This window comes from Cnephaeus nilssonii, assembly GCF_951640355.1.
Source record: "Cnephaeus nilssonii genome assembly, chromosome: 11".
NCBI lineage: Eukaryota > Metazoa > Chordata > Mammalia > Chiroptera > Vespertilionidae > Cnephaeus > Cnephaeus nilssonii.
In genome coordinates this window covers 89275059-89346488 of record NC_137082.1, presented here as the reverse complement: position 1 = coordinate 89346488, position 71430 = coordinate 89275059, and the positions used below count along the sequence as shown (strand labels likewise).

The following is a 71430-nucleotide window of genomic DNA, read 5'->3' as shown; positions in this document are numbered from 1 at the left end:
GCTCTCCCTTATGCCCGAGAGCGCTCAGTGAAGGCAGCGGACCTGTGCCGTCACGTGGAGCCTGCCATCCCAATATGCACCGGTTCTTCCGGGGCTATGTGAACACACAGCTTTGGGAATGAAGATTTCGATGAAATATGTCCAATGGAAAGGTCCTGGCCTCCCATGTCTGATAGAGTTACTCCTTTGGTTCAGACTCGGACTTACCTCTTTACGATAATCTCCCCAAATAAACAATGTAATAAATCTACATCATTTCAGGAGTAACCCCCAGTCTTTGCCAGGAAGACAATCTGAATTGACTATTAGAAAACTTTCTCTCTACCCCTGGCTTTTATTTATCTATTTATGCCTTCTTAGGCTGGAATCCACTGTGGTGGTGAGGTACACACTTTGGAGTCAGGCTGCCAAGGTTCAAATCCTGGCTCTGGGAGGTCTGTTAGCTGGAGCCAAGGGCTCCCCCTCTCGTGTCTCCATCTCTTTATCCCCAAAAAAGGGATTACAACAACAGAAGCTCACTTCGACGGATGCCCTAAGTATTAAGATAAAAAATATAAAGCTCTATGCATAGCAACTGACACAAAACCATAATAAATACTAGCTACTATTACTTTCACTTTTTCTTCTGATTTATTTTGCACAATCTTTCCCCTACCAGATGTCCTTCAGATCACGTGATCAGTTGTGAAATAGTTGTGAAACATCTCCGGAGGAGCAGATATTGTAAGGGTTGCAAGTAATAATAATAATGTAGAAGCATGGATCGGGCAAATTTACAGTTCTCTTCAGTTAGCACCACAATGTACATAAAACGATTAAGAAATAATAAACCAAGGCAAACCGTTCTGGGCTAACTTGCATAGTTCAGAAATAAGGGTTGCACACACTTAGAAAAGGAGGCCTCAGTAAAAACAGCTTCATGGACGTTGTTGGAATTTGCATTGATCTTAAAGGATGAGTAATACTTAAGGGGTGGAAGGTAAAGAAGGATGCATTCCAGGCAGAACACAAGATGGAAAAAGACAGAGATGAAGGTCCCGGATGCTATAGAGAAAGTAAAGACCCTCGCCTGCCTGCCTCCACATGTATCGTCATTTATTTCAGATGAGTAAGGAAATTAAGCTCAGTCTTGAAATGGAGTAGGGCAGAGAGGAGCAGGTCTGTGTGCCACAGCAAGCAGCTCTTGTGTGTAGAATAGTCTAACCCCATCTCCTATGTCCCATTCTCTAAACCAGACCAGCTCCATCGTTATGTCCCCTCTTGAACAACTAAAAAAAATGCCTCACCCTGCAGCTCACTGATACAGGATTGCCTCACTAATACAGGTACCAGTCAGTTGCATAGGTCATGGCTTTTAATAATCGCCCATGGAACCTGATGAGTTTATCTCAATGATGATTGCCATTGTTTGCCAAAGCAACAATTTCCATATCTCCTGGGAAGTATTTACAGAACAGCCAGATTTGAAATGTCTGGTTACTATAACTGGCTATTAAAAATATATTTTCAAAATCCAATAGATTCTTCTGTATATCTTTAAAATTCTGTAGTCAGAGTAAAGAACTGGAAGAATCTGTTTATATGTAGAACATTTTCTTTTTCTTGAGAAGATTTTATTCTTTGAATCAAAATCTACTTTTTAAAAAAATAAAAACAAACTATACTATGAACAGCAGAATGTAAATATTGGGATTATTATCTTAAGTAGTTAGTACTTATATGAAAAATTCACATTTAATTTTACTTTATTTAAATGTCTACAGGTGGTCCTATTGGTTCATGGAGAAATGAGAATAGAGGTAAAGTATGAAAAGCTTTTTGTAACTAAAATAATAGTTCCATTAAAAAATTAAAATTGTGTTCAGGAAAACAAATATTAAATGTTTTAAATTATTTAACAATTAAAATGTGAAAATTCTAACAACTAATCCAATAATACTTAAATACCAGCAATGTGTGTTATTAATGTATTTTATCTCAGGCATTTGTTTCTTCTTATGTTAAATCAACAGGTTTTAATGAGACAGGGCCTATGTTCCCAGAATAGTTAAGATATTGTGGAATATATGGAGAAAATATACAATATGATTAAATGCTGTCTTAAAAATCACATTGCAAAAGGCTTTATAACTCTTTTAGTAATTAATGTTTCTTCTTTGACAAAGTCTGAGATAGAGAACGTAGACATGTAACAGTCTTAGATATCCTGAGACATAGGGGGCTCCTCAACCTATGTGTCTATAATCAATTCCCAAAGCAACAATGTCCCACCGTGTGCATACTAAAACGGAACCCCTTTTTCCACAAGACCAAAGGGCAGCCCGGAGGAAATGGGACAGCAGCACAAGGCAAAAGGAGGCATAAACGGGAATGGGTGAAGTTTGCAAGACCCTGCAGAGAAGAGGAAGACAACTCGAAAAGAAACCCCATTGCCCAAGTAAGTCACGTGAGCAGTGAGAGTTTTCAGAACAAATGGATTAGATGGAAATTAAAATAACATGGCAGTTCCAGGTAGCAAGATGCAGACTGGGCCGCCCACAGAACAAATAACCTGATATCTACAACCAAAAAGAAGTCAATAATAATAATAATGATAGAGATAGACAAAGATGAAGGAACCATGGTCTGTAGAGTAATAAAAGAATAATTAAAAGACACTTGGACCAATTTCAATGGATAAGCCTTATTTAGATCCAGATTCTAGCCAATAGAAAAAAAATATGTGGATAAGACAATTATAAAAATGGCTGGGAGCCAACACTGAATTGACCATGTATTCTTAATGGTTGGAACTGGATGATAAAATATATCAGGTTTATTACACTATTCTAACTCTATATATTTCTGAACTTTTCCACACAAAAAGCTATAAAATTAGAAAAAAAAAGCAATACATTTTAATACTATATAAACCTTTCCCTTTTTTCTCTCCAGCTCTCCCCATTTAAACTAAAATAAATGTTAACTGTTAAGAAAGGGAGCATTCAGACGTAGCTTCTCTGACTTTCAATCTTTTAACATCACCATGGTGGCCACAATCTCAGCAAATGTTCTAAAGCCAAAATGATTAATGCATATTGATCCATACCGGTCAACAGAAGCAACCATTTATGTCGTATTTCTAGTATCTATTAAGGTAAAAAGTAAACAGCACAGTGTCAGAAAGGGTGAATAAAACGAACAGATGACTTAAGACTAGAGCGGTGGAGGAAGGGGGGAAAGAAAAAGACTGAGTAATGATCATCTTAACACTTTGGGTATTTTTTGCTGCAGATTAGTTCGGATTTCCATGCAAAACAGAAAATTACCTACCGCATTACTGGAATCGGAATTGATCAGCCACCTTTGGGAATCTTTGTTGTTGACAGAAATACTGGAGATATTAACATAACAGCCATAGTTGATCGTGAGCAAACCCCAAATTTCCACGTAAGTAGTGTTTTCAACATTGGGCGCCCTTTTCCCCTCATGCATCGTAGCTAGAAGATGATACTCTTGTATTGGTTAATTGAGAGGAGGTATCAGTGCATAAATCAACCCACCAACAAATAACATTAGTCCCTCGACAAAGAGCCTCCACTCATGGTCATGCCCCTGAAGGATATGCCAGGAGGGGCATGCCTGCCAGACTCCAGATGCAGCCTGCCAAGAGCTTCGCCCTGCCGGGAGTCAGTGTCAGTCTGGAGAAAGGGGCAACTAGCCCAACGGGTCTGCCCAGATGGGTACCTTTTCCTACTTTGTCTTCTCTTTGGGGAAATATTTTTCTTCTTGGCATGAAAGTTCTCTCCATGCCAGCACAGGCTCCTACTGTGCAAATTAAGCTTGTTGAGTGAGAATTAACATTTTCCCTTTTTTTCTAGATCACATGTCATGCGCTAAATGCCTTAGGACAAGATGTAGAGAAGCCACTTATATTAACGGTCAAAATTTTAGACATCAATGACAACCCTCCAGTGTTTTCACAAGAGGTATTCAAGGGTGAAATTGAAGAAAATAGTCCTTCAAGTAAGTCTTTTTACAGTACATACCACTGCTCATTTTTTTTTAATTTTCAAATACAAGTATCACGATAGCACATCATTTTTATAAGCTAATTTATTCTTAGTTTCATCAGTTTTCCAGAAAAAACTCACAAAGATAACCTAAATCTTCTTGCTGATATTTGTAGTTGAGCTAATAACTCACTGCCATTGTACTTCCAGGTGTGGCTCTGTTAGGAGGCCAATAGCATCTTATTCTATACATACAAGTTACATGAGTACCCAGCAGTCACAAAGCTAACGAGGGGCCTTAGGTAGCCGGATGCCCCAGCAGGGCTTTTAGAGGTTATAAGGCACAAGACACTCTCACCTCACTTGAATAATTTGGGGAAAAGAGAGAATCATAAAGCCATCCATCACGGGAAGACAGAAAGCCTCTCCACCCCACAGCTAAGGCTGACGGGGAGCTGGGGGGTTTTAGGGAAGGTAGTGCAGTTCTACCTGATGAAGACGGACAGCGAGCGGCATGTAATATTTTTTAGCATACATATAGGTATAAGATCTTAAAAAACAAACATTGATTTGAAATTGTGTTGCGTAAATAATGTGAACAGAACATCAATGGCTCCATATTCTTTAATGAACTTCTCCCTTCCTAGACTCTCTGGTGATGATACTGAATGCCACGGACGCCGATGAGCCCAACCATCTGAACTCTAAAATTGCCTTCAAAATCGTCTCCCAGGAGCCCGCAGGCATCCCCATGTTCCTCATGAGCAGACACAGCGGCGAAGTCCGCACTCTGACCAATTCTCTGGATCGAGAGGTAAAGCAAGGCACTTGGGAGCCATTAGAGTAAAGGATTTTATTTAAGAAAGCCAAAAGGAAGGGATTCCGTTTTAGCAGAGAATGGAAAGAGAGAGGAAAGAGGGTCCCAGTACTCACCGGGGCCGATCTAGGGGAACTGTGTGCATCCCAATGTGATTCCGGGGGGGGGGGGGCACCTGGCACCTCACAGTCCATCATCCCTCAGTGAACAAGCGTGACAACACCCGTGGGCGCTCCGGTGGGAGCGGGAAGAAGGCACTGCCTACATGGACAAGGACCGACCGTGGTTCGTTCCTCATGCGATGGAGGGAAAGGACAGTCACAGATGGAGCAAAAATGTCTCTGAGAACAGCCTTCTCTGATGGCACACTTCTCCTGACTTCTTCTCATGTTACCCCGCTTCCAGAACACTAAAGAGTCTCCTTCCTCTCTCTCCCCCATCATCCTGCCACCACCCGCCACCACCGCCCCACCGCCCCACCACCCGCCGCCCCACCACAGTCCATATTACTTTCATGCCGATGGTTTTCTGAACAGAACGCCAGGGAAAACTCTAAGTGAGCTCCCCTCGCATGAGCATCCCCCCATCACCACTGCCATGTTTCTCCTCGGTGTCCTTCCTTGCCCTAAGCCGCTCCCACAAGAGAAAATCTGTGCTGGCCTCTTAAAGACTTCGAGAGCCCCCACGCCCTGGATGGTGGACAGGACACGGGGCACGTGCTCCACGAAATCATGAGCTGGAGTGCCTTCCCTCCTTACTCACGGGAAGCAAGTAGTTGTCCTTCATATTCTTGGCGCTGGAGTTCATTAATTCCCTTTCCTGACTCCAATGCAGCAAGTGAGCAGCTACCGTCTGATTGTGAGCGGCGCAGACCGAGACGGGGACGGCTTATCAAGCCAGTGTGAAAGCAGCATCCGAGTGAAGGATGTCAACGACAACTTCCCAATGTTCAAGGAGTCTCAGGTACAGCCTTCTCTCCCTCAAGAATCATTCTTACATACTTTTTTGTTATATACGTTGCCACCCTAATTCAGCATGTGTCTGCTTGCTGGCTTCTATTTAGATTCTCCGCACTTTTCTCTAAAAAAATAGCTTTTTTAAAATATAGGAATTCAGTAACTGGCAAGGAGGCAATACATAATCTGAGAATTCGTGATGAATGCCATTCAAAATAAACATAATCCCCTTCGATGGAACCTGACATGGAATCTTAAATTCTGCTTCTCTCCTTCTTAGTATTCAGCGAGTATTAAGGAAAACACTTTGAGTTCTGAGTTACTTCGATTTCAAGTAATAGATTTGGACGAAGAGTTCACAGATAATTGGCTGGCGGAGTATTTCTTTACCTCTGGCAACGAAGGGAATTGGTTTGAAATACAAACTGATGCCAGGACTAACGAAGGCATCCTGAAGGTGGTTAAGGTAAGGTCTCACTTTCCTTTGGTGGGTAACATATTCTCTATTAGCCAAAACTATCATTTCTACAAGTAAACTTTATGTACTTATTAATCATACCACTTCTTTCTAGAAAACACATAAAAGTAGATCAAATTTTTTAAAGACACACACACATAGCCCCATTACCTGAAGACAGCCTTTTTAACATGTTGATTTATTTCCTTACAAAGTAACATACTGTCTGTAGTAAACACAAATACACACACACACACACACACACACACACACACACACACACTTGATTTAAGCACAAGAAAGTAAAACACATTTCTTGACTTAATCTCATTCTCCCTCTACAATTGAAGTTAGGAAGAGATACACACACATGGAATTGTGGCTTTTGAATCTGTCAATTTATTTTAAGTGGATTAGCTAGTCAAAGAGGAAAAGAGGCAAGTTTTTCTAGAAAATGGGCATGTACAACTAAAGCTGCAAGATGAAAAATGGGTGAGCAAAGCATCCATTTAACATGCTTGGCAGTCATCGCAAAGTTAAAACTCAAATCCAGATCTCTTCCTATAATTATTTTCACGAATGCACAAAGGTAACCAAAATGAGCATGTCCTTATCTCCTCACCCTCAGAAAATTTGCCATGAAGGCTATCCCAGGGTTCCTCCGGCCTTGGTCCGGGCCAACTCCACAGCAGGGCCAAATCGTTCTCACGCAAGACCATCCGCAAACGGGTCTGTGAAAAGCCACCCACACGCTGCTCTACAGAGGCCTCTTTGCCAACCACGTTTATACAGACATTTTGCCTTTGCCACCTACGAATTTTAAAATCAGAAAAGACATCATTGCACATGAATCCAGTGGCTGCTCTGTGAGTGACCAGAGCTGCCATTTAGAGGAATGTGTTACGGGCCTTAGTTTGCTCAGTCCTCACAATCTGACGAGGTGAGGGATTTTTGTTTGTTTGTTTGTTTTGTTTTGTGTTTTTTTTTTGTCAATCCTCACCCAAGGATATTTTTCCATTGATTTTTAGGGAGTGTGGAAAAGAGAGGGAAAGACAGAGAAACATCGATGTGAGAGAAACACATCGACACATAGATTGGTTGCCTCCGATCAGGGCCAAGGCCCGAGGAGCCTGAAACCAAGGTATGTGCCCTTGACTGGGATCGAACCCAGGACCCTTTGGTCTGCAGGCAGATGCTCTTTCCACTGAGCCAATCCGGCTAGGGCGGGAGTTTTTTTTCAGAAGTGGGAAGTTGAGGATCAGAGATATGAAATACTGTTCCCTGAGTCACACAGATTGTAAGTACAGAACCGGGATTCAGACCAGGCTGCCACAACACGGGTGGGTTCTGTCCTCTGCACCACGTCGCCTAAAATGACGTTTGCTAGTACCCTGCTTTGTGAGTGTCATTGCACTGAGGATACATGAGTTAAGAATTCCAAAGGTCTCTCTATCTCAACATTACAGTGATCTCTGAAACCATTTTGCTACATCGGTTTCTATTCATAGAAATAAGAATCTCCATTGGAGTTCTCTTGTCCTCTTCTGGGTTTGCCAAACCGTATTTCTTTGACACTTTTCTTCTAATTTTATTTTTATTCCAGCCTCTAGATTATGAACAACTACAAAATGCACACTTTAGTATCGCCGTCAAAAACAAAGCTGAATTTCACCGATCTGTAATCTCTCAATATCGAATCCAGTCAACCCAAGTCAAGGTTCAAGTTATAAATGTGAAAGAAGGAATTGCATTCCGCCCTGCCTCCAAGACGTTTACTGTCCAGAAAGGCATAAGTAGGAAAAAGTTGATCAATTATATCCTGGGAACGTATGCAGCCATTGATGAAGACACTGGCAAAGTTGCTTCAAATGTCAGGTACGAATACTTCAATAACATTTTATTATTCCTGGACTTAGTATTAATCTATAAATTATTATACCCAGCCAGTGTGGCTCAGTGTTGAGCGTCAACCTATGAACCACGAGGTCACGATTCAATTCCCACTCAGGGCACATGCCCTGGTTTCGGACTCCATCCCCAGTGTTAAAATGAATAAGTAACACCCAAACTATTATATGGCAATAATACAAAGATATACAAAGGTGGCCAACTCAATGAGCTGCTAACTGGAGGAGAGATAAGTAGTGGAATCATTAGACGACATTGTATTATGAGCAAAGAGTAACATAAGTATAAGTTAAAGTGGAAACTAAAAGAAAAATGCTTCAGCCTGCCTAGAGAGGTCAGGACAATGGTTTGCAGAAACTTTCAATTGAGTCTTAAAGAGGAGAAGTTCACCAGAAGGCTGTGGTGCAATAAGACGGAACAGTGAGGCTACTGGTAGGGTGAGATTTGAGCCGTTATGAGGCTACAGGGATTCGGCTGGGTAAATCAGGCTGCACATCCTCCTAGTCCCAGAGGGGTCCCCCACGAAGACTCAGTCCTACCCTGAATGTCCCCACAAAGGGCCATTCTTAATCTACAAAGACAGACACATACGCCTAAAATCTAAGAGCACATGCAAAAATCGTCACTGTAGTGTAACGAGTAAGGACACAGGTTATTGCACAGAGCATAAATTAGAAAAACCCAGGTGAACAAATCTTAAGGGTTATAAAATACTGTTTGTCCATGCTAATTTGTTAACTTTCTGCTGCTTTTCAGAAAAGCATATTTCAATGTCTTATATTCAAAACAAATACATTAAATATAAATGGGTCATTTCCATTAAGTAGGTAACATTCCATATTTGAAAGAAAACTATTACCTTTTTCTGCCAAAACCGGTTTGGCTCAGTGGATAGAGCGTCGGCCTTTGGACTGAAGGGTCCCAGGTTCTATTCCCGTCTAAGGGCATGTACCTTGGTTGCGGGCACATCCCCAGTAGGGGGTGTGCAAGAGGCAGCTGATCAATGTTTCTCTCTCATCGATGTTTCTAACTCTCTATCCCTCTCTCTTCCTCTCTGTAAAAAATCAATAAAATATATTTAAAAAAAAGAAAAGAAAAGAAAACTATTACCTTTTTCTATTATAAAACAGATATGCCCTCGGACGGAATGATGGTGGTTTTCTAATTATTGACTCAAAAACGGCTCAAATCAAATTTGCCAAAAACATGGCTCGGGATTCTACTTTCATAGGTAACAGGACAATCATAGCAGAGGTTCTAGCCATCGATGGTAAGAAAAATATTTCAATCATATTTAGAGAAATGTTCCTCCAATTGCATTTAGTTATGAATAGATGATTATGATTCTTTAACAAATTCCCGTCAACACTAGATCAATGATCATAGGGCCTTGAGTCTCAAGTCCGAAGCAGCTGAAGCTAGAAGGCTAGCATTCCAACATCTCAGTGGCCTTTGTAGCACCAGTGAATTCTGTGTTCCATCCTGTGGTTTGCTGGTGGTTGGGACAGGGATTTTTAGACCCACCAGAATTTCTGGTTTTGAGAAGGATGGATAAAGATTGATGCTGAATGCCTGTAAGGGAAGCTCAGCTCCAATGGGAGGTGCCTTTGTGAGTTACTCGTACAATGAGTTCCTTATGAAGACCTCATTGCTTATGTCATTAAGCAATAAAATCTTCTGGAATGTTTTAAAAATATTATTCATTGACTATGTATGTGTGTGTCCACAAGTATAAAATGAGCTTATGCTCAAGGCATTAAGCAAACATAAAGTTAAAACAAAAGAATAAACACCAAATTCACATCATCTGAGAAAATAGCAAAAAGCACAAAGGGAAAAAATACAGAAAGATTCAATCCCACCACTGCTAGATTTCATTTAAGGTTTTTGATTGTCGACATATTTAATTTTTTTTTAATAATCTTTTATATCTTAGGTAACAAAAATAAATCAATTCTTATTCCAAATACTTTCGCCCAAGCTTTAGAAGTAAAGCTGGGATCACACAGTACTGGGATCATAAAGTAGGATACACTGAAGAAAACTATTATTTTTATGTTGATTTCATTAGCAGGCAGTGAATTCATCACCTTACAGGTCTTGGCCCCAAGCATCTACACTAATAAAAGAGAAAGATGCAAACGGACTGTACCTTTGTGACACCCACCAGCCAATCAGGAGTGGGTATGCAAATTAATCCAACAAAGATGGCGGGTTAATTTGCATACACAGGCGCCAAGCATTCCACACTGCCCCAGCTGCTCCAGGCCTCTGGGCAGCGTGGGAAGGCAGAAAGGCGGCTCCAGGCCAGAGCAAAGGCGGTGCCGGCAGCCAGGGAAAGGAAGGCCCATTCTTGCACAAATCTTCGTACATCGGGCCTCTAGTTTTAAATTAATAGCCAATGCTATGAATCAGATGCCAGCCAAGTTAAATTTTCTTTTTACAAGATGTGGAGATTGTCATTTTTACTTGTAAGAATAACAAATATAATCTCTCATGAGAAGACACACTAACTTGGCTGCATGCAGGAAACACAAGGTTCATTTTTGTTTGTGTGTTTATATTTTTTTCATCTTTATTGTTGAAAGTATTGCATATGTCCCCTCTCTCCCCATATTGACTCTTCTAGCCTGCTTGTTCTGTATATCTTTTTAACTCTAACGTGCCGTTCTTACAGAAAACACGGGGAAGACATCTACAGGCACCGTCTACGTTGAAGTACCTGGTTTTAATGAAAATTGTCCAACAACGGTCCTGGAAAAGGAAACACTCTGCAGCTCATCACTCTCCGTGATTGTCTCCGCGAGAGCGCAGGACAGTGGTAGAGACGCTGGCCCCTACGTGTTTTCACTGGAGGATGAAAGTGTAAAGCTGCCCGCTGTGTGGCGGATCACGACCCTTAACGGTGAGTCGCAGTGCAGGTGCACCATCAGGAAAGTTCAGGAGGATGAGAGCGCTCCTGTGGAGCAAATTCTTTCCAGGAGCAATTGAAAAAAATTCAATGCAACGAAGATGGAGCCCTCGCCTCGGGAATTTCTTCTCTTCAGCAGAGGAAAGAAATGCTATGAGATTATGTTAGCACTGTTTAATATTTCCTGTTTTTCATGCGGACTCCAATTTTTATTCTTATGTTATTTCTACCTCCAGAGCACACCAAAAGAAGGTTAGTCAGGCACCTATTGTACTGCAGAGCTGTTTAGGTTTCTGGACACATAAAGGTTTCTTTCTGGGCAGGCTGTGGGCAGACAGGACGCACTGGAGGGCCGGCCTGCTCTGGCTCCCAGGAAGAGCTCCTTAGAAGAGTTGCACGTCAGGAATCCCAAGCATGGGTGAATGGAAACCTGCAAACCCATTCGCCAATGGCAATGAGCTAATCCCTCCTTCCTTTTCTTCTGGCCTTTTCCACGTTAAGTTTACATTTCCTGTCTTTGCCAGGAGTCTCAGAGAAACAGCCACTAAACTTAATAAGAATCTCCTCCCTTTCCAAATTCTATAGTGACCATCAGGCCACCTCAAGTCCCTTATAAATGAACTCACTTTTCTCTCACTCCTTTCTGAACCAACCTTGCTCCCTGTTATAAATGTGCTCTGTGAGGCCCTCATCCTAGGTGTCCATCATTGCTAGGTCCTCAGAGGGATCTTGCTCTCCGTGGTCTTCTTTCCTGGGGCCTTTCTGACCCTGGGGTAAGATTTTGGCTCCAAATGAAGCACGTAGCATTTAGCTCTAAATGGGTTTACCAGACACATGGCCAATGAAAAGGCTGCAAAAGAAACATGAGACAGACAGGGCCTGGCCCTAGAGACACCTGCCTGGGTGAGGTGGGGCCAGACAACTGTGGTTGGACTGGGTGGACCAGGGGTAATGGCAGAGGGCACGATGGAGTCAAGACCGATTCAACACTAGGCTGTACACCTGAAACTAAAACAAAATGATATTGAGTGTAAAATAAATAAATTAATTAATTACTAAGGCCTGACGGAAGCAGCACAGACCTGCAGCCGCTGAGAGCTGCTGCTGGAGCCCACTTGGAAAGGGAGGACATAGCAATGGAGAACGGAGAGCAATCAAGGCTCACAAGTCAGCTAGACGATGGCCTTCACCACAGGGAATCCCACCAGCCAGCACCAGCTCATGGGATCAGGGCTGACAGGGCAGCTGAGGTAGCCTCAGCCAAAGCAGAAATTCAGTCTTGGTAAGTCAGACACAAAGACATGGGTTTAGGCAGGCGGGATGCAGTCACGGTGTTACAGGAAGGGGATGTGGCCCTTGGCAGGTCTGCCTCGGGCGGCCGGTAGTGTGTGGGCTCTTGACCTCCTGCAGGAAAAATTTCACAACACGCGCTCAGATGACTATGAGGGAATACTTGCTCAGGCTGGAGTCATAAAACAAGGAAGGACTTGGCTTAGAAGAGGCCACAGGGGAGCCTGGGCTGGGCCGCCCTAGCTCTCGGGGAGTCAGAGAAAAGGGGGCCTGGGGGACAAGTTCAGGGGTGAGCCTGGGAGGAGCTGCCGCTGCCCATTGCTCCCCTGGTTGCAAGCCTCGTGGGGTCCTTTAGGGTTTAGGAGATGCGTGCCTGTGGGGGAAGAAGAGGGAAAGCGAGTGGCGGACCGGGGGACGTTCCCCCATAGGGAGAGCACACACTGAGTCCTTTTTCTGGGGACTTTATCTCTTTCTTGCAGGTGGGAATCTTAGGAAAGGCCTCAGGGGAGGGTTTCAGTAGAATATTAATCCGTTTTCTTGGTTCAGGGTCGTGGTCTCCACCGATTGGTCAGCGTCAGGGCAGGGGCTGGTCAGTCATCACAGCCGGTCCTGGTGTCACCCACCTGGCGTGGCTGCTTTTCTGGGCCTGGAGCTGAAATACACGGAGGCCCAGAGTTTATCGCCAGGGAGGCGACCGCCTGCACCGGCTGTAAATTGTCCGCCAGTTGGCTCAGCTCGGGTCTCCGTTTCCCTGCTCCATGCCCTGGCTTCCCGCCTGTCTCAAGAGGGCCACCACAGATCTAGGAGTTGGCATAGGCAGACATACAGGAGTGGGTGCGCCCCAGGAGAGGGACCTGGGATTTCCATGGTGCCTGCGCCCCTCTTCTTTGTGGGGACATTCAGGGTAGGACTGAGTCTTCGTGGGGGACCCTTCTGGGACCAGGAGGATGTGCAGCCTGATTTACCCAGCCGAATCCCTGTAGCCTCATAACGGCTCAAATCTCACCCTGCCAGTAGCCTCACTGCTCACAACAGGGACGTCCACGGAACTCTGGCTGGTAACAAGCAGCAGTAGTTTTCAGAGAAAAGGCGCCGGTCCCACTGTTGATCTGTGTGATCGTTTCTCTACAGCCACCTCCGCGCTGCTGACCGCCCAGCAGCCGCTGGCCCCCGGGAGGTACCCCATCTCCCTCGTGATCGCAGACAGACAAGACAGGCAGTGCGACACCCCAGACAACCTGGCTGTGGAGGTGTGTCAGTGTGACAACAGGGACACGTGTACAGCAGCCCCCCAGCCCGGGCCCAGGTATGGAGACCAGCCATCCGGGAGGCTGGGGCCCGACGCCATCGGCCTGATCCTGCTCGGCCTTCTGATGTTGCTGCGTGAGTATCCCCACGCTCCCTCTGTTCTCCCGGGGGGTCAGCACTGCAGAGACCTCTGCGCTGCATGGGCGATGCGTGTTGGCGATGCAGAAGGCATGTTCCCTAACTTTCATAGCAAAGCCGGGGGAAATGGCATTCCCAGGAAGAATCTGCAATGTTTAAAGTCAACGTGTCACTTGCCAATCATCTAGATTCATACCCAGCCAAGCAGGTCATATGTGTGAGTCGTAATCTATAGTCATAAATGGTAGACATTAGCATAAGGCATAAGCAAGTAATAAATGCTAGACATTTCGAAAACAGCGTGAGAGAATCAAGATGGGGGAAAATAATATTCATGATCAAAACAATGACTTTATCCACGAGGGAGACACTTCCTAAAATGTTTTCGCCATATCCAAGTCTCATGAGGTTCTGAAATAAAAAGAGAACCTTGGACAAATAAATGTAGGAAATTGTGGGCTTGGTGCTTTACAGCACACATTAACATACCACAGGCTCCGAGACATCACTGCTTAGTCCAGCCCTTCCTCCAATCAGCTCACTGCCTCAATGCACACCCCCTTTATAGCTTCTTCACTTCATATGATTAGGGTCATTGAACACATTTAGGGAAACTACACTCATGTGATATTTTTTAATAGGAGTAAAATGTACTTTATTCAATAGACGGGTTTCTAAAAAGTTGCATTTAAATCGAAATCTTGTGAATCAAATCATAGTTTTAAGTTAAAAGAACTTTTGGTAAGTTCTTGTATAAATAAAAGAAATCCTTGAAAAATTCAGTCACTTCCCTAATTCCTTATAAAACCACAGACTCTTAGAGTTAAAATCCACTTCAACCCATTCACTTAAAGGTTAATTTACAAGGTATTTTTAAAGCATAAGGAAGTGCAGTTGCTGGTTTAATTGCTGTTTCCTAAGAGAGCAGAGACCAGACCACTAAAACATCACGCCCACCTAAACTCTTGTCCACCCAGTGTGCATTCACGTGACACCATAAGCACAGCCTCAACGTGTACAAATAAACACCATCACAATAAAAACAAATTACCAACAAGGATGGAGGACCTGAACCCCCGCGCTCATCAGCCATCCAACAGGGCCCGTTTTAAGACAACTACACATATCACAGGAATGGCCGCTCTGTCTCCTGGGGCTTCGTGACCCTATGACATTTTAGTATGTTCCATTTACCAAATGTTATTTCACAGAAACAAACTGTGCTTTCCATAAATATTTAAAATACTTTATTTTCTTTGTAACATTCTGACAATCGTCATGTTTAATCGTTTCCAAGAGATTGAAATGTCTTACTCCTTTCTTTTCCTTTACGCTAGTGGCCCCCCTTCTGCTGCTGACCTGTGACTGTGGGAAGGGTCCCATCGGGGGAGTAACAACGGGATTTATCCCGGTTCCTGAGGGCTCAGAAGGAACAATTCATCAGTGGGGGATCGAAGGGGCCCAGCCTGAAGACAAGGTGAGGATCCAGTGTGTCAAACATTTATTTCAATTACATAGAGTGAAGTTCTGTTTACATTCAGACAGGAAAGGGGATTGTGGGTATAAAAAGAGGAGGCTCCCTGGCCCTCAAGGACCCTTGGGAGTCAGTGCTGAAATGAATGGAGCCTTTTAAGATCTTAGTTCTTCAGACGTCAAATCCTAAAAGTGGTTATTCCTGCAAGCATTTGGGTTTCTTGTAATGTCACCATTTGCAAAGGGCCACAAAATCTGTGCGTGTTTTTAATGTATTTTTTTAACATGGTTTGCAGGAAATCACAAATATTTGTGTGCCACTTATAACCTCCAATGGAGCTGATTTCATGGAAAGTTCTGGTACGTGAACATCAAATTTATTTCTGAAAGTCACAGTGGGTTAAATAAGAAATGTTGAAAAACAAGAAGTGTTCTAAATTCCTTTCTTAATAATTTACATATTCGTGTACATGCTGGGAGGTGGTACCATTAAAATAGGGTTTTAATAAAATGATTTATTTTAAGAATATTAGTCAATTTCATGGCCTAAATCTGGCTTCAGTAAAGTTCATTTGCCCACTGATAACACTGTTTTTAATATATGAAAATTTGTTACTTTTCTCAAACTTTAATAAACTAAAATATAGCTCTCATACAGTCAATTATGATTTTTTTGGAATAGAAAAGATTTCACACATATAGAGAAATGTAACAAACACTGTACTACCACCCAACTTGGACTATTCTTTTTGTAGTTGTTTTTGACTATTACACATTTTCCCCACTTTCTCCCCCTCTGCCTCCTTCCACCCTGCCCCCACCCCCTAGGCCTTCCCCACATTATGGTCTGTGTCCACGGGTTATGCATTCGTGCATATATGTTTATTGGTTGATCTCTTCCTGTCCTCTCCACCCTCCTTCCCTCTGAAACCTGTCAGTCTGTTCCATGCATCCATGCCTCTGGTTCTATCGTGTTCATCAGTTTATTTTGTTCTTTAGATTCCACATCTGAGTGAGACCATGTGATACTTGTCTTTCTCTGACTGACTTACTTTGCTTAGCACAGTACTCTCTAGGTTCATACATGCTATTGCAAAGGGTAAGAGATCCTTCTGTTTTGCTGCTGCGTAGTATTCCATTGTGTATAGTACCATAGCTTTTTTATCCACTCATCTTCTGATGGGCACTTGGGCTATTTCCAGATCTTAGCTAGTCTAAATAATGCTGTGTGAACATTTTCCTTAGGCACAAAGACACCAAGTTAGCATCAGCTAGTTTGCATGATCACACATGCATGTCTCCTCTTTGGGTTTCAGACTGAGCCAATATGGCAGCTTCATTACAATTTTCCCTCTGAAAACAGACAAGCATTGCATCAGAAGCTTCCCACGGTGGTGTGCTGAATATTGTTTTCACTTTTCCATTGCTGGCTGCTGCCTCTGAAAATCCATTTCCTTTGTCTGTTTTTCAATTAGCATGTTTTCAGAGCTCGCTCACCTGCCCTTATCCTCTGCTATACCCTCACCTCGTTACGCTCACAGAACAGACTGTGGGATGTTCTTATCACCACTAGACATAGCACTGTGTTTTCTCCCACCGATTTGCTTTACTTAATGACTGCTCCTGGATATCAAAGACCAGTATTTTAAAGAATCCCAGCATGAGACGTTAGAGAATGTCCTCCTCTGTGTTTAGATGTTTGCATGAATGCCTGTGCCGGAGGAATGACGGCGGAAGGAGCTTCGGGCATGGAACTGACCACCAACCTTGGAGCGGCCGCGGGATCCAGAGCAGCCGCGGGATCTGGGGCAGCTGCAGGGTTCGGAGCCACCACTGGACTTGGCTTCTGCTCTGCAGGCCAGTCGGGAACCATGCGAACAAGGCATTCCACTGGGGGAACCCATAAGGAATGTAGTGAAGGCGTAATAAGCATGAATTTCTTGGAGTCCTACTTTTCCCAGGTAATTTGGTGAAAAACTTCGTGGCTCTGTTATCTCATTTACATTAGAGATCTTTTCCTACTTGACTATATTTCAGTTTTGCAGTTGCTTTACAACTTGCTAAAATATAACAAAAAAATCGGGGTTCTTTGCCTAAATAATACAAATAAACTAGGATGGCTGTCAAAACTGGGCTACTGGTCAAAAGGGATAATAGGCAAATAGACACGAAGTGAGAGAAGATAGCAAGGGGCACCTCGTCCTTCAACTGGAATAGCAACGGATGGCAAGCTCTTTTGCATTTCGGGATCAGCAACATCCTCTTTAGAAATACGAAGCAGCTTATTTTGTATTTCCTGTACCATAAAGGATGCCAGAACAGAAGTGCATATATTTTTATGAGAAAAGGTTATAGTATTCTTCACATTTTCAAAGCAGTCCATGCCCAGAAAAGTTGAAGAACCATTGCATCAATGACCCAAAAATAAACGTGGGAAGAAGGGATGTGGTCAAAGATCCAATGAGCACAGAACCATAAGGGGACAAGGGTACCAGAACAGAGAGGACTCTGGGAGCAGGCTGCTTGCCTCCTGACTGGTGTGTGATTAGAACAGATCTCACATATAGTTTTGGTTTCAAACTGGTAAGTGCCAGGATCTTGCGCACAGATGGAGGCTGACACTGCGTTTGAGGCTAGGCTGGCAGGGAGGGCTTGTTTGGGAAGGGGATGCGTGGGACAGTCTGAGGTGGTGTGGGCCCTAGTCAAGGGGCAGGCTCCCACGAGGGCTGCAGAGTCTAGGCCAAGGCCGCAGTCTGGGTGGGCGCTGTGTAGATGATGACGGTGGGATGTCTTCTCCCCTCCCCCAAACACAAAGACATGCATGGGCACAAGTACACACAGGGACCTCACACTCGGCCCAGGGAGTAACCTCCAGGCTTCATACACATTTGTTTTTCAGGCCTACATCCATGTAAGTGCCTTCAAAACCAAGAATTAACACATGAGCCTCGGCCAGGCTCAGTTCTGAGGGAAAGTCAACTACACTACTCTCCAAACACCAGATAATTTCTGCTAAGATTGTTGGTACGAAGACTATGTCTATGTCCACGGATTACCTGTCACGCATTCATGATCAGACCTTGAGTGTAGGGTGGTATTGTATTCTTCCGTTGAGTCTCTTTTTAAATTCATGTGCCTACGTTTCTCCACCTTCAGAAAGCAATCGCCTGCGCAGAGGAAGACGATGGCCAGGAAGCGAATGACTGCTTGCTGATCTATGACAACGAAGGCCTGGGGGCCCCCAGCTCCCCCGTGGGCTCCCTGGGTTGCTGCAGCTTCATTGCCGATGACCTGGATGAGAGCTTCTTGGACTCGCTGGGCCCGAAATTTAAACAACTTGCCGAGATCAGCCTGGGGCTGGATGACAAAGGCCAACAGTCTCAGCTGCCCACCCCGAGCAGCGGTTCTGGGACGGGCGCCTGTGGCCACGCTGTAGAGCTCCAGCACTCGGAACCGTGTAGGGGCCAGACCACGGCGGGCGGTCAAGGGGCTTGCGCTTGGTCTGCTTCCGGCTCTGTCCTCCATCCGGCCATTTCCATCCCCGACCCCCTGCAGCAGGGCAGCTATTTGGTGACGGAGACTTACTCGGCTTCGGGCTCCCTCGCGCAACCCCCCATTGCGACCTTTGACCCACTTCTCATGCAGAATGTGGTCATGACAGAAAGAGTGATCTGTCCCATTGCCAGTGGTCACGGCCACCTGCATGGTCCCACTGAGCTGCGAGGGTCGTGTAACATGATCTACACAGAAGACCCTTGTTCCCGTCTGATATGACCAGAATGACCTGGAGCAGCATACTGGCCCCATGAAGATATTTGGACCAAATGATCCATAATGGCATAGCAAGTCTCGGTATCCGTCTCAGTTGGCACCTACTTGCTACTCTCATAAAGGGATAATGACAGTTGAAATTTTCTAGTTCATACCCCCAAAGTGAAGATGGTGCCACTCTTAATTCTCAAATACTATTCAAGTGGAAGTAAATGTTAATGCTTTTCAAAAAAATCTTAACACACTCAGTAGGAAAACTCCCCAACCGTTTTTGGAACTTCTGCTTTTGCAGCGCCAAAGGCGCCCATCGCTTTAAAATGCAATGCACTTCCAGGAGATTAAGCACTTGGGGTCAAGGGTCCTGGTTCTTGTCTCTGTCGCCTTTTCCGGTGTCATGAATAATGATGTGCCAGGCTAAGGTGTTGGCTCAAGCATCCTGAGTTGCTCAGGAGGGGAAAAGAGAACGAGTCAGAGTTGAATTGTTCCCATCTCCTTGGTGCTGGGAGACCCTAAGCGCATCTTTTCCTCAAGCTGAGGGCTATCGGTTTCTGAGTAAACTTGCTGCAGCTTCATGCCTCATATTCTAACCATAGACCATTTTATCACAGAACATTTAAGAAAGTTCAGTAAGTTGTAAATAGTATCTGGGGTTTCTTTATTCATCTTGAAATGATCGATGCAAAGGAAATGTTTTACACTGAACTCCTTCCTACACACTTCTTAGTAACAAATCCTGTGTTAATAGTTAAAAATGCTCCTTATTTTTTAAATGCCAGTGGGTAGATGTAACTTACACATGTCACGTCATGATGTTTATTACGTTAACAACATCTACAGACTTTGTGGAAATACAAAACCGGCTTTCTCGTGAGCAAAAGGGGCTTCTGGCTAGAACAGCACGAGACGACATTTGTGAATATGTATTATAAGCAGCTTTTCGGGTTTAACAGGAGATGAAAAGGGATTACCAGGAACATCGATTTTTTTCAAGCCTCGCTCTTTTTTTATTATTATTAAACAGCTACAGCAATTTCACTCTTGACATAACAATGTTAAGTTAGTCAAGATTTAGGATATATTCTTTCACTCATGTTATCATGACAGCAAAGCACTTCTTCAAATGATTTCTGCTCATTCAAGTTCTTAGCCTCTGAGCCACAGAGAGCACCCTCCATGCTATGGCCATCACTGTCTGGGCTGAGTCCCTACAAGGTCACTGTGCAGCTCCAATATCTCTAATTGTATATAAAATTCTCCTTCATTTTTTTTTTTTTTGCCAGATTCAAAACTGATATTTTTTTTCCAGATGGAATGCTAAGTAATAAAGTGTTCATGTTTTCACCCAGAAGAGTGCATGCAGTCTTGAGGATACCCTGGGGGAAAGAGACCCCCTAAATGTCCTTGCATCCAGCTCCCCTCTCCCGGTTCCCTAACTCCCCGGAGGGCACTGCCAGGTTAGCCTGAGGAGTGCAGGCGGCGCGTTCTTCCAGGCCGGGCTGCTGCTGCTGCTGCTCTAAGGCCTGCAGTGCACTTGTCTTGAGTTGAGGGGAACTTGACCCCAGGGAGCAGCCTGCTGGGTCCTGAGGGAGTCGCTTTGCTATGACAACTGGGCACCCCTTCTCTTCTGTCTCAAAGACGCTTTCTCTGGGATCTTGAGCTGTGCCTCTGTTTATACATAAGTTACGTTAATGGTCATAATAACCCTTATTCCGAGTTCAAAACTGTACTCAGGATTCTCAAAGGATTTTAACTTTGCCTCTTAAAACCCAACTTACCGGGATATGGGAATTTTGCTGCATTTGTCGGACTGAAGAGGAAACCATGCCTAGCAGGGAAGGTGCTACAGTGGAATAATTGCAATTCAATGTGTTCTGAAATGAAAACACATCAGCCTGGTCTCAGAGGACCTCAAACTGATTTGCCATGTAAAATTAAATCCAAAGGAAAAAATGTATCGGTATTTTTTCATCAAAAATAAAAATTGTTTTAAGCAGAAAAATAATTTTAAACTGTCTTTTTACTTGCTGTATCATCAATTTACAACAGTATATATTAAAACTTTAATAGTATAACATCGTTAAAATAAAACCTTTTGGCGACAAACTTATGAGTACTTCCTTAACCATTCACTAAAAGCTGAACTATAATCAATAGTTATTTAAAAACATGATATAAGAAAGTGACTTCCATATATGTTTTTGTCATTTTCCCAGCTGACCCCTATCCCGCCTCCTCCCCGGCAGGAAGGACAGACCAGGAGCCCCAGGACCTTCCTCAGGTGGGTGCAGACGGTGCTGGGTGAGGTCAGGGCAAACTTTTGCTAACTGGATGCTGTAACTCGTTTGTTATTTGTTTGGTAATCTAGCCTCATCTTTCAGACAAAAGTTTTGACATTCTATGATGACTCAGAGAGAAAGGTTAGAATAAAGAGAAGGTAAGTTTTCCAGCCTAACACGATGAAAAAATACACCATGGCTCTGGGGACAGCCGTTAGCCACAGCGGGGGGGTTTGCTCCCCACTAAATGCTTGTCGTTTTTTGTCTTTTATTTTTTTAAGAAATGCCACAATATAAGTCCCTTCAGACCTTCAGATCTTGCTTCTGACTGACCTTCCTCACTCTTAAATGCGGACTTGGACTTGGAGTACGGGAAGCAGAAGCTGGATTAGAACGGATGTTGAGTGAAGAAAGTGTAAGGCTTAACTCGGATGATCAACTCAATTTCAGAATAAATGAAAGTATGTAGGTAAATACCACCAGTTTCTCCTATTCTTAGAAAATTCAAGGAATAAAAATCTTAATTTTCAAAAACCAAGAGCGTAAAAGGAATACATCCAACTGACTAGCTTCGCTGTGACTAGTAATGAAGAAACATGTGGAAGTTCAGGGTCTTTCCTTCCTGTTCTGGGCAATTCAGCCCTTTCTCATCTCCTCTACCGGGTGACAGAGAAACTGAGTCACAGGGTATGTGGGTTAACACTTGTTCAACCTCACAGTGCGGGAGGCTCTGTGTCAGGGGCATAACTGATCAGAAAACAAGACAATCATTTGCATTCCAGGTGACAGAAAGGACACGCTCCCCAGGACGGATACTGAGATTCCTGAGCTTTATCCGATCCGGGCTGCGCTGAGATTCCCTCCCCTCCGACAAGACGGCGGCCACGCTAGGTCAGTGTCTTTACTTTCTTTTTCGTTAATACACTGACTTTTGGTTCTTTTTACAAACACAAACCAAAAAATCTACACACACACAGATTGCTCTCTGGCCTCGTGTGTTCCTTCTTTGGCGACCTAGCAATCTCCATTCCTCCTTTATTCCCTTGAAGTACATGGGACCATTGTATTTTTAACCAGTTAACTGCCACGCGTCCAAAACTGAAACCATCCCCACCTTCCACAATATTTTTAATTTAATTGTGTCTATAGACGCTTATGGTGTACAAAGCGTCTTAGAACACCTCTGCTGTTTTCTGTGTGCTGAATTTTTCATTATGAAGTTAGCAAGCAGAAAATTTCATGTGAAAACACAGAACACCAGATTATGATAATATAAGCAAACCACCGATATTGAAAGAAATGTATGTCCTCATTTCTCAGAAGGCACAGGGAGCTTTTATATGGTTTCCTAATCAAGAGGGGATTGCAAAAAGCTTTCTTAATTATAAAGCGGTACAGAATCAAGTAATCCCATATTTACTTAGATGGCATAATGACATGGTTTTCGCTCCTGCAAGGCAGCATTTTTACTAAGCCAAAAATGAGTATCTAAACACAAAATGTGAGATTGACTCCAGTTACGTCTTCCCGTGTCCCCGTCCAACTGACTAGCTCTGATAGTGAGATATATATGTTCCTCGCCAGGAGGTAAAACACACACAAGCTCGCATGCACACAAGTTTGCCTCAGACAGCCATGTCCCTTGGCTTAGCTGAGGCAGGGTCTTTCTATCATCGACTCCATGGACTGGACATATAAGACATACATGCACAAAGTTGGCTCTTTTCTTCGGTATAGCAGAATGAAGGTGTCTTGTTGTCACCTTTCTTCGGTATAGCAGAATGAAGGTGTCTTGTTTGACCAAACTTTTACTTATTCTCATACATATTTTTACTAATCAACTTTTTATTAGTAAAAAAAAAAAATGAAATGTGTCACAGAAAATGGAAGTATTAGTCAAAGGGTACAAGATTTGGTTATACAAGATGAGTAAGTCCCAGAGATCTACTGTATAGTACAGAGCCTACAGTTAATCATATTATATTGTATACTTAAAATTTTGCTAAGAGGGTAAATCTTATGTTATGTGCTCTTATCATAAAAAGAATAATAACAATAAGATGGTGTAAGGAAACTCTTGGAGGTGATGAATAGGTCTATGGCATGAATTGTGGTGATGATTTCTGGGTACATACTTGTCTCTAATCTCGTCAAGTTGCCTACATTAATATGGGCAACTTTTTGTCTGTATGTCAAAAAATTAATGTGTCATAAACGCTTAGTCTAATAAGTTCTGATTATATTTATTCCTTTGCATCTTCCCTCTGCTTCTCAGCTGTTGGGAATTGCTCTGGGAATTTCCTCAGAAGACACTGTATGGCTGCTCGTAGCTGAACTCTCGGTTGATTTTCTAACCTGCCACTCTTCCTTTTCCCTTTCTTTGACCCTCGAAGTGTCCTTCCTCGTACTGGCCTCTGAGTCTCCTTTTAAAGATGCAAACCAACAGCAAAGGCCTGTGCTGCCAAGATGACAGAAGGCCTTCTCCAGGCAACAAAGACTCTCGGGGCCTCCAGGGCAAGCCAAGGCTCGCTGTTGCTAACTCGCCAACCAGCTCTGGGTAGACTGGGATGTTTCCAGTGAAAGAACAAGTCAGGAGATGTTGGAGATTTTGACAGAAAACAATGAGTTATCAGGCAAAGAACGCCTGCTAAAGTTTGCAGAAAATCAAAACTACTACAGGAGGACCTAAGAGAAAATTTTTAAATCTCATTCCATCTATTAGTCAACCAAAAATAATGGTAGGTTATACATATTTTAATGGTTAACAAAAGGTAAACTTGAAATGGTTTGCGTTTGGTTTGGCATGGTTTTTTAATTCTGTGTTTTGAGTTAAGGGCTTTGGAGACAAACTACTTGAGTTCAAATCACAGCTCCCCCACTTACTAGCTGTGTGTCTTTGGGCAACTTAACCTCTTTGCACGTCTTTGTCATTTATAATTTAAATCTTCAAAATGAACTCAACTCAGGAGTGCTGACAGCCAAGCCACTGAAACCATACGAACTCAAAACATGATCTAATCCAAAGTCTTACTGTACAGAGGCTTAAAAAACAGCCTGAAAAGGAACTCGCTGACCAAAGGCAGAGTCAGGAACTGACTTCGCTAATTCTCGTTCTGCAACTCTAAACTCTGGCTGTAATATTTCTCTCTCGCTCATCTTGTGCCGTAGCCACAGGCTTGTTCCGTCTAGTCTGTCCTGCACTGGAAATTCCTCTGAATACACAGGCACACAGAGACCACAGCCAAGCTCATGAGAATGGCCACTGCAATGTTCCATGGGGCTTCCTTGGAAACGGGCAGAGGGGAGGCTTTTTCCCTAAAGTTCTAATGATATTCTTTCCACCAAGCAGAACAGGGCAGCCAGGTGGGTGGGGTGGGGTGGGGTGGGGTGGAGTGAGATGGGGTGGGGTGGGTGGGGGTGGGGTAGGGTGGGGTGGGGTGGGTGGGGTGAGATGGGGTGAGATGGGGTGAGGTGGGGTGGGTGGGGTGAGGTGGGGGTGGGGTGGAGTGAGATGGGGTGGGGTAGATGGGGTGAGGTGGGGGTGGGGTGGGGTGGGGTGGGTGGGGTGAGGTAGGGGTGGGGTAGGGTGGGGTGGGGTGGGGTGGGTGGGGTGAGATGGGGTGGGGTCGGGTGGGATTAGTTGAACATGAGCATGAAAGGAATGATGCTACTACCCCACCTCCAGGAGGACACCTACGTGAGGTAATGCTGCTGGAACAGCAATTACTGCGCACACACACACACACACACACACACACACACAAAATGACTCGCTTCTGTTCAGTTTCTGTACGGTGTGTGGTGCCAAGTTTCTGGCCAAGTGCAAAGAGTTTTATTTGCAAAAGCTAGTTAACCCGACGTAAAAGGGAAGGAAGTGAAGTTTGCCTTTACCTTTGCATGTGTTTTTACCTTATTTCTAGAACGTGATGTGCTTAATGTTTTCATAACCATTACCTCCTGCCTCCTTTAAAAATCTGAGCATAACTAGCTGATGCATCTTTAAATTGTTCAATATAGTAATCCACAGTAAAGTATAAATCACACAAAGCACTTTGTTACTCCTCCGCGGAGTAAATATCTTTAGTACTTATAAAATATCTGTTGACTCAGAAAACAAAGTGAAATTGTATTATCGTTAGGACACAGGTCAGGAGGCGGAGTGTTTTGTGTACAGACACTGTCCGGTGTCCCTCAAACCACATGTGTGTCCTCCGTCCATGTAGGACCTCAGAGCACACCGGGGACTCAGTTTCCCATTCTGACCACATCACCTATTGGATTTGGTCTCTAAGAAGTAAAAATAAGTAAAACAATCTAAAGAATTTCCATCATCTTGTTATCCCTGAAAGCCAAGAAGTCACAAGCTTCCTGTAATTTTTTGTTTGTCCTAAATGGCTTATTCATACCTCTGAGGTGGAAATCTAAGGTACAGAGAACAATAAACCATACTCTGTGAACTTAAGAGTCCAATTATTGAAAATCCTGAGGCTTAGCTTCCCACAGGGCCGAACAATGGAGGCGCACAATGCACTTCTGCGGACCAGAAAGCAGTCCTCCACCTGCACCGTCACACGGATTTTACCCTGTTCAACGCTGTCTTCCCAGGAACACTGCTCTGCTTAACGTGCTGCGTGCTCATCAAACTTACTGATTACTTCAGCGGGGTGTTCTAATCCTACAGACAATGACACGCGCCCTGCCTCTTTCATACCCGTGAGAATTAGTCACAAGAAGTCACCATTGACTGACTTACCTTTATTGTCCTGATTCTGCATTAAATGGGTGTGCCTCTCTCCAGGGGTATGATGTTATTCAGATCCAGCTGGGAGGGAAAAAAAAGTTACAGTAAATTCACAGAAAATCGCCCAGTAAAAGGAGAGGTCTGCTTTCAAGGCATAGAGTGATGATCATTATGATTTTTAAAAATTTGTAAACACAACTGTCCTCGGGCAAGCTGGTAAGAGTCACTGGGATCGTTAAAACTAAATTACCCGGGAAAATTTTCCCCACTGTCTAAGGGAGGAAGAAAAGAATTTTCCAGCTTGGAAGGCTAGAAGGCAAACTATTTTTCCCCCCACAACCTTCTATGTATCAAAGTTCTGCTTAACTGGTTTGCTTAATGTTTGAACATATTTCTATATAATAAAGTATCTTTTTTAAGTAGGAACTAGATGAGGTAATGAAACTCAAAGTAGACACACTGCAAAAACAAAAAGATAAAAACATTTACAGTACAAACAAAGCAGGTTTAAAAACAGACATTTTCCTGAAATGCTCAGATACTAGAGACATTTTGATTCTCTTCTTCATGTCGGCAAACAGCCTCAGCTCTCCGAGTCTCTGGGTGTGTGGATGCCACTGAGCCCTTTAATTCTTATTTGTCATGTGAAAAGATTTTCAGTTACTCTGGAAACAAAAGTGAAGTTAGTACATAGAGATAATGTGCCATTCATAGTATCTCATTTGGGGTTCAAGAATAACAATATTATAAACTGGGGCAGCACGGCTCTTCCAAACGTGTCCTTCAAAGTAGTGATTCTCAATGTTTTGTGCAGGACACCTGTGACAGACGCATCCACAAGGTCATGCCTCCCCATGGCCAAGGTCATGCCCCCCCATGGCCAAGTTCACTCTCAGGCTCTGTTCCCCTTCCAAACTAGAATCCACCGTGTATCTCCACCCGAGGAAATGTCAAACATGTGAGTAAGTAACATCATTATTGAAGTACTTCAATGTGCTCTAATCATTTTAACAAGTACCGTAAATAACTCACAAATTGATTAACAAATTACTGCATGGTGTGGTACTGAAATAAAAATCACCACCAACTAGGTTAATTTCGAAAGTCAATTAAAATGAGTGATTTCATATCTTTGAATCCTTGTTTTTACCTTAAAATGGAAATTATTTGTTTTTGAGATTCTGCTCCTCTCTGCGAAAGCCACTGGTTTGGGTCATTCTGAAAGGATCTTTAGAGCTGGTATTTCTACCTCCCCATTTGCTCTCCAAAGCTATGGCATCGCTGCTTTTTCATTATCCTTAAAAAGGTCACTTGTCTACGTGCAAATGCAGTCACTGCCAAGGGGCTTTTCTGTGTCTCCCTGAGGCCATTAGCCACGCCGGGTCAGGGCCACACCGGGTCAGGGGGCAGGGCCGCAGTTTCTGTCTGACACTCTGTGTAAACTCTCCTGCCATCAGCCCACAGAGCCTGTCCTGCAGGCCCTGAATTCCAGCCCCTTCCCCGGCCTCTGCTATTTCCCTTATCTTCCCAGGAATTCCATAAACAAACCCGGGGGTGAAACCAAAGCCAGAGGTGCATTCTGAAGCGTTTTCAGAAAATGGAGTTGGGAAAACCAAGTCCGCATCCCCAGGGTCACGCTGCCTCATGAATGCTGTCTTTGTTCACTGCGGAGGGAACGGGGTTTCCCGTGTGGCTTATGGTTTCGCACTTTGCTCCCCCGGGAAGAAAGGAGTCTTAAGGAAGAGGAGGGACACAGAAATGTTCTCCCTTGTTCTCTGAACTCCTCGCCCTGTGCTGTGCAGGGGGTCCTAGCGAAACCCATCTGACAAAGCGGGGAGGCAGGGGGTGCTGTCCATAGTGGACCAGGCCTCCCAGCGCACCCCACTCAGTTTGGGGACCTTTACTCACATCCTTCCAGGAATATAACAGTCTCTGGATCTTTACCCTCATGTTAAACACACACACACACACACACACACACACACACACACACACACACACACTCTACCCTCCAAAATAACCTTGAAAACGTATTCACTGTTCACTCATTCACACTTTCAAATAAGCCCCAATGGGTCAGGTCCTGCTGGATGCCTAGCTGGTCACAGAGAGGAACCCCAGCCCTCGTGAGACTGGCATTCTAGGGAACGGCAGCAGCCAGTACAGAGGTAACTGCCCAGTCCTGGAGACTGTGATGTGCCAAGAAGAACAGGAAGCAGGGATGGGGTTGGGGGGGGGGGGGGGGGCTCTGGGTGGGAGCAATCGCAGGTTTTAAAGGGGTGGCCAAAGAAGGCCACACTGCTAAGGTGGTATTTGAGGGGCAAAAAAGCTAAGAGCGAGGGAGTCAAGTGTGTTCACGTCTGGACTGAAGGTTCTAGGGGAAAGAAGCGGGCGGGGGGGGGGGGGGGGAGGGGAGGGACGGGGGGGGGGGGGGGAAGCAGGCCTGGTGCTAGCGGCATCCTGCTGCGATGTGAACGCTGATAGCACGCCCCTCCCAGTAACACACACGCAGCGCGGAGCCTCGGGCTAAAGGATTGCAGCGTGAGTCAGCGGGAGGGAGGCATTCGATGGGACCTCGAGGCCTTGCGGAGGGTTCCTTGGAGACTGCTGCTTTGAACACACCTCCATCCAGCACGGCTATCGTCTTATCTCCTTTAAAACCAGCATGATGTGTTTTGGAAAAAATCTCTTCAACTGTGCTCAGCCCTCTGCTCAGGTCCAGGAACAAACAGCTTTGCTTTCCTAGCTGGGCCAAATCCGATTCTGCAGCCGTCCCATCTTCTTCTCCCCTGCCCCATGAACATCCCCTGTCCCATCTTCTTCTCCCCTGCCCCATGACCCTCCCCTGTCCCATCTTCTTCTCCCCTGCCCCATGAACCTCCCCTGTCCCATCTTCTTCTCCCCTGCCCCATGACCCTCCCTGTCCCATCTTCTTCTCCCCTGCCCCATGAACATCCCCTGTCCCATCTTCTTCTCCCCTGCCCCATGACCCTCCCCTGTCCCATCTTCTTCTCCCCTGCCCCATGACCCTCCCCTGTCCCATCTTCTTCTCCCCTGCCCCATGACCCTCCCCTGTCCCATCTTCTTCTCCCCTGCCCCATGACCAAGTCAACAATGTCCTTCAGGGATTTGGATTCAGGGACTTTGCCTCCCAGCAGCCAGGTGTCATACACTGACTCACAGGGCCTGCGGGGACGGGCTCAGACACAGGGGGTGACTCACCGCCTCGGGCCCTCCCTCTCTCAGGGCGTCGGCTCTGTGGCTGTGCTCTCAGACTGATGTTGCCCCCAAAGTGCGCTAAGAGGTGCTGGCGTCTTTGAGCCCACGGGGCTTGCCGTCTGCTGGGCTCTCAGTACTTCTCTGTAAATTCCAGCTCAGGACGGCAACAACGTTTTTCCCACCGTTATTACCAGAGGCCACCCCTCACCCCCAAGCTGGCCAGTGCTCCTCTCTCGTGGCCTGAGGGGGGCCGCTCTTGGTCCATCTCACTGGAGAGGCATGGGAATTTCAGCATCCGGACACCTAGCGCCTTGGTTAACGCAGGCAGGGACCGCGGCTCCTCCTCCAGGTTACAGAGAAGACTGATCCTCCTCCATTTCCCCACCTGATGGAATACAGTGTCCTCAGCCGGCCCCTGACCTCCTCCACCTTTGCCCTGTCTGTCTCTCCCGCCGCACTCAGCGCCAGGTACATCCTGTGCTGACACCTCTCACCTGTCAGCCAAGCCACGCTGCAGCCCTGACTCACAGCCACCCTCTGCTCTTCTGGTCCTGCTCCCGCTGCAGTGTGGTTGGAGAAAAAACACACATACAAACCAGCACATGCACGTGTGTGGGCACCTATGCTTGTACACACACAATCTCAGACCTACATTGTCTGACCAGAGCCACGATTAACTTATCCACAGTGAATATTCCAGACACCTTTCCCTACAATTGGTCTCAACAAGTTTTCATTGATTGTCTAACATGCGCTGGATACAATGGGTTGGGCCCACTATGAATGTGCTCTGACCTCTGCTTTCAAAGTGCGAACAATCCTGAGAAGGAGGGGTGGGTGGAGTAGCGGACGTGGATGAAATAACCGCAGCCACAGAGCGACAGCTACCAGGCAGGTGTGTGAGTCATCGAGAGCAGAGTCACCGAGGGAAGGAATGGAGGGGGAGGGAGGTCACTGGATACGGAGAGTATGGGAGAAGGAGGGCTGAGGATGACTCTCAGGTCCTGGGCCTGATGGCCAAATGACAAGGCAGAGGGGGAGGTAGGAAGAGCGGCTGGAGCAGTGCAGGGGGGGGGGGGGGGGGCCTTTTTGTCGGTATGCTGAGTTTGATAGCCCTGCGAACTGGGTAGGTCATTTGAGGCCCCTATGAAATATCCAAATGGTAGTGCCCCATGTTTGGGCCTGGGGAGAGGAAGCTGTGATAAGACCTGCACAATGGGAGTGGCTACAGACTCGTGCTTGGTGCCAAGGAGGAAAGAAAGAACTCAAAGGCATAAGCATTTAACAGGGAGGCAGAGAGTAAGAAATGAATTGAGAAAGAACAGCCAGAAAAATAGAAAAGTAGGTGACTCTTTCTGCCTCCTAAATTGATGTGCAATTGTCTTCTCCTCAATTCAAACTACTTCCAGGCTCTTCTACTTGGATATGGATATTGCTCTAATATCTCCAATTCCATTTCACACACACACACACACACACACACACACACACAAGCTTTCACTTCTGGCTTCGCTTGGTGTGTCAATAGGATGAAAACCATGCTTTTGTTACAGATAAATCTGAAACCCCCGACTCTTCACCAACAGCATCTATGCTTTGAGTTACTCTCTCCTGGCAGGCCCAACGGCTCCTTCACAATTATTCTTTTAAGAATCAGCTCACTGCACACACACTTTTTAAAGAGATTTCTCTAACTCATGGTTCAAAGTGTGGTCAGGGACTCCCTTCTCTATGATTATATTACACCCTGCATATATTTCTATCACTGCATTTATAATAGTTTATAGTAGTTACAATTATATTAGTTCATAATTTCAGATCCATTTCATAAAGACCTATTTTTGTTTCTTTGAATGAAGAAACACGTTTGCATCTCCAACAAAATGAAATGCTCAATGAACAGGAACAAACTAAATGGTGAAAGGGACAAAAGGGGAGATGGCAACTGGATCTGGCAAACTGGCAAAATCAGAACCGGGGAGAGAGAGGGAGGGGCTTGGGGGAGGGGAGATGAAGGCACTTCGGACCACAGAAGGCACTCGGCCATTTTGGCCAAATTTTCTAGTAGCAAATCAACCCTTCATACTTTTACGGGCTCTTCCATCACTCCAACACCACCAGTTCACCTTTCTTACAAGTTTCCTAATCTGTTGCTGCTGCTAGTATTTCTGTTTTTCAGGAAGAGTTCAAGTTAACATGTATGCTTGCAATAATAACTAGTCATAATATATCGCCATTTATTGCACCCTCATGTGCTAGACACTGCAGAATGCTTCACTCAGATTTCCTGATTTAATCTTTAGAACAACCCTCTGTGCTGGGCACTATGAATCCAATTGGACAGGTCTGGAAACTGAGGCACAGAAGGGCGCCCGGGTGGAGGATTCTGGCCGCTAGTTACACTGTGTCGGGGTTTTGTAAACCATATGAAGAGTGTACCTTTCCCCTCTAGCACTCTCTCCCAATGGCACCTAGGTCACCGGGGGCACAGCTGTCCCTCAGACCAGGTGCAGCTCTGCTAATGACTGTCTCCCTGAGCCGGGCAACATGCGAACCTGCGGGAGGAAACTACCGGCCAGCCGGGGAGAGCGGAGAGGCCCTGGCGGAGCCATGCACCTGCAGTCCCGCTCCAGGGCCTGGGCCCCCAGGTGGCCCCCCGGTGGGCCCCGCACTCCTGTGCAGTGAGGACCCGGTTCCCAGGCGCTCTTCTCCCTTCCTGCCACCCGGGCTCGGGGCCCACGCACAGGCACAGAGCGGCCCCGCAGGACGCGCGGTCCTCGCTGGACAAGGCGGGTCCTCCCTGGACACGGGTCTGCCGGTGGCCCTGCCCTGCCGGTGGCCCTGCGTCCCCGCTCCTGGGGGAGGGCTGGGAAGGAGCGGGCAGCGGGGCGGGGCCTGCCGCCCCAAGTCCCCAACCAGGGACGGCAGGGCCCAGGTGCGTGAGCGACAGGCAGGCGTCACCGCGTTCCTCCTGCGGGACCTCCCACGGGGCGGGGAGCCGGGACCACCGCTCCGCTCACCGGGGTGGCGCCGGGCGGCCCTCGGGCGGGGCGGGCGGGCGAGGAGGAGCCAGAGCAGAACCCGGACGGACCGCCGAGCGAGCGGGCGGCGGCGGAGCGGCAGCAGCGGCCCGAGGCGAGGGCGCGGAGGGGACCGGCGATGGCGCTGCGCGCGGAGGGCGTCCTGCTGCTCCTCCTGGTAAGTGCGCCTCCGGCTGGGCGCGGGCAGGCCTGGGCACCCCAGGGCGCGGGCTCGGCCCTGACCCGCCCGCTGCCCGAGCCGGTCGGCCCGCCCGGCGCTCCCCGTGGGCGCCCGGAGGTGGGGAGGCCGGGCAGGCGGCGGCGCGCCGGGCCCTGGGGCCGGGGAACACGCGCTGCAACCCGCCCGCCCTGGGTGCTGGGTGCTGGGTGCTGGGTGCTGGCCGCGGCCCCCGCCCACGCCCTTTGTCCTGCGATCTGTGGGTGCAGAGGGCCCGGAGCGGGCGCACCTGCCGGGGAGCTGGCTTTGTTCGCGTCTCGGGCGGGAACGGAGGCAGAGGCAGAGGGGGAGGCAGAGGCAGAGGGGGAGGCAGAGGGAGAGGGGGAGGCAGAGGGAGGCAGAGGGAGGCGGCCGGCCCCCAGGCGCTGGGCGGAGGCCCGGACACCTGAACTCTGGGGCTGCAGGGCTAGAAAGGCCAGCGTCCTCCATACACGCTCCTCACAGAGCTTTTGTTCACTAAACCCCGCTTCTAAAACCACCCGCACAAAGGTAGTTTTAACTTGTCTAACTGAAGGTCGCAAAGTTGGTGTTTTAAAACCATTTCCTAGTGTGAACAATCATGCATGTAATAGTGCTAAGAGTTGTGTCATGTTAAAGGGTTACAGACAATCGGGTGTGGAGCCACAGCCACATGGGGTTTTCAGAGGTCACTCTTTCTGTTGTTAGTCCTCCCCAGGGTATTTCCCATTGATTTTTAGCGAGTGGAAGGGAAGGAGAGAAACAGGGATGCGAGAGCAAGGAGAGAGACACATTGGTTGATTGCTTCCCTCCCCCCCCCTCCCCCACATCCCACCCAGGGCCAGGGATGAGCCTGCAACCAAGATACGTCCCCTTGACTGGAATCGAACCCGGGATCCGCTGCCCATGCTCCATCCACTGGGCCAACCGGCCAGGGCTCAGTGGTTAATCTTAAAGAAAGGGTTTCAGCCGTTGGGAAATGGTGTTCAGTGATACGTCGACATGTCATGCTTGGTTTCAATGTGCCAAATGGATTTTAAACTATATTCGTTTCTCTTTGTTAACGGACTTGCACATAATTTAGAAATGGTCTGGTTTATAGGACTTTGCTAAATGGGTTTTCCTGTAGTGATAATGTAGACAGACATATAACCCAACAGGAAGTACATAGGGGGTGGGGTGGGGGGGGGCCAGTCAGCGCACACGGCATGGTCACCAGGACCCCGAGCTGGGCGCCAGATTACCTTCCTGCTCCATTTATCCATCGTGTTTTGCCCAAGTCATTGAAGTAATTTTCAGTTCAAGTTCACGTTGTCAATAAAGCTTTTCTAAGACATAATTGTGAGGGTTTGTTTTGACCCCCGGAAGAACAGAACAAGTAATTCCCTCGTGGCGATGCCTCCGGGCCGAGGAGAACAAATGCCCAGCAACACAGCGCTGGGCCCTGTGGAGTGACTGTTAACCCTTCCGTGTAGGGAAAGGAGCCACCTCTGTCCTCCCCGGTGTGACAGCAGGCCACCTCAAACAGCGACAGAGAAATAAATAGCTTAACGTACTTTTACGGTAGCAATTTAGTATTTTTACTTTAATTTGGCAATAATTATGATCCTCTGGAAGTGGTTATAGCTGACCGGAGCGGAGCAGAATTCTGGCAGGCCTGCGCATTTTCTACAGTCCATTTTGTGATGTGAATGTGAATGTCCATTTTGGTCAAAGTGGGCAGTTTAGCCTTTTGCCCCCGATGTACCTCAAGTTGGAAGGACAGGGGTTCCGTCACGATCACCTCCTCGTATGTTCAAAGTCTCGTAAGTGGGAAATGCGCTCCCTACACCCGACCTCCTACACGTCCCAGGTTAGCCTCGCCTGCCTTTACGCGCTCAGAACCCCTACATTAGCGTCCAGGTGGGCAATTATCTTGAGTTTCATCTCAAGTTCCTTCTCCTCTCCAGAATGAGACAGAGCTAGGCATTTCATAGCCATTATGGGATACAACACAAAACACGATATCCAAAACACTGCTAACACAGTCATGCTTCGCTTACCGGCGGGTGTACGCTCCGAGAAATATGTTGTTAGGCAATAGCATCATTGCGCAAACTTCATAGAATGCACGTCCACAAACCTGCACGGTACGGCCTACCACACTCCTGGGCTCTATGCTAGGGCCCAGCAATTGTCCACCGGTGGGGGTGCCGCTAGAGGCGCTGTGGTGTGCCTCAAGAATGTTTAAAACATGCAGTACCTGCCTATTTAGTCAGGGGCACTGACCTCTCTTCCCTTAGATTGTCAAATAAAAAATGGCAACAGCCAACACAATAGCCATCAGGTGTGAATGAATCAAAATTATACTTTTTTTTGCGTGTCAAATCGAAAAAATATATATTTTGGAGAGCCGCAGAATTTCAGTAATTAGTTGATGTGCCCTGCGATGGAAAAGGTTGGAACTCACTGGGACAGTCTGTTGCTCCAAGGCTGCAAACCTGTCCATGTCACTTACTGAATATTGTAGGCAACGTACTACAACGGAATTTGTCTATCTAAACACGGAAAAGACACATCTACATGACTTTTTGTACTGTTCTTAAAGGGACACAATAAAAATACAGTACAACAATGTGTATGTGTTGGGGGTCGGAGGAGGGCTGCGAACAGAGGCTTTCGGCGAGGAAAGACACATGGAACGGAAGGGAGAGCAGAGACCAGAGAATAAGCCTGAGATGAGACATGATAAAAGGGAGGGGGGAGGAGAGAGAGGGAGGAACAGACTGAGAGGAAGGAGAAAGGGAAATGGAGGGGAGAGAAGTGAGTGTGTGCACACAAGTGTGTGTGTGTGTGTGTGTGTGTGCGTGTGCGCAGCACAGGGAGACAGCATGCTGAGCCTCCTCTCTGCTGACACACCCAGAGCTCGCAGGAAATTCACATGGAAGTCAGTTCCACCTTTTCTTTCAACGTCACAAACAAGCTTTTTGCTTATAATCCACTGAAACCACCATCACGTACATGTGGCCCACTGTTGACGGAAACGTTATGTGGCGCATGACTGTAGAGTATCGGTCGGTTACCTCTGTGATTGTGTGGCTGATGCGGGGGGGTGGGGGGACAGTGCAGCCACCCAGCATCACAAAGGAGTATCTATCACGTATTGCTCGCCTGGAAGGATCCAAATTCAGAATGTGACTATGGTTTCTCCTGAATGCTTACACATTTGCAACAGCATTACGTCGACTTTGCGAGCCAGGGGCCATCTGGGTAGCCTTTGGTAAAGAGTGGAAAGTAGTTCTTAAGGAAACACGATTTCTATAGGAGAGAACAGACATTATAGTCTGTATGGGTCAGAGTTCAGCTGCAGATAACAGAAGTCCGTCCAGCTAGTTGAGGCGAGAAGAGGTTTATTTCAGGACAGAACGTCGGTTACGTAAGTGTGGGGAAGATTGAGGAAACAGACCGCAGTCTGTGCTATCAGTAACGACTTCAAAGCCGTAAGGCCGGACCCAAGCCCTCAGGGAGGGCCGCCTCTCCTGGGAACAGGAGACACCGCCACTGTGGCAATCTGGAAGCTGCCATGATTAGGATGCTATTGCTGCCGCTCACAGAACCATGTGACAACGGCTAGGATCCATACCAACTAAATGTACTTGTACTCTGCCTCTTGGCACCCAGGGATCTAGTGGTGGGCACTAAGGCTGCTGCAAAAACCCAAACACATCCACATCCATGCTTGCCAGCTTCACTTCCTTCTCTCCCATCTCATGTAAGCATTGATTGGCTGAATCTCAATAATCACATTCCGAACCTTAGCTGCAAGGGAGTCTGTGATATGTGATCTTTGGCTTTCCTCTGCAGTTCAGGAAGTCACACCAGCCTTAGCCGATTTGGCTCAATGGATAGAGCGTCGTCCTGCGGACTGAAGGGTCCCAGGTTCAGTCCTGGTCAGGGCACATGCCTGGGTTGTGGGCTTGATCCCCAGTAGGGGAAATGCAGGAGGCAGCCAATCAATGATTCCCTCTTATCATTGATATTTCTCTCTCTCTCTCCCTCTCCCTTCCTCTCTGAAATCAATAAAAAATATTTTTAAAAATAAAATAAAATATTTAAAGAAAAAGACACACCAGAAGGAGATGTTGGGTGACACCCACATAGTTATTACAATCATTTAGGCCAACTCCATCTAAATGAAAAATGAGAGAACTTGTGAATAAAAGCAGAGAATCTTTTCTTCTCAAGAGTTCTTTACCTGGGATCTACCTACTCCTGTCTGTAAGTAAAATTCAGAGGGTCCTTAGACATGGCTGGGAATAAATTACATACCTATTTTCACTAACTGCTAACTGAGACTTCCTTCAAATTATGAATGTAGGAAAGACATTGCAATAGCATTAACAGTACCTGAGAATTCACAAAAATGTTGACATTATACTGTAGTTATCTCAAAATGCCATTTATTCTCATCACTAATAAACTTTCTTCTAGACCTTATTATTTAATGCACTGGTAATGAAATGCATAATATTACTGCATCACAAATATGGTGGGTTTTTCAAAATTCTGATAACTATTTTGATATAATTGGGTTCATTTGTCATTCGATTTTGTAAAAATACATTTAAAAACATTATCCTGACAAGGGATCCATAGGCTTCCCCCAGCTGCTCAAGAGGGCACTCAAGGAAGAGGTTTTCTGATTGTTGCCTCAATTCTGCCTTGAAAATCAAACTCCACGTTAAGGATTCAGTGATAGCCCCGTGTGCTGTGAACAGGTGCGCCTACCTCTGCTGGTCTGCTGGGGCTGCTGTAGCAAAGAACGAACAGTGGGCGGCTCAGCACAGCAGTGCTTGTGTTAGAGTCTAGATCCAGCAGCCTGAGATCAGGTGCTGGCCGGGCACACTCCCTCTGGCACATACCGCAGGCTCCCTCTTTGCCTCTCCTCGTGTTGGGCGGCTTTCCGGGGTTCTCGGCGTTCCTTGCTTGTGGATGCATCCCTTCAGGCCTCTGCCTTCACACAGCATCCTTCCTGTGTCTCTTCATATTCCCTGCTTCTGTGCAGGTCTGAGTCTGTATCCAACTGTCCCCTTTTTATAAAGACAGTGACCACGTTGGGCTCACATCAATGACCTCAAGTTGGTTAAATCTCCAAAGATCCTGATTCCTAAAAAGGTCACATTCTAAGACACTAGGGGTTAGGACTTCAACTTGCCTTCTTTTGGGAAACACAATGCAACTCATATATTACCAGTACCTTCAGTTATACAGTATTCTAATATGCAACTGGATAACAGATTTTAGGATAAATTCAAATATAACTTAGATGGTATTGAAGCCTGTAAGAATAATCAGTTCTATCCAGAAATTTTAGAAATGCATTATTTCACACTTGGTTTTGTTTCTAAAAATTAATAAGTAGTAGGGAAATGGCAACTCAACAGAAACTTAGAGAAAGGACTTTACAAAAAGACATGAATCTTCATTCAGTCTAAATTCTCCCTGATCATTAGAAATATCTGATGAGCTAGATCAAAATCCTCAAAGCTGAGATCCAGAAATATGTACTGATAGAAACTTCCCATTAATCTAATTATCAGACAGGTCTAAGAATGACAATTATCAGTGTAAAGTTTGCAAAATAGTTTATTCATAAATGAAGCATGCAAATATTGATATGGAAAGAAATTACTCATTAAATAAGGATTGGTATTTTTAAAACTGTCAAATTGTAGTAAAAATCAGAAACCTCAATTGAAATCATAAATGAGCTTTAAATCAATTTGAGCATTTCTTAATCACAGCTTGTTTTTTTTTTCCTTTCAATGTACCACAAAATTTAATGGCTAATAACACCTTCAAACATATAGTTCACATATAATGAAAGATTGTTTTCTCAGTTGAGTTTATCTTAAAGTATCAGATGTATACCACATATAACATTGGATTATTTTTGTTTATTTCAGATTATTTTTTTCATGTATTGAGATTTTTATCATATGCAAAGCGTGCGATTAGGATGAAGGAAGCTGGAGCAGGATTTATACCATCCGCTGATGCTAAAATGAGTAAAACCCACAAGAAAATAAAGCACAGGAGGGGGACATGCTGTACACACATCACGAGGAGACCTATCAGACACGCGTGGGAGCAGGGTGGGCGGTGGAGGTGCTGCCCTTGCCCACTTTGGGCCACATCCCCTATTCTGGATTGGCTAGCGCCTCTCCTCCTCCTCAGAGGGTTTCCCCAGGGTCTAAGCTTAACATTTCTACCATCTGAGCTCTGAGAGTCACATCCTTCTAGCCCTCAGACTTAGCACCATATGCCCTCTGACCCCTTCTGTCTTCTACGCACAGGGCACTGCCAAGGACTGAATTGGGCCCCCTAAAGGCTTGCCTCCACCCACCCATCCATCCTGGTGCCAGTCCTCTACCGCCGGCCTGTTACCTCTCTGGCTTATGACTGCCCTCTGCCTTCCGTCTGAGCCAGCTCTGCCAGAACTCTTCCTGCAGGCCTAGTGCTGAAGGTCTGGTATTCCCTGCCAGAAGCTGCCGGTGGCTCCCCACGCCATGTGGGGCTGCCAGAAGCTGCCGGTGGCTCCCCACGCCATGTGGGGTCAGTGAAGATCCCTAGTTCAACCGTTTGTCCTTATTTTCTACTTGCTGCCATCGCCTGGTCTAGGAGCCAAACCACATGACTTCCTGTTCTCTGCCCTCAGTCTCCAAGTCCCCATCCTTTCCCTCCGCCTCCCCACGTGGCAGCCTCCTTGGGCGCAGCCGCAGATCCTGCTCTCCGAGGCCAAGCTCCAGCCAGCCCCTGCCCTAACCCTCTCCTCACTTCCCTGGCAGGAAGTAGCATCTGCCCCTTCCAAGGTCCCCAGAACTGTCTTGGCAGCTGTCACTCACACAATCAAGTGCTTCCTCCTCATCTTAGAGTGATGTAGGTGCACTTGTTCTCCGACCATCTCAGCGGCTCCAGCGCAGGCCCATCTGTCATAGCTAAACTAGTGAGTGCCTTGGACACAGATGTATTCTCTAAAAATGTAAGAGCTCAAGTATGTATGATTGGAAAAGCTGGAATCATCTGAATTTCATGTTTACAAGAAATATGTAGCGCCCAGGTGGGTTGGGTAGTGTTTGTCTGATGTTAACACATTCATCAGCTGCTACTGTGCTTTCTCCAGGTGCCAGTCTTCTGGGTGCTCGGGACTTGTCTCGTGGGCAGGGCGCTTACAGTCAGGGAACCGGTGAACTTGGCTCCTGGGCAGGGAGCGTAAGGAACAGGGGTACAGGGAAGAGGGCTTGACATTTTGTGAGCACCCACAGTGTACCAGTTACTGGATTTAGTGAATGTTATTAATGGGCCAAGCCGGATAGAGACCAGGTCCCCCAACGCCATGCCTCTTGCCCTCCCCCGCACTGAACATCACAGCTCACTGTGACCTCGGTTTACAGCAGTTGTCTGTGGTCTGTCATCAGTTAAGGCCTGACCTTCTGGGACTAGGTCGTTAGTTTAGTTTCATTACAAGTTAGAATGCTAGAAAGGAAAGGAGAGAAGAAACGCAAACTAAGATTTGTCCTGCAAAAGTATTCATGCCACTGTCAGAAAGCCATTGGCCTTCACCATCTTCATTTGGCCACCCACTGACTTGAGGCCAATGGAAAAGGCCCCTTTCCACTGAGGACCTGGGAGTCCACTCTTGGCCACTGTCTGGTAGCTCCTGGAGTTTGCCTTCCTGGTCGACCAGCGCCATCTAATGGTGAAAGGACAATCTGAAGCTCTGTTACTTAAACTGGGCCTTCGGTTTACCGGTGTTTGTCTTTGTTCCTTACACCAAGGACAAAAGAGGAGCTATCCATGATTGCACAAAACTCAACTTGAAGTTAGAATGTGCACGATCTAACAACTCATCTGTATCACAGCATTGCGAAATCCATATTTTAAAATTCAATCAATAAATGCTACCAAAGAAAATATTTTCTTGGATTCTAAAAGAGATCTGAGTCACCCAGTCATATCTGTTACATTAAGATTAGCCCAGACATCGGAAGAACAGGCGAAAGATTGTGATAAATCATATAATTTATTGCAGTGAGACTTAAAGGACATAGTTTTGCTGTCTAAAGGTCAAATTCAGGGTTCAACCCTTGGAGTTCAAAATACTGCTTTTCTTGGCTGAGTCCTAAAGTGGCAGCTGTGAAAACAAAAATGTACTTGTTTAAATTAGCCGTTGAGCGTGGCTGCTGTATGAATTCTACTTCGGTGTGGGTCATTTATCAGGTGGATTTTTAAGTTGCCATTTTCTAAACGAGCTGTGATGTTCAGCCATAAAATGGGAAGTTTTGTAGACAACCTCCCGGAAGGTGTCGGCCAGGGGAACGTCAGCCACTGCCTCCTGAGCCCCAGGTCTGCGTGTTCCACTCAGCAAGGTGCCTTCCGAGCAGGAAGTGGCGTTGAAAGGTGCCGACCTTGAGAACAAAGAGTGCGTTGCTTGCCTGACCTTCCCCGGTGCCTCTGCCAAAACCAAATTATTTTCTTGCCAGTTACCAGGAAAACCAGTTTTTACAAGATGCGTAGGATTCAAGGATAGAAACTGTTTCTAAACTTTAGCAAATTGGGAACGCTTTTGAAGGGTTTATCTGGTCCATCTTCCAGTCTTTGGGCACAGAGGCCAGAAGATTACTTTCCTCTTCAGTCTTTTGGTTTGGTTGGTTGTTTGTTTTTGTTAATCTTCACCCGAGGATATTTTTCCATAGATTTTTAGGGCGATCGGAAGAGAGAGGGAAAGACAGAGAGAAACATCAATGTGAGAGACACACACCGATTGGTTGCCTCCTGCACCAGCCCTGACCAGGGCCCGGGCCGGGGAGGAGCCTGCAACCAAGGTACATGCCCTTGACCGGAATCGAACCCGGGACCCTTTGGTCCTCAGGCCGACCCTCTATCCACTGAGCCACACCACTTAGGGCTCCTCTTCAGTCTTAAAGGCATGCTGCACGGGACTTTTCCCATCATCCGGTTTCTTGTGAGAAGAGTTACAGATTTCACACTCGGGGAGCCACAGCGGGCCTCCTGTGAGCCGCCCTCCCGTGCTGGACCCTGAGTGACCTGCAGGAGGAGCCGCAGACCGAGCCGGGCATCTCCCGGGGGGAGGGGAAGGAGCGGAGTGGCGGTGTTAGCTGTTCGTTTGTATCGCCCGCAATGCGCTACCAGCTTGGAGATTCCCATAAACCCTCCTGGTCCTGCGGAGCTGGGAGCCCATCATGGCCCTAGTTACCCAGTCATTCCCACCCAGAGAACCGTGGTCTCCGTCAGGGCTCCTCCACCTTGGCACTTGGCCCTTTGGGACCAGACGATGCTTTGGGGTGAGCGGGCCGGGTCGGGGCAGGGGGAGCTGCCTTGTGCATTGGAGACCTGGAGCATCTCTGGTCTCCACCCACTCGAGGCCAGCGGCACTCACCTCCCCACCCCCAACCCGACTAGACAACCAGAAACGTCTCTGGACATTACCAGATATCCTGAGTGGGGGGTGAGGGGGTGGGGGTGCAACATCTCCAGTTAGGAACCACTTTTCTAAATGAAGAATGTGTTTACACGGTACGGAGTCCCAGGGAACCATCCAAATTACATACGCACTTTAGAAAAGAGCAGTTAAGATCTTAACTTTTCAATCCAATAAGCCAGCGGCCGCCAACCTTCCGGGCCTCACGGACCACCAGCGGCCCGCGGACCCCGGCCGGCCGGCGAGCGCCGGCAGAAACGGCTCCACGGCTGCCGGACCGTCAGTGCGCGTCTCCGGGGTCTGGGCAGTGAGTGCGGGGCAGGCATTTCAGTCCGTCCTGCCTGCGGTCTGGAGACAAGCTGCGGCGACAGGTGCTGTGAGAAGCGAACAGCAGACCTAGCGTGTCGACCCCAGACCCCTCAGCTTCAAGACGCACACCAATCTCTGTGGCTTGTTAGCGTAGCCGACAGAAAAGTGCACGCATTAAAGTGTACTGAATTGCTGGACTTTCCCAAACTGCACACACCCGGTAACCAGCGACTAGATTAGCCAGTTAATTGCCACGCGTCCAAAACGGAAACCATCCCCACACACCACGATATTTTGAATTTAATTCAAAGGCCTGCCGCTTGCGTCTATAGACGCTTAGGGCCTACAAAGGGTTAAGAAACAAGGTCGCCAGCACCCCAAAGCCCAGCCATCACCCCCGACTCACTCTCCTCCAGCAGCACCACCTCCCACCTCGATGGCGCTGCCATCAGTCCCACTCCGCGGCCTGGCTACCCCCTGCAGGGCACCCCTGCCTGGCACCCCTCTCGCTCCCCTCCGGGAGCCGCCTCTCAGTCCTGCATTACTGCCTACCACCCTGTCCCTGCTTTAACTTTCTTCACAGCTCTCATCACAATCTATTTTTGTCTATCTCCCCAACATCTAAGAACATTATATTACTTAGCATATTGTAGAAGCTCAGGAAATTGAAGGCCTGAATGACTGAATCCAAGTTTCAGAAATTTTAAGGTGAGGAAAATGCAAGTCTTGGAATGGAGGAAATACCATCATAATTCTATTGACTGAGAGCCTGCTACATGCCAGTCATTTGCAATAAAGACACTTATGTGTTATTTCTTTTAATTGGTGTAATAACCATGCCAAGTGGGCTTGTGAGGTGGGTTGCTTTCAGATATAAGTAACAAGACCCAACTAAAGGTGGATTAAATAGCCCGGCCGGTGTGGCTCAGTGGTTCAGCATCGACCCAAGAACCAGGAGGTCACAGTTTGATTCCCAGTCAGGGCACATGCCCAGGTTACAGGCTCAATCCCCAGTAGGGGGCGTGCAGGAGGCAGCCGATCCATGATTCTCATCATTAATGTTTCTATCTCTTTCCTTCTCCCTTCCTCTCTGAAATCAATAAAAACATATTTTAAAAAATTAAAAGTGGATTAAAATAAAAGAATACTTAAGAAGTGGGTCAGAGATGGGGCGGCTCCATATTTGACCAGTTCTGTAACTCCGAGATGCCACAGGTTCAGTTTGGCGTCTCTGCCATTGCATTAGCTTTCTCCTCGTGGTCACAGCTGGCTGCAGCCATTCCTAGAATCTCATCCTCACTCACCCACCTCCAGGGCAGGTGAGGAGAGAGGCTGGGCATGTGCTTCTCTTCTCATCGGTGCGGGGCATTTTTCCAGACTCTCCTGATATCTCATTGACTGAATTCTCTCATTCATGGTTACGGACTGAATGTGCTCCCCCCAAACTCCTATGTAGACGCCTTAACTCCCAAAGCGATGGCCTTGGAGGTGGGGCCTTTGAGAGGTAACTGAGTTTAGATGAGGTCATGAAGTTTGGAGTCACATGCATGACAGGGATACAATAAGAGACACTAAGATAAGGGGCTGTGTACCTGGTGGTCTGAATGAGCACACTTTTGAGAATAAAAGGGCTGCTAACAGAGGGAATACCTGCACCAGGGTGTCATCTGGACTCTGGAGGAAAACATACATATACGGTCACCCTGGAAACCAACACCAGCCCTGTGGAAGGAGCAGGTGTTAGAGAGCATGGGTGTGTGACGGATCCAACCGGCCCCTGGGCCTACCAAGCACTGTTGTCAGTACAGGGTTAGGATCCAAGAGAGTAACGGTTGGGCACACAGAGGTGGGGGGAAGTGAGGCAGCAATGTTAGCAGATCAAAAGAAGAAGGGCTGGCTGCGTCACGCACAGCGCCTCTGGGATGGCGGTAGGAATCTGCCAGCATCGTCCAATCGCATTGTCGGCAGTGATGGGTGTCTGCGATGTCTCAAGCCACTTACCTCACGTGGCTGTTGAGCAAATGAATTATTAATCACAAATAATTTAAGTTCAAGTGTAAATAGCCACACCTGGCGAACGCATTAGAAAGTGCTGGTTTGGATTAAGCCAGGAGAAAGGTGAAGCAAACATCAAAAGGCAGGATAGGAATTATTGTCCGGATGTTAGGGTAAACATACTGTGTGTAGTTCTGTGGAACGATGAAGTTCAAAATGTGACAGTGCTGGATAAGGACCAGAGAAAAGAGTCGGTGGGGGCCAGGAAGGTGAGGAATGAAGTCTGAATATGGGCAGCCGTGGGTATGACCGATGGGGGATGATGGGAGTTGGAGTGCTGGGGGCACTGCACACTAAAGGCCTTGAGGAAAGGTAAGGGGGTTCCCCAAGAACAAGAGATGAAAATCACAGGAGAGTTTGGGGTTGGTTTTCAGATATTCGTTGTGTTCTGAGTTTCCTGGAGAAGACATTGTGGACCAAAAAGAGTGTAAATTCCTCTCTCTGGCCCTGGACATGGCAGGGAAGCAAAGGGGAGAAAATGAATTTAGTTTCCTTTTGACAAAGGAGAATAGTGGTGGTGTTAAACCTATTTTCTTCCTGTTAATGTCTGTAATATCCTATTCATTTAAAAAATATTTAAACTGGAGTAATAAGTTATATTAAACAATAAATAAATAATTTTATTTTTCAGATCTGCTTTACCTTTGGAAATGCACTCCATTTAGAGGTAAGGAACCATGCACAGTCCACTGCGTTTTTATAGGAAAAGACCTTTATACATGTGCAACTCTGTGGTCATAAGAAAAGACCACTGGAGATACTCATTCATCCAGTTGTTAACAGTGACTACTCTGAAGTGTGAGTGAAAATGTAGAGGGAAATTTTATATTATAAACTTTAGTGTTATTTAATGTTTTGTTACATAATTTAATTTTTTAAGTTATAGAAGAATTTTTCAACTAAAAGCAAAGAAAAAATTAATGACCTAGCGATAAGCAGTGTAAATATTTCTAAATAAAATACCTGTTATATAGAACTACAAAATTAGGAAAATGAGAAACCTAGTAGAATAACCATTTCTGATCTTAAGACACTAAGTCAGTTGTATTGAAATTTTCCTTGGATAAAACCTGTATTATCTGTTAAAGAACAATTGAAAATTTATACAATCATTTTCCACGTAAAGATTCCAAAAATAAAATATGGGCAATTTAAACTTTGACCCATCATTAAAACAATAAATTCATTAATTGACACTTTCACTACTTTTAGTCAAATTGAGATCAATAGGTTACTAATATTTAGTCTTAAAACATTTAGTAATTTATTTTTAAAATATAAGCTACCACAGAAAAACTGAACTTCATTTCCCATTAGTAAGAAAAATTCATGTTAATTTTAATTTGCTTATTTGTAAGGTCACTAAGTTATTCTTTAACCTTTTAAACTCTTCACTCTGGGAAATCTTTTCTTTCTGATAAAAACGAAACCCCAGATGCTATACTGGTTTGGAGACAATCTGTTGAACTCCTATAGAATTTGCTAGAGTACATACACATTTCCTCTACGAAAAGCAAGTCTGTTCATAAATATCAAATTTATACCTTGAAGTGTACACAGCTTTCTTTAAAGTTCTAGTGAATTCCATGACACCATCCTGACGTCTTAGGTACTGAATCACTTTTTGGCAATGTGTTGTAGACCTTACACACCAGAAGCGAACAGGAGCCGCCTCCTAAACACACTCACTTGGTGCGGCAGAAGCGAGCCTGGATCACCGCCCCCGTGAGCCTGCGGGAAGGAGAGGATCTGTCCAAAAAGAATCCCATCGCCAAGGTACTCTCTAAAGAGGAACAGAAAATACGTGCACATTACCGAAATGTGGTGGAAGAAGACTTGTGTGTCCACTTTTAAATTTAAGGAAAATCCTATAATGTACTTAATGAGGTTTTTTAATATTGCAGATGTATTTGAAAATTAGCAAAGCTTAATTTTTAGCAGGAACCTCTAGTTTTAAGATCTGCTTTCATATCATATTGACCAATGTCACCCCAATAAATTTAACTTAAAAAAAATAGAAACCCACACCTGAAGCCTATATGATGATGTCACCCAATAAGTTTAATTTAAAAAACAAAAAACCTTCCTCTTTCCCATTCTGGAAGATGCACCATCATTGGTGAAGATACTAGGATATGTATAATTTGGGGCTTTGATTAAATTAAGAGTTAAGGGATCTAGCACCAGTTGAATCTCTGTGTAACAGGTTACAATAATCAAAAGAAGTATCATATGCTCGGGAGGAAAAGTTCTTTTTCCTGCTACCCTCCTAGGTTCTCTGACTGGGAACCTGTTGGACTGACTAAAGAAAAATTAACAGGAGAAAAGTAAACAAGTTTATTAACGTGTGTCTTATACATGTAACACGTGGGAGTAGCCAGAGATGAGTAACTCAAAGGTTTGGTTAGAATTGGGGCGTCTTGGGAAAGGAACAATAATTCTTAGAGAAGTGACAAGACAAAGGAAAAGGACCTCGAATTTGTGGGGGCAGCAGACGGTGGGAAGACAGATACACGGTAAACTGATGGTAGAAAGACTCGCTAGTCAAGCTTGTTATGTGGAGTCCTTGTGCCATCTCAATACTGGAAAGGGTCTAAAGTTGTCAGGGAGGATTAACTCTTGTCCTTGGTAGAGAGGAGAGAGAGAGATCACCTTTATAAACTCATGTCCTGCGTTTAGACACACAGCGGGAGGGCAGAGAGCTTGTTTTATATCCGCTTCTTCTCAGTGGCCTTCAGCTCAAAATAAGCCTGTGCCAAGGTGGCATATTTGGGAGTGGCATATTCTGCTCCCCTAGCCTTGAACAGTAATTTTCAAAAGGAAAAACTGATGCCGAATAGATAAGGTGACCATCTACCCAGCTTGAGGCAGTCCCCGTTAATGTCGTCGTCCTGGCCCAATAGTTAACTCCCTTTTCACTCTCAGGGTCCTATTTTTTTATGGTTATACCTCATGTGCGAACCTGAGCCCGATTGTTTTCCCCTTAAAGGTGCTCTAAGTTCTACCCATTTCAGTGAATGGCACTATCATTCCATCCAGCTTTTTAAAATGTAGCAAGTATTATGAGCTTTACCCCTGAAATACATTCCGGATCTGCCCCCTTCTCTCCACTGCCACCCCCCAGTCCAAGTCAGTGTCATCTCTGACCTGTGTTCCCCAGAGAGTCTTGACCTTGTGTCCCTGCTCTCACTCTTGGCACCCCCTGCCAACCCCGACCCCCACCACAGTTCGTTCTCCCAAAAGCAGCCAGAGTGATGGGTTGAAAAGATAAATCAAAGCATGCTCCCCCACTTCGTGAGACCCTTTCAACTGCTTCCCTTGGGATTTATTGGCCTTGACCTCCTCACTGGCCTCAGCTCCTATCAGCCGCATCCTCCACTCTGCTACATCCCCTAAGTCCGTGGTCGGCAAACTCATTAGTCAACAGAGCCAAATACCAACAGTACAACGATTGAAATTTCTTTGGAGAGCCAAATTTTTTTTAAAATATATTTTTTATTGATTTTTTACAGAAAGAAAGGGAGAGGGATAGAGAGTTAGAAACATCGATGAGAAAGAAACATCGATCGGCTGCCTCTTGCACACCCCCTACTGGGGATGTGCCCGCAACCAAGGTACATGCCCTTGACCGGAATCGAACCTGGGACCCTTGAGTCCGCAGGCCGACGCTCTATCCACTGAGCCAAACCGGTCAGGGCTGGAGAGCCAAATTTTTTAAACTTAAACTTCTTCTAACGCCACTTCTTCAAAATAGACTCGCCCAGGCCGTGGTATTTTGTGGAAGAGCCACACTCAAGGGGCCAGAGAGCCGCATGTGGCTCGCGAGCTGCAGTTTGCCGACCACTACCCTAAGTGATCTGACTCATTCCACATCCCAGCCCCTCCCCTTCGCCCTTCCTGCTCCCTCTGCTGGAAGCCCGCCCCACGGGTATCTGCAGTGTGGGGTCCCAAGGGTTCCCGTCCCTGCCTCACCCGGTCCCTGCCTCACCCCGTCCCTCTGTCCCATCCCTGTGTCGCTTGGTTTATGGCGCAGACACATCTAAGTTTTACTTCATCTTTCCAGTCTGATTAATACACGTCATGCATGATGAGCTCCCCCATTTCCCAGCAACAGATCATTTCGAGAAAGCTAAAATCCAGATCTGTAATCCAGGCGTCACATCTCAGTGTGTGTGTGAGCAATTGAGTTTTTCTTTTTGGTTTGGTTTGGTTTTCTAAGATATCTGAGACGTTCACACTTTCTTTCGTTATGTTTCCCTAAAACGCATTGATTCTTTGGGGTTCAATATGCAATAACTCTTCTTCTTACTAATTTTAATTATATAAGTCATTAAGAATAAAATTTACATAAAAAGGAAAAAATCTTATTAAATTTCCCCAACTTTCCAAATTCTCTATCTAGAGATAATATCCCCTTGTTATTTTTATGCTAGATACATTCTGATATTGCAGAAGAAAAAAGAATAAAAATTACATACAAATACACTGGAAAAGGCATCACAGAGCCACCTTATGGTGTGTTTGCCTTTGATAAAAACACGGGAGAACTGAACGTTACCAGCATTCTTGATCGAGAAGAAACGCCCTATTTCCTGGTAAGAACAATTTTACATTTATTAGTTTGAAGTTTTATCTTTGGTAACTGTCACGATTTATTATTTTTTGATACCATGGCAGGTCATTACCTCAGCTTAAATCTAATCTCTTCTGTTATTTGTGCCATGACTTCAGCTAATTGGTTATGCTTTGGATGAAAAAGGCAACAATCTAGAGAAGCCATTAGAACTGCGCATTAAAGTTCTGGATATCAACGACAACGAGCCCGTGTTCACCCAGGATGTCTTTGTGGGGTCCATTGAAGAACTGAGCGCAGCACGTAAGTGGCCGCTGTGTTTCTGAGTGAATACCCAAAGGCACTGTAACCCGCTGAGGGACTGAACACGACCTCCTGGGACTCCGTGGGGGCTGAGGATTAGCCACGGGACAAAGAGTAACAAGCCTATTGCTCTAGGTATAGAACTGGCTCTTTTGTCATATGTTCAAAAGACTGTACATGACATGTTTTATACCCGCAGAACAGATATGGTGGATGGTTGTGGCATGTTGGATCTCTGTATCAGCTATTCTGCCTTGTAGCAGAAAAGCAGCCATAGAAAGTATGTAAACAAATGGGCATGGCTGTGTTCCAATAAAACTTTATTTACAAAACTGGTGGCTGACTGGTCTTGCCCGCTGGCAGTAGTTTGCTGACCTTTGACTCATGTTATTTCTACTGTCAGGTTTATTAGTATCATTCAATAGAGTGCTCTACATAAATGCTTATAGAGAGAGATTTCTCTGTATTAAAAAAATATATTTTTATGATTTCAGAGAGATACAAATACCAATAATGAGAGAAAATCATCAATCAGTTGCCTCCTGCACACCCCCTACTGGGGATCAGCCTGCAACCCGGGCATGTGCCCTGATCGGGAATCAAACTGTGAGCTCATGGGTCATGGGTCCTAGGTCCATGCTCAACCACTGAGCCACACCAGCCAGGCAAGACATTTCTCTTTGATCACAGTCTAAAGAACAGCTGTGCTTCTCCTGAATTGTTTGTATTTTAATAAGCATCTGTTTGTACCTGTTCATTCTCCTTTTTTTTATTAGAACTATTATAAATAAATCTGTGGCCCTCCTGTAGCAAGTGTTGGGGACTTCACCCTAAGAATTGTATGTACTAACGCTGGTCCTGGCCTTTCCTTGTTTTTCTTACTCCTACAATCCATTCACACTTATTTCCTTGTCCAGTTCAGTTTTTTGATCTTGGTAAACTGTGGTTTTGATAAACACCTGAAATCCTTCTTGGAACAAGCTGAAATGATACATAAAATAACATATGTGCACATGGTCAAGGTTGAGTTTCATTCTGGATGCCTTTGTTTCTAATGCCAGATACCCTTGTGATGAAAATCAACGCGACAGACGCAGATGAGCCCAATTCCATGAATTCTAAAATTTCCTACAAAATTGTATCTCAGGAGCCTGCTAACCCCGCAATGTTCTACCTGAATAAGGACACGGGAGAGATTTATACAGTCAGTAGTACCTTGGACAGAGAGGTACGTGAATATTTTATGTTGCTCATCTTTTAAACTCTCCTTTATTCTCTCAGGTTCTCCTCTCTGTTTCTCTCCTCTGTTTTCTTACTTTGTTGTATATTTCTAGTTCACAGGCTAACTCTTGGCATTATCCCCTCCTAGGGATGTGCTGTCCCATATGGTAGCCACTAGCCATATGTGGCCGTTGGGCACTTGAAATGTGACTGGTCCACATTGAGTTGTGCTACAAATAGAAGATGTACCAAACTGGGAATACTTAGTGTGAAAAAAGAAAAGAATGTAAAATGCCATCTTAATTTTTTGTTGATTTCATTTTGAAATAATATTTGGGATACCATAGGTTAGATAAAATATATTTTAGTATTAACATCAGGATTTTTTTTTTTTTTTACTTTTTTGAATGTGGCTGCTAGAAAATTTAAAACTGTCAAGGACAGCGCTGTTCTGGGCTCTCTCCAGCCCGGGTTCTGTGTGCTAGAGAGCTTCCTAAGTTTGCAGTTCTGCAATGAAACACCAGGGTCTCCCTCACTACTCAGAGACAGGCCTCGGAAGGCAAAAAGGTAGAGGTGGCAGCCCTATTACAGAACTATGTGTAAAGGGAAGAATTACTGTAAATCCCAAAGTGGAAGAAAATTTGAGTAGGTTTCCTAGAAAGCCTGTTCTCTCAAACATTTCACATTTTTATTTCTAACTGAAAGGAAAAATTTAAAAGAAAAAGGGGATATGGAAGATTTTACAAGTGCTGCGCACATGAAGATTTTAACAGTGTGCATGAGTGAAATGGTGGTGATCCTAAGAACACTGAGTTGTCATCAACTATGAATCATCACCCAAGTGCAGTCAGTATATTTTGTATCTCTTAGAAGGTGATTTCACTCTGCCCAGAGGGAACAGAGTTGTGCCCAATGTTCCTCCTGAGATCTTGGTAGAATTCAAGAATTTTATTACTCTTAAACTGCTACTCTATACCTTTCAATAAATTAGAATGGAAAAGTATTATTTTGAAGTAGTGTGACTTTTTAATAAGCTTCTGTCCCTGAAGTATGGAAAGGTTAGCCCATAATGTTCCTTATCGGGCATTTACATATGCCAGGTGTATCCCACACCTTTTATGTAGATGAACCCATTCAATCCACCTAGAAACCCTGTGAGGCAGATCCATACATTCTCCATCCCCATTTTACACAGAAGGACGCTGAGGGTCAAAGGCAGTGAGGGTATTCATCACAGCTAGGAAGTGACAGAGCCAGCACTGGAGCCAGGCACAGCCTCTGCCGTCCTCCTGTCACTGAAGTTCTGCCCTGCACAGCCGCCCCACGCACGGTGCTGGCTCCCCCCCTGTCACCTCCACCCCCCACACGGAGGGAGACGCCGTGGGGCCATGGGGAAGAGCAGGGCTCATTTGAGGGGAGCCTCTGAGATGTTGTTCTCTAGGGCCCCTTCTCTAAGAATCAGATCCCTCGGGATGTCCGGACAAAGGTCAAGGTCACCAAGTTTTGCCTTCACAGGCCAGCTTTTCCTGGAGACTAGGTCTCTCTGGCTTAACTATGAGCTGACAAGGAAGTGTGAGGTAGAAAGAACCGGTCCCTGTATTCTCACCATCACTTCCAAGGTAGAGAAACTGCACTGTGAACAGCACTCTGGCACAAACTGGTTTAAGGAGAGACTCATCTCCTGATAACATCACCAATGACTTGTTTAAGAAATTGACTGCTATCACCAATGAACGTGTTTTTAAAATTGACTAATATCACCAATGACATCTTTAAGAAATAGACTAATATCACCAATGACATGTTTAAGAAATTGACTAATATCACCAATGACATGTTTAAGAAATAGACTAATATCACCAATGACATGTTTAAGAAATTGACTAATATCACCAATGACATTTTCAAGAAATTGACTAATATCACCAATGACATGTTTAAGAAATTGACTAATATCTCCAATGACATATTAAAGAAATTGACTTATATCACCAATGAACATGTTTTAAAAATTGACTAATATCACCAATGACATATTTAAGAAAGTGACTAATATCACCAACGACATCTTTAAGAAACTGACTTACATCACCAATGAACATGTTTAAGAAATTGACTAATATCACTAAGGACATCTTTAAGAAACTGACTATCAGCAAGTCCTCCAGGCTCCTATGCCCCTTCTGGAAAATCGCTGACAGCAAATAAACATCTTCACACGAATAACAGCAGACCATGAAACTTACTTATGAGTACATTGCACTGCGGTGCATTTCCTTGATGGTGACATGACTAAAACCAGGAAGACAGGTTTGTTTGGAGGGCTGATGCTCACCCAGGGGGTATTTGCATTGCCCTGCAGGAACACAGCAGCTACACTCTGACGGTGGAAGCCAGAGACGGCAACGAAGGAGAAATAACAGATAAGCCCGTCAAGCAAGCTCAAGTTCAGATCCGTATTTTGGATGTCAATGACAATATACCCGTGGTGGAGAGTCAAAGGGTAACTACTATTTTTATAACCAATGTATCCACTTATTCATATGTTAGTTTTACCTAAAAAATGTATGACTTGTGTGTGTGTGTGTGTGTGTGTGTGTGTGTGTGTGTGTGGCATTAACATGAAAATCCTGTGTTCCTGACTTGCAGTATGAAGGGATGGTTGAAGAAAACCGAGTCAATGTAGAAGTGATGCGCATAAAAGTGCTCGACACAGATGAAAGAGGCTCGGATAATTGGTTGGCAAATTTTACATTTGTGTCAGGAAATGAAAGGGGTTATTTCCGCATAGAAACTGACAATCAAACTAATGAAGGAATTGTGATCCTTATTAAGGTAAGTACTGTGTATGTAGCCCTTTCCCCAGAACAAACCCATGGAACCAGTTTAAGGGATATTAACTGTGATATTGAATGTCCATTAACTTCCTTAAGAAATCACTTCAAATTGTTCAGAATAAATATTTTTTTAAGTGACATTGACCTTTAAAAAAATTGGGTATGTTTCATAATCATCCTTCACAGTTACGAATATCCACGTTGGCAGATTTTTAAATGCATGTTATCAATATGAATTGGAATTCTCAGGGCTGCTGTGTTAAATTGTCCTATCCAACATTAAAATCACATGTGGTGCATGTGTGTGTGTGTTGTGTTCTCTTTTGAACAGTTCCCTTTGATTTTGCCTTTCTAGGCATTAGATTATGAAGAAATGAAGCATCTTGACTTCAGCGTTATTGTCACTAATAAAGCCCCTTTCCACAAGTCAATTAAGAGTAAATATAAGCCGACATCCATCCCCATCAAAGTGAAGGTGAAGAACGTGAAAGAAGGCATTCATTTTAGAAGCAGCACCATCTCCATTCGCACCAGCGAGAGCATGGAAAAAACAAGCCTGAGCCAAGTAATTGGGAAATTTCAAGCTTTTGACGAAGACACTGGACAAGTGGCCCGTGCAAAGTAAGAGACGGTGACGAATAGAGGTGCTCATTGTACATTCCTCTCAGGGCCGGTTTACAACAAAATCACAATGAAGGGTGACCAGCTCATTTCTTCCCACCCAGCACTGCGATTCCCCAGTGGCCTATAGGTTAACTTCCCCAGAGCTGTACCTGCAACTGAGAGGCCGGGAGAAAGTTCCCCTGGCCCGTTCCTCCACCCTGAGTGTGCGGCAGGGCTGGGTCCCTCGCCTCAGAGAGTTCTGGCTAGCAAGGCTGAAAAACAGCAAAGAAGGTAGCAAATTTTACTGCAAATTCCACTTGATACCAGGTTGGTTAAAAGAAATAGTTGCCGCATGGATTTTAATGTGGAGAAGCCAGTTTCATTTGCACATCAACCCTGGAAGTGACTCTTCATTGAAACCATGCTGTTTGGTGCAGGGATGGAGGAGCCTTTGACCCTGGTCTCGGTCATGGTGGCTTTTACTCAGATACTTGGACTGAGAGCCCACCAGATGGCACCACTGTGCCCTCGGGAAGGGACTGGGCTGGGCCCCATTAAAGCACCTTAGGTTTACACGCTAGGTGAAAATTTCAGGGTAAATGTACATCTTAGATGGCAGGTCCATGCCATGGAAGACGAATCTTCAGAATGGTTCCTGACGGAGCCCAGGTAGTCACTCGGGTGGGATTTAAAGAAGCCCTGCCTGCCACCCAGACGCGCAGCCTGCCCTGCTGTCAGCCGGGTTGTTGGGTTGCTTAGCTGTCCTTGCGCCTGGGAACTCTGACCTTAGCGTCCCTGGGTACCAGCACTTTATAAAGTAGTGTGTCACCGTGCGTGGTCAGCCACAGCAAGAACCCTGAGTGCCCTGCAACAACCTTTCCTTTGGGTGACTTCTTTTTAAAATATATATTTTTTTATTGATTTCAGAGAGGAAGGGAAAAGGAGAGAGACACAAATCAATGATGAGAGAGAATCATTGATCGGCTGCCTCCCGCACGCCCCACACTGGGGACTGAACCCAAAACCTTGGCATGTGCCCTGACGGGGATTAATCCGTGACCTCCTGGTTCATAGGTCGATGCTGAACCACTGAACTTGATGACTTCTTCTAATGGAATTCATCATCCAAGAGTAGCAAATTGCCTTTTCCCAAAATAATATTAACTAACGGCCTCCGCTGTGTTTTCTGCAACAAGGAAGGTTCCAAAATAAGTGGTGTATGCAGTAAAGAGAGGGGCTTTTAGGATAGTTTCAGGAAATTAAAAACATTTCAAATTAATGTCTGTAACAAGAACATATACAATGAAGCAAAAGTTAAACTTGAGTTTGTAAATATTAGAGTCACAGTTTCTCCAGAATTCAAAATTGATTTTGTGTTTGTTTTAAACAGATATACCAAATTGGAAGATATAGACAACTGGGTCTCTGTGGATTCTGTCACCTCGGAGATTAAACTTGTAAAATTTCCCGATTTTGAATCCAGATATGTCCAAAATGGTACATACACTGTAAAGATTTTAGCTATCTCAGAAGGTAAGTTATTAAATAGATATTTTGGATTAAAAGATATTACGTGATCTGACTATGAAAAATATCTAGGATAGGAAGTGTCCTCATTTGTTAGGACCTTCTTATGAAAATGGCAAGAAAATTCAAACTATGCTGGTTATCAGCAACAGAATCAGAATTTACGTATTTTTTTCTTCCCTTTCTTTAAGATTCTCCTAGAAAAACCATCACTGGCACTGTTGTGATCACGGTGGAAGACATCAACGACAACTGCCCCACCCTGGTGGACCCGGTGATGAATGTCTGTGATGACGTGCAGTACGTGAACGTGACCGCGAGGGACCTGGACGGATACCCAAACAGTGACCCCTTCACTTTCGTCATCGTTGACAAACCAGCCGGCATGGCAGAGGAGTGGAAAATCATACACAAAGAAAGTAAGCCAAGTCACTGGCTGGCAGATCAAAATATTACACAAAACAAGTGGAAAGCCTTTATGCTAGAGGCTGGGTTTCTTTTATCAATTATACTAAAGGCCTGGTGCACGAATTCGTGCACGGGTGGGGTCCGGCCAGCTCGCCCCAATCAGGCAATTGGGCAGGGCAGGGGGAGGGGATGCGGGCAGTTGGTGGGCCAGCCCCACCCCCTGGTTGAACTCAGGTCGAACTCCCGGTGGAGGGGACAATCTGCATATTATCCTTTTATTCTATAGGATTTCCAATACAGTTTTCAAAGGTTATAAAATGAGGTTTCGAACCTTGGGCATAGTGTCCTTTATCTGGCTCGAATCCAATATCCCATTCGCAACAACAGAAGAGGGAGAGAAGAAAAATCACCTAATGTCCTGATGATAGCTGGGGGTTCTCTAAATTGCTCTTGAAGATGTGGTTGTGTCTCACAAGCTCTGGGGCACCTTGCCCGTCTAAGCAAACAAGTAACATCTATTGATCACTTACCACGTGCCAGGCACTCTGCTGGCCCTTCAGACGCATGATCTCATTTAACCCTTTCTCCATACCATTATTCCTTCATTCTAGCTGAGGAAACCTTAATTTAACTAAAGTTCAGTAGCTTGCTCAAGGTCACGAAGTGGGTGAGTGATGGACACCCATTAAGGAGGGTCTCTGTGACCCTCCCTGCCAGACAGCCTTATGCTATGGCCACATCCTGCACGTAGCTATCCCAGAAGGTACGTCCGCCTTCTTGACGTGAGCCTCCGGTGCCCGCCCTTCCGGTGGTTCTGACCGTACAGAGACCTCCCCGGAAGACTTTCCCTAAACAATTAGTGTTTGTTTTCAAAACGTTTCAAATATCATACCCATGTTTTTCTTAATTTACAGATCTAATGTTAAACATTTAAAGTTTAACAACTCTTCACAATCACTTTGCAAAGCTTTCAGTAATGTTAAAGCTGGTGACGGGTCCCAAGGGGTTAATTATGCTCTTCTCTGGGTTGTCTGTTTGAAATTGCCTGGATACGTGTGTTTTTATGAAACGCTAAAATAAAGGCATTCAATACAAGTACCACTTAACTCACCACTTGTGTGTCACTATGTTCCCAGCACGTAATATAGTTTATAGTATTTGGCAAACCACACACAGTTGTGAAGGCTAGTCATCGGAAAGGTAAGGCAGGTCTAACTCCTATTCTTTGCTCTTCACCCACGTATTTGGAGTGTCTGGACTAGGCAAGAAATTAGACCAAACCCTTTTCATACCAACATGCCAGCCCACCTCTGGGGTGTCTCCAAAAGTGGATAGTTTCACCTTCCCTCCCCTGAAAAGGAAAAAAGAAATAGAGCCATGAAGAAAGGATGAAGCTTCTAACTGGTGCTAAATATTATTGGCCACTAAAAACTGTTTCTAGCCCAGCCAGTGTGGCTCAGTGGTTGAGCATCAACCCAGGCACCAAGAAGTCACCAGTTCCATTCCCGGTCGTGGGCACATGCCCAGGTTGCCAGCTGGCTCAATCCCCCGCCAGGGGTGGCAGGAGGCAGCCAATCAATGTTGATGTTTCTCTCTCATCGATGTTTCTCTCTCTCTCTCTCCTTTCCTCTCTCCCTAAATCAATAAAAACTTACTTTAAAAATAAAATGTTCCCATAATTCCCTCTTGCCCTTCCTTGGCAATCACTCATTTCCGTTCCCTCTTGCCTCTTCCCCCACAGGTACCAGCGTGCTGCTGCAGCAACGCGAGCGAAAGCCGGGGAGAAGTGACATCCAGCTCCTGATTTCAGACAGCCAGGGCCTCAGCTGCTCCGAAAAGCAGGTCCTGAAGCTCACGGTGTGCAAGTGCCTGGACGGCAGCGGCTGCGTGGAGGCGCTGCGCGGCGCCTACGTGGGGCTGGGGCCCGCGGCCATTGCGCTCATCATCTTGGCTCTGCTGCTCCTGCTGCGTGAGTATTCTGTTTGGCTCCTTCGGTCACTGGGGCTTTCCTGGAGTTACCAGAGTAGTCGTGGGTTCCTTCACAGTTATCCTCACCCCACTGAACACTGAGGGCGAGGGGGGAACCAGAATTGATCACTGATGAATTCACCAAAGGTCATTAGAGCATGCCTCAGAACTTGGTTGAATAAAAATGTATCATTTTCTGATTTAAATCACCAAGGCTACCATGCATGATCTTCAGCAACCTTTTAACATAGACATCGTTGGGGTCCCCATTTAAAAAAACACGTTTTTTAAATGTTTAAATTACAGTTTACATTCAGTATTATTGTGTATTAGCTTCAGGTGTACGGCATAATGGTTAGACAATCATACACTTTACTACTCGTCCCCCTGATATTTCCAGTGCCCACCTGGCACCGTACAGTTATCACAACATTACTGCCCACATTCCCTGTGCTGGACTGTGTGTCACTGTGACTGCTTTGTAACTACCAACTCGGCCTTCTTGACCCCTTCACCTTTTGCACCCAGTCCCCAACCTCCCTCCCCGCTGGGAACCCGCAGTCTGGTCTCTGTGTCTGTGAGTCTGCTTCTGTTTTGCTTGTTTGACTTGTGTAGTTCTTTAGGTTCCACATGTGACTGAAATCCTCTGGCGTCTGCCTTTCTCTGACTTACTTCACGTAGTTGGTGTCCCCGTTTGAGAAGCTCTGTGAGCAAGGACCTGGTCTCTGCTTCGCTGCCCAGCGCCTTGCCCACAGGAGGCACTCAGACAAGATCGGTTGCCTGAATTTGCGTTACGGATACAAGGCTATTTCACAGGCTCATCTTATTCTCATTCATCTTCGCTTTACACATTCACCTGGTCAGAGCCCACCTCCCCGGCCCTCTGCGTGGCTTCCCCTTCATCTCCCAGACCCTCTGCGTGGCCTCCCCTTCATCTCCCAGACCCTCTGCGTGGCCTCCCCTTCATCTCCCAGACCCTCTGCGTGGCCTCCCCTTCATCTCCCAGACCCTCTGCGTGGCCTCCCCTTCATCTCCCCAGACCCTCTGCGTGGCCTCCCCTTCATCTCCCCGACCCTCTGCGTGGCCTCCCCTTCATCTCCCAGACCCTCTGCGTGGCCTCCCCTTCATCTCCCCAGACCCTCTGCGTGGCCTCACCTTCATCTCCCAGACCCTCTGCGTGGCCTCCCCTTCATCTCCCCAGACCCTCTGCGTGGCCTCCCCTTCATCTCCCCGACCCTCTGCGTGGCCTCCCCTTCATCTCCCCGACCCTCTGCGTGGCCTCCCCTTCATCTCCCCGACCCTCTGCGTGGCCTCCCCTTCATCTCCCAGACCCTCTGCGTGGCCTCCCCTTCATCTCCCAGACCCTCTGCGTGGCCTCCCCTTCATCTCCCAGACCCTCTGCGTGGCCTCCCCTTCATCTCCCCGACCCTCTGCGTGGCCTCTCCTTCATCTCCCCGACCCTCTGCGTGGCCTCCCCTTCATCTCCCCGACCCTCTGCGTGGCCTCCCCTTCATCTCCCCAGACCCTCTGCGTGGCCTCCCCTTCATCTCCCCAACCCTCTGCGTGGCCTCCCCTTCATCTCCCCAGACCCTCTGCGTGGCCTCTCCTTCATCTCCCCGACCCTCTGCGTGGCCTCCCCTTCATCTCCCCGACCCTCTGCGTGGCCTCCCCTTCATCTCCCCGACCCTCTGCGTGGCCTCCCCTTCATCTCCCCAGACCCTCTGCGTGGCCTCCCCTTCATCTCCCCAACCCTCTGCGTGGCCTCCCCTTCATCTCCCCAGACCCTCTGCGTGGCTTCCCCTTCATCTCCCCAGACCCTCTGCGTGGCCGGCCCTTCATCTCCCCAGACCCTCTGCGTGGCTTATCCTTCATCTCCCCAGACCCTCTGCGTGGCCTCCCCTTCATCTCCCCGACCCTCTGCGTGGCCTCCCCTTCATCTCCCAGACCCTCTGCGTGGCCTCACCTTCATCTCCCCGACCCTCTGCGTGGCCTCCCCTTCATCTCCCCAGACCCTCTGCGTGGCCTGCCCTTCATCTCCCCAGACCCTCTGCGTGGCCTCCCCTTCATCTCCCCGACCCTCTGCGTGGCCTCCCCTTCATCTCCCCAGACCCTCTGCGTGGCCTCCCTTCATCTCCCCAACCCTCTGCGTGGCCTCCCCTTCATCTCCCCAGACCCTCTGCGTGGCCTCCCCTTCATCTCCCCGACCCTCTGCGTGGCCTCCCCTTCATCTCCCCAGACCCTCTGCGTGGCCTCCCCTTCATCTCCCCAGACCCTCTGCGTGGCCTCCCCTTCATCTCCCCGACCCTCTGCGTGGCCTCCCCTTCATCTCCCAGACCCTCTGCGTGGCCTCCCCTTCATCTCCCCGACCCTCTGCGTGGCCTCCCCTTCATCTCCCCAGACCCTCTGCGTGGCCTCCCCTTCATCTCCCCGACCCTCTGCGTGGCCGGCCCTTCATCTCCCCGACCCTCTGCGTGGCCTCCCCTTCATCTCCCAGACCCTCTGCGTGGCCTCCCCTTCATCTCCCCGACCCTCTGCGTGGCCTCCCCTTCATCTCCCAGACCCTCTGCGTGGCCTCCCCTTCATCTCCCCGACCCTCTGCGTGGCCTCCCCTTCATCTCCCCGACCCTCTGCGTGGCCTCCCCTTCATCTCCCCGACCCTCTGCGTGGCCTCCCCTTCATCTCCCCGACCCTCTGCGTGGCCTCCCCTTCATCTCCCCGACCCTCTGCGTGGCCTCCCCTTCATCTCCCCAGACCCTCTGCGTGGCCTCCCCTTCATCTCCCCGACCCTCTGCGTGGCCTCCCCTTCATCTCCCCGACCCTCTGCGTGGCCTCCCCTTCATCTCCCCAGACCCTCTGCGTGGCCTCCCCTTCATCTCCCCGACCCTCTGCGTGGCCTCTCCTTCATCTCCCCAGACCCTCTGCGTGGCCTCCCCTTCATCTCCCCAGACCCTCTGCGTGGCCTCTCCTTCATCTCCCCAGACCCTCTGCGTGGCCTCCCCTTCATCTCCCCGACCCTCTGCGTGGCCTCCCCTTCATCTCCCCAGACCCTCTGCGTGGCCTCCCCTTCATCTCCCCAGACCCTCTGCGTGGCCTCCCCTTCATCTCCCCAGACCCTCTGCGTGGCTTATCCTTCATCTCCCCAGACCCTCTGCGTGGCCTCCCCTTCATCTCCCCAGACCCTCTGCGTGGCCTCTCCTTCATCTCCCCAGACCCTCTGCGTGGCCTCCCCTTCATCTCCCCGACCCTCTGCGTGGCCTCCCCTTCATCTCCCCGACCCTCTGCGTGGCCTCCCCTTCATCTCCCCGACCCTCTGCGTGGCCTCCCCTTCATCTCCCCGACCCTCTGCGTGGCCTCCCCTTCATCTCCCCGACCCTCTGCGTGGCCTCCCCTTCATCTCCCCAGACCCTCTGCGTGGCCTCCCCTTCATCTCCCCAGACCCTCTGCGTGGCTTGCCCTTCATCTCCCCAGACCCTCTGCGTGGCCTCCCCTTCATCTCCCCGACCCTCTGCGTGGCTTGCCCTTCATCTCCCCAGACCCTCTGCGTGGCTTGCCCTTCACCGGGGCCCACAGAACTGAGACTTCTGTGCTTCCCAACAGTGAGGACCCGTCCTGCCTGCTTTGCGTGTCCTCCAGGACCTCAGGGTTTCTTTCATGAGAGAACAAAGGGCTGCAGTCTCGGGTCACGTGGAAGACCACTGCCCTTGACCACTGAACGTGGGCAGAGGGCCATCTCGAGGCAGCCCCGCTATTTCAGGGACAGGGAGAGCTTGGCGAAGCCGTCCGTAGGTGCACGTCACTCAACAGTTTACAGTGTGCTGTCGTACCATCGTCTCTGCTTTATGATACACACATAACAGTGACTTCCCGCAGCTCCCCAAGCTGGTAGGGAGGTGCTGGAGTGGGGATTCCCTGCACTGCCTCTCACTCACATTCCCAGGGGCCTACTGTGGCACTTGGCACCTGGCACACCCTTGACAAATATTTGTTGAATTTGCACAAATGTTGGAACTGCCCCTGGCTGATTTCAATCTTATTATTTCTCACAGTAGCTACAGTGACTCTGCTGTCAACTGTTAACATAAAAAATGTCTAGGGAGTTGTCATTTCGTCATTGGAAGCTGCCCAGTGGGAGTGGCAGTAACACCCAATTCTGGTGTACTGTGCACAGGTGTAGTGAAAGCCTTTACGACCTTGATCGAGAGGCCAACACTGGCCTTCACTTCCTCCTGGAGGTAGAATGAGATTTAAGGGGGGAGCTCTGAAATTGTGCCGAGTTCTAGATCGATCCTAAAGGTTTTAATGCAGAATCCTTTTAGAAAGTAGTACTCAGGTAACTCAAAGGTAGATTTGAATCCCTTTTGAGTCTGCCTTTTGCCCAATTCTACTCTAGGAGGAAGTGGTGAAGTACTACACAAATTCCATTTGAGCATGTTAAAATGTTTCTAACCTTGGGAGCTTTTGATTCTTTTTAACAGATTTTTTTGGGGGGAGAATAATGGATATTCTCACATTAGAAATGAAAGTGGCCTGACCAGTCTGGCTCAGTAGATAGAGCATTGGCCTGAAAACCAAAGGACCTTGGGTTCAATTCCGGTCAAGGGCATGCACCTCTGTTACAGGATCCTCCCCGGCCCAGGCCCGGGTCAGGGCACGTGCAGAAGGCAACCAATCCATGTGTTTCTCTCACATCAATGTTTCTCTCTCTTTCCCTCTCTCTTCCACTCTCTCTAAAAAAATCAATGGAAAAATATCCTCGAGTGAGGACTTAATAAAAATAAAAATAAATAAAAATAGAGGTGAAAATGGTTTTAAAAATTGAAGTCTTTAAGTTGGTTTTGATGATTTAGATACTATTGTATTCAGTCTTGGTGTTCCACTCAGTACCCAGACACAGCCTCCTCCTGACGGACAAGGCCCCTGGATCTGTAGGACCCCACATCCTGCCTGTAGACTTTGGTGTGCCTCTCTCACCACAAGCTCGGCGAGATTGGATCAGGGTGAAAAAAAGAAAAAGAAACAAGAGGGCTGTAAATAAGTGAAGACTGAATTCCAGGAAGTGATATATGCAAATTCCAAAATTATATGACACATTTAAAATTAAGTTGGGGCTAACGTTTTTGTGCTTGATTTTGTTCCTGTCCAGTTGTGCCGCTTCTACTGCTGATGTGGCAGTGTGGGGAAGGCGCCAAAGGCTTTGCGCCCATCCCTGGCACCATAGAGATGCTGCACCCTTGGAACAACGAAGGGGCACCACCGGAAGACAAGGTCAGATCCTGGGATGAGCATGAAACTCGTCTTTTCCGATTTAAAGGGCCCTTGGGAAGTGTTTCTAACATGTTAGGTCATGAGAGAGTAACGGGGTCCTTACAGCTTTCATTCGCATGCCTTCGAATGAAACAGATTTTGTGTTCGTTGCCAGGGCAGAGTGGGGGGGCTTTGCTGTACTGTGGCAGCTCAGGGTTACAGAGAATGTAGAAAAGGGGTCAGGTCGTGACACGGGGAATGCAGAACAAAGGTTAGAGAGAACAAGAGTGTGTAGAGATTTAGGATGAAAACATTTCTTATTACCAATATTAAATGGGCAGTTTTCACAACCAGATGTTCCTGCATTTTCATTTCCTCAGTACGTAGGGTTGGCAGAGGTAAGCCCACCACCCATTACAGTTGTAAAAGACTGTGAAACCCCCTATTCTACCTAATAGCATCTCCTGTTATCTCTTCATTGAGTCTTCACCCTGAGTCTCTCATCACAGTCTGCAGTGAGCTTCATGTCGAACAGGATGTGATTTAGCATCAAGTGTCCAGGAACTCAGAACCACAGTGGCTTAAGTATACATGTGGGCGGTCCAGGACCAACATGTTGATCCCATATGGCGGCCGGCTCCTTTTTCCTTATGGTCCCTCCACAGATGAGTTCCATCCCCTGCCATCTTCATGCTCCAGACACTAACTGCTGTCCCCACATTCCCAAAGCAGACAGGAGAAAGGTGAAGACCCGCTCCTGAAAAACATTCCCATAAGACACATCCTCCATATCTGCCCAAAATCCCACCCAGCAGCCTTAGTCAGGTGGCACTTTCTACCAGCAATGGAGGCTTAAAATAGAAACTGTATTTGCGATGACCATGTGTCCAGCTAGACAAAAAATAACGGTTCTATCATCATAAAGAAGGCTTTAAACTCGAGGAAAGTTGGAATGCAACTGGTGCCAACAGAGTAAATGAGCCATGACTATATATATATATATATATATATATATATATATATATATATACTAGAAGCCCGGTGCACGAAATTCGTGCACGGCGGGGGGTTGTCCCTCAGCCCAGCCTGCACCCTCTCCAATCTGGGACTCCTGGAGGGATGTCCGACTGCCCGTTTAGGCCCGATCCTGGTCGGATCGGGCCTAAACGGGCAGTCGGACATCCCTCTCACAATCCAGGACTGCTGGCTCCCAACTGCTTGCCTGCCTGACTTCCTGATTGCCCCTAACCGCTTCTGCCTGCCAGCCTGATCACCCCCTAACCACTCCGCTGCCAGCCTGGTTGATGCTTAACTGCTCCCCTGCCAGCCTGTTTGCCCCCAACTTCCCTCCTCTGCCAGCCTGGTCACCCCTAACTGCCCTCTCCTGCAGGGTTGATCACCTCCAACTGCCCTCCTCTGCCAGCCTGGTCACCCCTAACTGCCTTCTCCTGCAGGGCTGATCACCTCCAACTGCCCTCCCTTGCAAGCCTGGTCCCTCTCAACTGCCCTCCCTTGCAGGCCGGGTGCCTCCCAACTGTCCTCCCCTGCTGGCCATCTTGTAGTGGCCATCTTGTGTCCACATGGGGGCAGGATCTTTGACCACATGGGGGCAGCTATATTGTGTGTTGCAGTGATGGTCAATCTGCATATTACTCTTTTATTAGATAAGATAGAGGCCTGGTGCACGGGTGGGGGCCAGCTGGTTTGCCCTGAAGGGTGTCCCGGATCAGGTGGGGGTTCCCTTGGGGCATGGGGCGGCCTGAGCGAGGGGCCTGTGGTGGTTTGCAGGCCGGCCAAGCCCCCTGGCAACCCAAGCAGAGGCCCTGGTATCTGGGATTTATTTTCCTTCTACAATTGAAACTTTGTAGCCTGGAGCGGAGCCAAGCCTGCTGCTCCCTCCAGGGCGGGGCGGCAGCCATTTCTGTGGCAGTTAATTCACCATCTACAATTGAAACTTTGTTGCCTTAAGCGGGTGGGCCCGGCCAGGGTGTGCAGAAAGCTTTGCTCCCCCTGTTGCTGCCGGCAACCCTGGCCTGCTCTCTCAAGCTCCATTCTGCCGCCATTTGTTTGAATTTGTTTACCTTCTATAATTGAAACTTTGTAGCTTGAGTGGAGGCTTAGGCCTGCAACGGCTATGGAAAGCTTGGCTTCCTCTGTTACCTGGGAAACCTTGCTCTCTGTGGCTGTAGCCATCTTGGATTGGGGTTAATTTGCATACTCGCCCTGATTGGCTGGTGGGTGTGGCTTGGCTGGTGGGCGTGGCTTATGTAGCGGAGTGATGGTTAATTTGCATACTACCATTTTATTAGAGAGGATATATATATATATATATATATATAATATGCAGTGTCCCCTCAGGAGTTTGACCACTTGCTATACATGCACTGACCACCAGGGGGTGGCATAGTGCAAAGGAAGACCCCGGCCAGCAGCCAGCAGCTGGGGAAGGAGGCCCTGGCCAGTAGCTGGAAGGCCCCGATCGGCCCTGATCGCTGGCCAGGCCTAGGGACCCTACCCATGCACGAATTTCGTGCACCAGTCCTCTAATATTTAAGTAACTTTTGTTTTCTCCTTGCATTATAATCATCTAAAAAAACAGGAAGGTAGAAGGGGGTCTTCAGAAGACTCAAAGAAAAGTTATTCAACTCAAAATCGTTTTCCGAATTTGTTGCTGTGGGAAGAGCTTATTGTGTGCCCATGTAGCTCAGATCCTACCACCCAGACGGACCCTTCACTCCTCCGACTCAGTTCTCCACTGCATTTGCCCTCCCAGGTGGTGCCATCGCTGCTGACAGCGGATCACAGAGAGAGTGTGGCCGTGGGCAGCGGCGCAGGAGGCCTGGCGGCCAAGGAGACGGCCGTGAAAGCAGGCAGCTCGGCGTCCTTCACCAGAGTGCAGCATGACATGTCCGAGGTGGATGGGCGGTGGGAGGAACACAGGAGCCATCTCTCCGGGGGCACCACCCAGGTCACGGGGACGGCAGGAGCCCTCCGAGGCAGCGAAACCATCAGGACCACCAGGGCCACGGGGATCTTCAGAGACATGGCCGCAGCTCACGCGGCTGCTGGTGCAATGAGTGAGGAATTCTTAGGAAGCTATTTCTCTGAGGTAGGTTGGGAGAAACGCGTGTGATTAGGCTAATTATTGCCTGTGTGATTAGGCTAATTATTGCCTGTGTGATTAGGCTAATTATTGCCTGGGATCTGGATGGCACTTTGTCATTTCTTTTTTTTTAAAGAGACTGCAGACAGGTAACGAGGGAAGAGAGATGCAACCCACTGAGCCAGTCCATCAGCTGACTTATGTAGTGACCACCAATGACCCCCATCTTTTTTTTTCAATATATTTTTTACTTTTTAATATATTTTTTATTGATTTCAGAGAGGAAAGGAGAGGGATAAAGAGATAGAAACATCAATGAAGAAAGAATCATTGATCAGCTGCCTCCTGCACGCCCCCTACTGGGGATCGAGCCCACAACCCAAGCAGGTGCCCTGACTGGGAATTGAATCATGACCTCCTGGTTCATGGGTCAACACTCCATCACTGAGCCATGGCGACTGGGCTCACAATACTAATATTTTTTAAAACTACTGGCCAACGTGTTGTCGGATGCCCTTCAGTGTGGGTACCTAATGCTTCCTTGCCATTCGTTCCAGTTACGTATTTTGGGCAGGAATATATAGAGTCTCGTTCTTAACTGAGGTGGTGTCACTAATCCTACGCCTGTTTGTACTTCCCTTTTAGAAAGCCGCCTGTTACACTGAGGAAGATGACAGTCACACAGGCAAAGACTGCCTCCTGATGTACTCGCAGGAAGACGCTGAGTCGCTCCACGGTTCCATCGGCTGCTGCAGTTTCATTGAAGGAGAGCTGGATGACCACTTCTTGGATGACTTGGGATTAAAATTCAAGACCCTGGCTGAAGTCTGCTTGGGCCGCAAAATAGATATGGACCTGGAAGTTGAGCAGAGGCCAACACCCGTGAGCGAAACCGCTTCCCACTCACTCTCCGAGCAAACGAGGGTTCATTCCGAGAGTTCCTTCTCCTCGGGTGGGAGCTTTCCAGTTCCCAAACCTTTGCACGGAGCAAATGCAGAGGAAATCACTCAGGAAATAGTCACCGAGAGGTCTGTGTCTGCTAAGCAGGGCCAGAAGGGAGCTGCCCAGCTCTCTGACGCCCTGGCTGCCGGAAATGTCATCGTGACAGAAACGTCCTTTGCCACGGGCCCCACTGGGCCGCCCCCGGCGGTGGTCCTGGGTCCCCGACAGCCTCAGGGCCTCATTGTGACGGAGCGGGTGTACGCGCCAGCCTCTGCCGTGGTGGATCAGCACTGTGCTAGTCAGCACTATGCTAATCAGCACTATGCTAATCAGCACTATGCTAATCAGCACTATGCTAATGAAGGAAACATCACGGTCACCGAGAGGGTCATACAGCCTAGCAGGGGCCTGTCCGGTGCCCTAGAAGGCACCCCGCACCTGCCAGACGGACACTACGTGATGGTGAGGGAGCGAGAGAGCTTCCTGGCCCCCAGCTCGGGCGTGCAGCCTGCTCGGGCCCAGGCCAGCGCAGCAGGCGGGCGGAGTGTGACCGTGACCGAGAGGGTGCTGACACCCGCTTCCACCCTGCAGTCCAGCGCCCCAGTGGCCGCTGAAACGGCCGTGACGGCCAGAAGGACTGTGGTTTCCGGAGCTGGAATCCCTGGCCCTCCGCCCAGTTTCAGCTCCGAGGAGTCTAGTTGCACTGTAACCACCGCGTCCACCAGGGTCTCCCAGCGCAGCACCGTGCAGCACCCCTACGCCTGAGCAGCCGGCACCTGCCACCCTCACCCCTACGCCTGAGCACCAGCACCTGCCACCCTCACCCCTACGCCTGAGCAGCCGGCACCTGCCACCCTCACCCCTACGCCTGAGCAGCCAGCACCTGCCACCCTCACCCCTACACCTGGACAGCAGGCACCTGCCGCCCTCACCCCTACGCCTGAGCACCAGCACCTGCCGCCCTCACCCCTACACCTGGACAGCAGGCACCTGCCGCCCTCACCCCTACGCCTGGGCAGCCTGCACAGCGCATCCCTCACCCCTACGCCTGGGCAGCCGGCACAGCGCATCCCTCACCCTACGCCTGGGCAGCCGGCACAGCGCATCCCTCACCCCTACGCCTGGGCAGCCGGCACAGCGCATCCCTCACCCCTACGCCTGGGCAGCCGGCACAGTCTCCCAGAGGTCAGCAGCAGACCCGCCTTTGCTGAGCCTCCCGGACGGAAGCACGTACACAGAGCTGAAGTGTCTCAGTCACTGACGGACAGCGGCCCCGGCTGGCTCGGCGCCCAGGAGGGCCCTCAGAAACGCTCTGGGATTCCGTGAGCTGTGGCCACACAATGTCACAAAGCAAGCTGAGGAGAGAGGAAGCCTGGCTCCGGGGATTTACCAGATCCCCACTAGCGCCCCGGGTCAGCAGCACAGCAGAGCCAGGAAGCCGGCGCCTCCGCACAGCCTGTTCCGCAGCCGCCTCCGGCACCTGCCACAGGGCGCACACTGCTCTCCCCGGGTGCGCACGGGCTGGGCGGCCAGCGAAGACCAGCGGTCTTCCGGCTGTGTTAGGGGACTGAATTCCGGAGCACTGACATGCTAAGAACACATTACATGTTTCTGTGCATATAACTGAGTATGATTGTGTGTGTGTGTGTGTGTGTGTGTGTGTGTGTGTTGTATGACCTTAAAAATAGCATTCTCCTTCCCCTTTGTCTCAGTAATCAGGACGATATTGAATACTTCCAATTCAGTGGAGTTATCCAGGGGAAATTCATAACTATAAAAACACTTTACTTTTTATAGTAATAATATACTATTTCTAAAACCTCAGGCTCTATTATCTTCTAACTTTGTTCAGCTAAATTCACCACAGTGCTATCCACATACAGTACAGAAAGAACCACGCTTGTTTTGGGGCTCATATTTATCCTCAGTGCCTAACATGGGTGCCAAATCAATATTTGTGGCATAAACTAGGTTTTACACGCCACTCTCTTTAAAATCTCGAAACACTGAAAGACCTTATAACTTATAGAATTATGAGTTTGAAGTTAGTATTTTATTCTATGTCTGAAAGTCATTGACTAGCCAATCATGACTTACTACATATTAAATTTGTAACTGACATGAATTTGGGTAACACCCTTGCCCTTTTTTGAAAAGTTATTTGGGTGTTTTGACCAAATAAATAGATTGTATTTTTATTGCTCCTTGAAAAAAAAAAATCCATTTCAGGTTTCAAAATATATGTTCATATCAGCAACAATTTATATAAATATTCTCCACAACAAACAATCATTTTCAGAAATTTTAAATAACATGTAATTTTGTGATTGTTCAAGATATTTTGCTTAGGGAAATGAATCTTTAAACATATTATTTTTGTAGCACATTTATAGAAATTTTGACTTGAATTGTACTATGCAGAAGACTGATACTTTTTGCTCCCACTGACTATGAGTAAAAGGCAAGTATGTTTAGACACCGTAAGTGCATGACCAAGGTGAAGGTCATTCTCCCATCATCTAAGTTTTTTACTCTCTACTTAGTATTGTTGCTTCTTTTTATCATCATAGAGTTAGCAGTTATATTTTGTCAAGTATGCGGCAGGAATAGCACTACCGTGTGGAATGTAAACATGATCCAACCACTTGGAACAAACAAAACTTGGTCTTAAACTCCCCCCCCACCCCCCAGGGCAGGTGTGGGAGCCCTGGCCTGTCACAGGCGGATAGGGTAAATCACGTTTTCTAAATGGCTTTCTCTGTTCCCAAAAGGGTGATTTGTATTAGTCTTTACATTTGTTCCTTGGGAGACTCTATTTGTATGCATATCATCAAAATATTTAAATAAAGAATGGCCTTTGGAGCAGCTCTTTGCCCATATCCTTTTATTGCTCCGGCATATTGACAAGGGATGTCAATGGAGGTCAGAGGAGGAGGTGGCACCCTGAAGGCAGGCACCTGTCTGGCATTTTAAACTGCTTCCATCCAGCCAGCAGCCCCTTGGAAGAGCACATTTCCCTTCCGAAGTGGCACAGAACACAAGAAGGCCCGGTTAAATCTGAATTTCAGATCAATAATGAAGGGGGGCGGGGAGGAGAAGTGTTGTTTGTTTGCTTTTATTGATTGATTTTGAGAGAGACAAACACATTGATTTGTTGTCCCACTTATACATTCATTGGTTGACTTTTTAAAAATATATGTTTATATTGATTTCACAGAAGGGAGAGGGAGAGAGATAGAAACATCAATGATGAGAGAGAATCATCAATCGGCTGCCTCCTGCACGCCCTCTACTGGGGATCAAGCCCGAAACCCGGGACCCTTCAGTCCGCAGGCTGACACTCTATCCACTGAGCCAAACCAGCCAGGGCCACTGGTTGATTCTTGCATGTGCCCCAACCAAAGATCAAACCCGAAACCTTGGCATCTCAGGACAACACTCTAACCAACTAAACTACCCGGCCAGGGCCAAGAGTTTTTTAGTGTAGGCATGCCCCTTAGTCAAGAATCATCTGTTATCTGAATTCAGATGGAACTGGGCACTCCATTTCTGTTTGCCAAGTCTGCCAACTCTTCCACAGAACTGCCGTTGGCTCTTGGCCCGGAAGGTAACGGGGAGCCTGCTGGGTTGGCTGGTGGAAGCTTGCACCCCTGACCCAGAGAGATGCCAATGTTGAGAGGCTGTTTGCGTGGCTTAGTGTATTTTACAAGGGAAAAAGTCAAAGGTTCTGCCTGTGCTATAATGTCACATTAATAAGTATTTTACCTCACTGGCTGAGACACCCTAAAGCATGAAGACTGGGTTCTATTGCTGGACCCCAGGGCTCCCACCCCAGGTGGTACACGGGAGCAACTTCTGGTTGATTTCGAGAATCTACGGACACATTTCAATCATCACCACATCAAAATGTGTACAAGAAAACATTGCTTATCAAGTACCACTCAGAAGTGAGGGTTCAGATAACAACTACCAGATCTTTAAATCTTACTTCTTTAAACATAACAAAATTCCTTGGTTTCACTATTTTAGTAGCTCAAATCCTCTTTCATTACTGATTTTTTTTTGTCTGCCTTTTTATTAAAGAGGGATGTTAAAATCCAACTGCTGTGCTTACCCATTTCCCTTTTAATTCCCTCTGCTCCCTGTCCTTTGAAACTTGTCATACCTTTATTAGCTACAAACACATTTAGGATTATTGTGTCTCCCCCCACCCCCACCCCCAAAAAATGGACCCTTTTATCATTATGTAATATCTCTATCTCTGGTTATATTTTTTGTATTGAAATCTACTTTGCTTAAACATTAATATCGCCACACCAGCTTTCTTATACTTAGTGTTTGCACAGTGTATCTTTGATCCTTTTACTCTTAGCTTGCCTATGCCTTTACCATGTGTCTCTTGCCCATTTTAACCATGTCTGACATTTAATGGAAGGTTTCAGT

At 46.9% G+C, this 71430-nt stretch overlaps 2 protein-coding genes across 3 annotated transcripts in view; both read left to right on the top strand.

The window, feature by feature from the left end:
• DSG3 (desmoglein 3) overlaps positions 1–20898 on the top strand; it is a 28383-nt gene extending 7485 nt beyond the window's left edge. Inside the window, exons 2-16 of the mRNA XM_079785000.1 lie at positions 1764–1799; positions 2309–2437; positions 3274–3429; positions 3861–4005; positions 4640–4806; positions 5644–5772; positions 6046–6231; positions 7826–8097; positions 9261–9400; positions 10808–11035; positions 13463–13714; positions 15055–15194; positions 15487–15550; positions 16886–17151; positions 18347–20898. Of these exons, the coding sequence (XP_079641126.1) occupies positions 1764–1799; positions 2309–2437; positions 3274–3429; positions 3861–4005; positions 4640–4806; positions 5644–5772; positions 6046–6231; positions 7826–8097; positions 9261–9400; positions 10808–11035; positions 13463–13714; positions 15055–15194; positions 15487–15550; positions 16886–17151; positions 18347–18964 (2928 nt within the window). The 3' untranslated portion in view covers positions 18965–20898. The remainder of the gene's footprint in view (positions 1–1763; positions 1800–2308; positions 2438–3273; positions 3430–3860; positions 4006–4639; positions 4807–5643; positions 5773–6045; positions 6232–7825; positions 8098–9260; positions 9401–10807; positions 11036–13462; positions 13715–15054; positions 15195–15486; positions 15551–16885; positions 17152–18346) is intronic.
• Positions 20899–32174: 11276 nt separating this feature from the next.
• DSG2 (desmoglein 2) lies at positions 32175–69852 on the top strand. 2 transcript variants are annotated; one of them, XR_013814157.1, is made up of 16 exons: positions 32175–32395; positions 44890–44925; positions 45900–46034; positions 48692–48853; positions 48990–49134; positions 50196–50362; positions 52718–52858; positions 53005–53190; positions 53548–53813; positions 55186–55328; positions 55514–55741; positions 57472–57699; positions 62842–62963; positions 65716–66051; positions 66691–67826; positions 67864–69852. XR_013814157.1 is itself a non-coding variant. In XM_079783708.1 (15 exons), exons 1-15 carry the CDS (start codon positions 32357–32359, stop codon positions 67750–67752), a joined length of 3396 nt encoding a protein of 1131 aa, XP_079639834.1. In that variant the 5' UTR covers positions 32175–32356; the 3' UTR covers positions 67753–69852. The 2 variants fall into 2 exon arrangements, 1 of the variants encoding a protein (XP_079639834.1); XM_079783708.1 differs by having other exon boundaries at positions 66691–69852.
• The last annotated feature ends 1578 nt before the right edge of the window (positions 69853–71430 follow it).

Coding starts and splice junctions, on each gene's coding strand:
- DSG2 (XM_079783708.1), top strand. CDS start 32,357: ATGGCGCTGCGCGCGGAGGGCGTCCTGCTGCTCCTCCTG. Junction 46,035..48,691: donor AAAAGAATCCCATCGCCAAG/GTACTCTCTAAA, acceptor TTTTTATGCTAG/ATACATTCTGATATTGCAGA. Junction 53,191..53,547: donor GAATTGTGATCCTTATTAAG/GTAAGTACTGTG, acceptor TTGCCTTTCTAG/GCATTAGATTATGAAGAAAT.